The 72089-nt window shown below is 33.2% G+C and overlaps 1 protein-coding gene across 1 annotated transcript; it reads left to right on the top strand.

The window, feature by feature from the left end:
* Window positions 1-29456: 29456 nt before the first annotated feature.
* Window positions 29457-54353, top strand: Rgs21 (regulator of G protein signaling 21). Its single transcript, XM_090339759.1, has 4 exons — window positions 29457-29467; window positions 34065-34126; window positions 38449-38615; window positions 54150-54353. The coding sequence occupies exons 1-4, from the start codon at window positions 29457-29459 to the stop codon at window positions 54351-54353; spliced, it is 444 nt and encodes a 147-aa protein (XP_090195885.1).
* The last annotated feature ends 17736 nt before the right edge of the window (window positions 54354-72089 follow it).

The following is a 72089-nucleotide window of genomic DNA, read 5'->3' as shown; positions in this document are numbered from 1 at the left end:
GTTACCACACTATTATTTCTTCATAGTAAAATAGTAAATAATCTTCTAAAAATCCAGAAACTTCTAAAATACAAACTTGTAAAACAACTCTGTCTGCATTGATTTCACTAATGTGGTCAACCACTGACATCTATTGGCTGAAATGAGAAGGCAAAGTTTGATTAACATAATTCTTATTCTTTGAATTTTATGTTGATTTTAAATTTGATGTTTGTAGATTTTATGAAGTTATATAAAAATCCATTCACAGCTGAGCGTGGTAGCTCACACCTGTAATCCTAGCTACTGAGGAGGCTGAGATCTGAGAATCAAGGTTCAAAGCCAGCCTGGGCACAAAAGGACCTACGACTCTTATGTCCAGTTGACCTCTAGAAAATGGGAAGTGGGGTCTGGCTCAAGGACAAGGAAGTAGCCTTGAGTAGAAGAGCTCAGGGCCAGGGGCCAGGCTGAGTTCAAGCCCCATGACCCACAAAACAACAAAAACAACAGTAAAAATAACAAAAAACCTATTCACTTAAAATGAGATACCTTAATGAAATTAAGTGCTTAGGTGGCCTGAAAAATTTGACATCTTTCTTTTGCTACCAGTAAAATGACAAATTTAAAAGAAAACCCAGTTGTTATAAAAATTATTTTTCTGGTTTAAGGAATTGTAGTGGAATACTCTGCAGAAGGATAGTTAAGCTTAGAAAATATATAATATTCCTACCTGTTAGAAAAGAATAAACAAAAAGGCCTCGTATTTTCAGCTAAATCAGATTGCGAGCACATTCATTCCTTTGTGCACATTTGAGAACTTTTATCTTATCTATCTATCTATCTATCTATCTATTTATGATGCTATTGCTGGAACTTTAACTTGAGGCTTCATAGTCTCTTGGATTTTTCCATTCATAGTGCGCTACTATCAGATTCATGGTTTTAGTTCTAGATTTTTGCTGGTTAGTTGGACATAGATTTCAAGGACTTTTCCCTACCCTAGCCATCTTTACACTGACATTCTCAGTGCTGAAACTCTAAGTTAGCTAAAATTATGTGTATGATCAACTACCACCTTGCTTCATTCTTTTTATCACACCTTCCTTCTTTCCTTCCTTCATCTTCATTCTTGGATTTTATCAGGGACACTCCTGCCTGCTCCCCTGAACAGTTGTGTCACAGTTCAAGGCACAAATGCTTTCCCCAGGTGCCTGCTTATATCAAACCTCTGGATGTAAGGTCTTTCATTCACATGTTATTGCTATTTTGTAATATGTCTACTTGCTGAAACAATTTTAGGTTCTATGATAAAAAGTAAACAACCTATACAGAACCGATAGTATTGATGGAATTTGTGAGAATATAGAACACACACACACACACACACACACACACACACACACACACACACACAAATCTATATAATAAGCTTGACGTAAATAATGGCTGCCACATGTTATGAAAAAAGGAAACCTGCAGAAAAAGGGGGGAAAGGTAATTAGGACTAGGAACTGCTGTGTGTCAACCATGTCAAATACACGGTTCAGGTAAGATCTTACTTGACATTTATGTGAGCCAGGAGAGGCAATGAGACAAAGGAATGGCTGTGGAAGGAATATTTTAAAGTACAAACAGTAAGTGCAAATTTGGCAGGGAAGACAGGCTCTTTGGAAATGAAAAAAACAATGGGATTGAAGGATAGTGAATATGTGTTGTGTAACAGGAGTGAATATCAGAAGTTGGTTGGAGACATGTTACAGAGGCAGGTTTCAATTTAACTATGAGTGAAAGGTGATGTAAGAGTGGAAGAGGAAACAGGGGATGTGGCTTACATTTTGAAAAGAGCTGCCATTGGAAAAGACAGTGGAGATGATAGCTAAAAGGCAAGAAGGTGGGGAGAGGGGAGAAAAAAAGCAAGGAGGCAACTCAGAGGTAATTATTGTTATGCAGGGAAAGAGGGATGCATTTGAATCTTTCAAAGGGAAATAGAGATGGCCAAGAGGGTGTATTTTGAAAGTGGAATTGTCATAATTTGGTAACTGAAGAAAAGTGTGAGAGAAAATAAATAGCTTAAAGAAAAGTAGATAAACAAATTTTAAATCATTCTTTCACTGGAAGAACCAGGAAAAAAAACATTACGGTTTTTATTTGCACTTTCAAATATTCAATAGATTGGCTAACCAACATTTTTTTATTAAAGAATTTCTTAACATTGATTTTTATATCATATTTCAAATGACGTGTTTAACAAATAAGTATTCAAGAAGGGAGTCTCTATACAATCACTGGCACTTAGATTTTAGAACGTAATCAAAATTAGGCTGATGGTTTGTATGTCATACAAACATATTAATCTATGTAATAAAATATTATGTCTATAGAGTCATAAGGTTTATGTCTATGTAGTTGTGTTTATATTTCCAATGCCATGTCCATAGCATTGGTTAGGCAAATTTTGAGTCCTCGCTCTTGTACTATTTGGATCTAATAGCCACATATTAAGGATACCATGCGCCTTTTGTTAATCAACAATTTAAACTGAAGCATATTGAATTCTTTCTTTCAAAATGTTCTCTATGGTCATAGTAAGTACAAATGAAAATCTATTGTTATCCTTCCAAATATATTTAAAACATACAACAAAACAATATTCTTAGTGCTCTATACTAAGAATATTGAATTATTTCTCTTGTGCATTCAGTGAATTGGTTTTCTAAAGATTCTTCTTCAAGTTATAGGTCACTCATTATTAGATCCCTAGTCCATATAACTGTAAAATTTAAATTGAAAATACTACTAAGTAAGAATTCAAACTGGTAGTCTGATTAGTCAGAACTTTACTATCATATCCAGATTACTTTATTTTAATGGCAAAGACAGGTTCAATGACAACATAATTCATTGATATTTATAACAAAAATACTTAATACATTTCAAAAGCATCCTGTTGCTGACTTTACCTGCCACCCCAGTTTATATCACTTATGAGATATAACCATGGTATTAACAACTTCAAATAAGCCACTCTTGGTGGCAAACCCTTCTCTTTATGTGTTACACCTGTACTATCCACCTGAATTTGTGTATTACCTCTTTTCCAGGTTACTCATCTTTCTATTGTCTGCAGACCTTTTTGGAGAGATTCTGAAAAGATTTCTGTTCCTGAAAATATGAGGCTAAAGTCAACATTGATTCAAATCTTATTTTCTGCTTCAAAGTTTTTGTGGTGATGTGCTTTGAACCCATGGAATTGAGTGTTCTAGACAGGCAAGCAAAATACCCCTGAGTTATATCCTAACTTTCTCACAAGTTACACCTATTACACTTTTTCCTTTTTGATAGTACAACCTTAAATGTTCATCCCAAATTTACTCTTTGGTACTTTGACTACTATTTTTATTTAACTCTGATATGCTTATATTACTTAATTATAAAGGATTATCTTAGAAATATTAGTCTTTGAGATGATTATTTTAAAGAATCACTAAGGGAAGAGAGTTTTTCCAAAGCTGTAGTTAAGTGTCTGTGCGCGTGCGCGCGCATGTGTGTGTGTGTGTGTGTGTGTGTGTAAGGAGCTTTACAATCTTTCTGATATTTTTTCTGCTTATTTCCGACTTTCAATTTGCAATACCCAATGCTTCTCACTGGATTGTGAATGTGCCCTTTACCTCTGCCTGAAAATCTTTCAACCTTCACCATTCATTCTGAGAATCAGCAATACATTATATTTTTATAGAACCTTTCTCTCAAGGAACAGAGAGTACCTCATATATATTACCACATTCATCCTTAAAATTTCTCTCACAACACCCATATCCTGGACTAAACTATGCCTCCCCTGCAACCTTCATCCCTGTCTTTAGTTCTGCCTTCCTTGACTGCTTTCCCTATAAACTCTGTAAATCACAGTTTCACCATCCTGCATCTGTAGACTATATGCATAAGTCTATCACTCCAGTGACCTTTCTTTCTAACCCACTGCTGAGAACTGACTCACAGTACTTCAAAACCTTACCAGTCTCCATGGCAGGCCTTAGGCTGTGACGACTGAGCTACTTCTCTCTATTAATTCCCTTCTCCTTAGTGGTAGTGAAATAATCCAATTCTATCAATCCATTATTTCACTAGTATTTGTTATAAATAATATGTGTAAATCTTTTTAATTTCATTCTTCATTAATAGATATTTTTAGATTTTTTATTACTTCAATAATTGCAAAAAGGTAGTTCTATTCAACATACCAGTTTATGAGTACACTGAAAAAACTTCAGTTTTTTGTTTATATTGAATTTAGCTTTAAAAATTTTTTTCCTTAATGGTCATACTTAATATTGTTAATGTTTAGGATAGAGTAATCAATGTGGTAAATGATGAAGTTGATTACTTCATTGATCTCATTAGAAGACTAGGAGTCAATCCTACTTTCAGAATCTTAGAGATAGAAATTGTGAATTATGTCAGTGGTTAAAGAACTGATTCAGGGAAGTCCATTGAAAGAAGCTTAACTCTGAGGTGGATTGCAGGAGCCAAAGCAAATATATCACCTTATACTGTGTTTATACTTCAAGCAGTTATATATTGGATGCTTTAAAAATGTTACGTTAAGCTCAGAATTCATCAATTCTATTTTAAAAGATATGTATCTGGGACTTAATCTGTGTTTGAACTGCTTCTGAAAAATATACTCAAATATTGCTAATAAGAAAGTATTATCAGTATTTTTGTAAGAAGGTTTCTAGATTTGAAATTGTCTTTGTCAGACTTAAGGTAATTAGTTACCTTCAGTATGGATTAAATGAAATTTATCTCATTACAAAGAAATTAAGAGGGATAAACTTTTTTTAAAAAACAATGTTTCTTTCCCACATTTTTCCTTAAGCTGAGCTCTGACAGACTGATTTTCATTTGTTTTAGATTTTTTAAGCAGCACAAGCATTAGAGGTGACATCTCTTTAACAGCTTACAGCTTATGGTGTAAGTAGGATTCAAATGATGTGAGAAGCAGAGATCTCTTTCTCTGTCATCATTTCAAGTGAATTTCCTCAACAATGCTCTATTCAGAAAAAAAAGTAAAAGAAAATACTCTATCACAGTTTGATAATTTTTCTTTATGGTCCATTTGAATTGGTTAAGATGTTATTTATGATTCAAAGTTTTTTTTTGGATTAGCTAAAATTGTAAGATAATAGTGCATAGCTTTTAAGCATTTTAGCTGTCCTTCACATAAGCTTTCAGGCATTGAAATGTTATAAGACATGCACATGTAAAACAAAAGATAAATTTCCTATGCAAATATTTAGGCTGTATATAAGCTATGCAAAATAATTCCTTCAGTAGAAAAAATAATGCTTTGACTTTTTTCCCCTTCAACTTGAGCTCTGTGGTCTGCACAAGATTGCAAAATAATGATTTACATATTTTTGACTAAAAAGTACTTTACATATTATATGGTGAGCGCTTTCACAGTGTGAAGATTCCAAGACACATACAGGCACTAGAAAGAACATCAGAGAGAGGGATACAGAATCAGGGTAATGGTTAGATTTGATTCATTACAACTAGACAGTAATAGCATCAAGACCTTTTAAAGTAAAACTAAGTAAAATCTTAGTATTTTGAGTATGGAAAGTATTCAACTCTGTTCAGATATTAAACTTGACCTAAAAAACAATGTAGTTATATGAGAACAGTATATAAAAGAAATATATATGACAGGGAGCATGTTAATATAAAAACTTACTTCTTGGAAAATATCATCAAAAAGAAGCAAAGATTCTCCTAGCCAAGCTAACAAAGATCCTGTCAAGAGAGCAAGAAGAAAACTGGCATCACCTACACTGCACTGGTGTGAGTATACAAGATGTAAACTTCGTTATACAAATGAACTTTCTACAAAGATTAAAATGATGACATCTACAGATAAAAATGCCAAATGTTAGATACTATTCAGCAAACTCAGCAAGTTCAGAATCATATACACACAAAAAAAACTTTACTAGTTACTCACTTGGTAACAGTTTTACAAAAAAATATGTTGTCAGAGATAGTCAGAGAATTGACATTCTGCCAAATAGTCTATTTCAAATTTGTTAAGAGAAGAAAAGAAAAGAAAAGAAAAACGATGAGCTAAAATGCTGAGAAACTACAGAAGGGAGAAAGAAAGCCAGCCATGGGAGCTAGAACACATAGGATTTTAGCACTAAAAGAAATATAAAATACCATTATTCTTTTTATTCTATTTAAAACATTGGACTAGCATAAATTATAAAGAAACTTAATTAAGGATTCACTTAGTAGGTGCTCAAAAAACAGACCCTAAAATAGTTCATTTTATAAGTGAAGGAAAAATAAGAATGATGCTAAAGGAATAGATGACACAGTAAATATGAAATTACTCTTTATATTTCCATTTACAGATAGTTCGAATGACTGAGGCAGAACTTGAGAGAATAAGCATTATACTTTTAAAATGTATAATAAATTTAAAGTAATAGTAAAATGAATATTTTTATAGTTCATCCAATTTGATTCTTTAAATAGCTTTGCAAATTGCCCCTTCTTCATATCACCATAAATAAAATTATAACTCCTATGAAATCTTATGTTCTTTAGGAATAGTATACAAATTTTACAGTTACAATCTAGTATGGTTTTGGTAGTCAACACATGAATTCTTAAATCAAGAATAAGTGAGTTCATCTTTTTGTGCATTTTCTCATACATGTAAGAACCCAAGACAGATGTGCACATGTTAATAGATTTTATAATGCCATAAAATTTATGACAGATGATGGTGGTAGTTGTTTTGCCTTCACCCACATGTATGTCATCATCATAAATATTACAATCTTTACCACAGCGCTTCTTTTTAAAGAAATTGATCTACTGTTAGTAAACAATGATAAAAATACAGTATTATCAATAAAGGTTTGTTCATTAAGCTTATATATGTCAAATATGCCTTTGGGGATGTTAAGGAGACAGTACAATTTTCCATTTGATTTGAAAATAAATCAAGCAGCCAGAGTAGTCTCAAAGTACCACTATTAATTACTTCTGCTAATTGCCTCTGATTTGCAAAAGGACATCATGGGATCTCACCCCATCAATCCATTTTTAAATTTCCACCGCCTTGGGGGCGCACTCTGACCCTGCAAGAGCAATAAAATCTGTCAGAAATTTTATGCACGACTCAAGTCTGTACTCTAGTTCTTCAGTAAACTTGTCTCTCCCAAGAACTGTCTTCTAATAGAAACCCTGGGGATCTGGTGTGTTTGTGTTTAATAATGAGATACTCTAGGGTCAAATATAACTTACTTTCTAATTGGGCTGATATTTTTATATTTTTCATTATTATCAGTCTTCACTTCATGACATAATCACTACAAAGATCTACTGGCTGTTTTGACATATGAGTAAATAAAAATTGGCAATAATGTTTGTGGTACTCATGGCACCATCTGTAAAAGCCAGGAACAGAATGGGGACAAAGTTCAGATAACTTCAAGAAGGGCAGCAATCTTTTTGTTAATGTAAGAATTAAGCTTGATGCTATTGAGTTAGACTTGAAAATGTTTGCTCTTTGAAAGGATTAACTATTCAGTTCATATATTAAACTGCCGGGGCCTACCGGCAGCAAATTGGGGTTCCTGAAATCTGGGGCAGGGACTGGAAAAAATAGAAGAGAGACAAACACATCAGGTCCGGGAGGTCTGCAGCCCAGGCAAAAACTGCAGCACCCCGTTTATTCTCAACTCAAAGCTTATATCCCTTCTTGAGACCAGGGCACTGCCAGGTGTTACATCCAGATGGTTAATCAGGGAACTGTTGGGGGTTACATTCATATGGTAAATCTCAGATCAATTGAACAGGAGAAGGCCAAAAAACAATAAGACAATCAAGCAATTATCTGATGCAAATCAAAGTACAGTTTGATTCCACTCTTGCTCCCAACATTAAACAATGTGATATGTGAAACATATTTCTTTACATGCTGTCATAGATTATATATAAAAAAATAAGAAAATGAGTATTTCATGAGAGTTTCACATAGTCCTGGACTCAGGCTGTGCTTGAAAATTACCCAAACTAGGAAAAAAAAACCTGATAATCCAAGAAAAACACACCTATGTTAAATTTTTAATAAACAATTCCTTAAAATAAACTGTTGCTTAGTAAAATGGTGTAAATTGTGAGGAAGATCATTATTAAGAAAACTTTCACTGATAGTGAATAGTGGTTATATTTAATCACTACTTCTCTAATTTGTTTTAGCTACATCATTGGTAAGTAAATTTTTTTTACTTACAATTTTTTTTGGTCAGTAAATTTTTAGTTATGGAAGTTTACTATAGTGCAAAAATACAAAGTAAATTGTTAATGAGTCTTGGATACCTTTCTGATTAGAGCTATGTAAAGTAGAATTTGTATCCCTTTATTCCATATTATGTGACTGATTATAAGACACTTCTATCATTGACTATTCTGAAAAAGGTATATGAAATGATCTGGGTTGACATTGGATTGAAATGTCCTCTGGTTATAGCTATCTGGAATACAGTAAGAAAAAGAGAATTTCATTGAGACAAGCATCGTGCTTGTGAGAATCGGGGGTTGGTTGGGTTTCAGAAAGACTGTCAGGATTTTAGTCACTGCCAGGCCATCATAACAAGATTATTCAACTCCTCATGCTTTTTCCTCAACTACAAAGTGGTGAGATAATGCTCAACTGCCCTTTACTTTACTGTGGCTGCTCGAGGTAAAAGGATTTTGGTCCGAGGACACAAAAGGAGTGAACACAATGACAAGTATTTGAACAGTCTGATCCAAAAGAAGCACAGAAACAAAAATCAGTCATTTAGCAAAGCACAACACATATTGAACGGTATTAAGAAACAGGATGAATTATAAAACATCATGCTGTGTATTTAAATTAAAATGAGTGACTACACGAGAGCAGAAATATAAAAAGCATATGAGAAGCTACACATTGTAACTGTATGAAAACTTAACAATTAGCAAGTCATCCATAGAGCAAAAACTCAGGCAAGAAAAAGTTACAAAAACTGCATGAGAGACAATAGATTACATGAGTTCTCAATTTTTTCCTGGTTAAAAAAAATGATTCAATCCAAAGCAAGTCTACCAATAATAATAGGATAAAGCCTTTTTGGACTATGTCAATTTTAATATACTGTAGTATTAATTAGATTTTCCAGTCTCATTAACAGTTTCAGTAAGCAATGAGAAAAGAAAATAGCATGAGAAAGACTGAATAACATTGAAACAGCATAAAAGAAAATAATATAAAGAAGACTGAACAGTTACTGAAACATTTTATTTGCAACTTTGAAAATGCTATTACTAGAGGAAAAGATGCAGAAAATTTGTGAAGGGAATCAAATTCATTTGAATACAGTATTTACATGCATGTAGATATAGTGATGACCCCTCCATGAATAACTGACATAAATCAAATAAAATGGGAGAAGGATCAAAGAAAATTTAAAATTAGCTAAATTACTAAAGAGTGAAAAATTGGCTTTGCCACAAATTCATCATCCATATGTTTTTTTCAGTTGGCACAAAAACCAAAAATATACAGTATAATTATAATACTTAGGAATTTACAAAGATTTTAATCTCCATGACATTTATGAAGGCTGCAATTATTATATTTTCACAGCATAGACTGTTCAACAGATAAGATTATCATAATTCCATGTCTTTAACACAGGTAATTAAATACCTATTTTCAAATTGAATTCACATATTAATGAAGAAAATCCTGAAATTTTGAAGCCAAAGCTTAAATGTGAACAGTAAGTTTGTTAATTAAATTACATTGGTATTCATAATGAAATTACTTTTGGTTAGAGTTAGATTTCTATTCATCTCCCTTTCCCCTTTGAACACTTCTTTAGAAGATGAGAAGTCAGTTTACTTTTTTTCATATATTTTTATTGTAATTAATAGAAGGGTTACATGATATTTGCCAGAAAGATGGTGCATTAATTCCCATACATTGACACCCTTTCACATGTCTTGGTCCCCATTTCCCTCCCCCAACCCCCACCCCTCATCTTGTTTTCCCCCCTTCCCTTTCCAATTTCAAATATATATCTGATATATCAGGTAACAAAGTGAGATACTGTAACAATATGAGATAACCAAGGGATAGCAAAAGAGATGAGAGATAACATAGTACCTTAAGAAAAACAATCATTCATTATATGGCTTATGTTTCTATATCCTAGAGATCCTTTCATTTAGCATCCTACTATATGGCCATTTGTATCAAGGTTTTGCTCTATTGCAAATTTCTGCTAGGAGAGCCCAAGGTTTCTACTGATTATGACAAATGAGGGAAACCATTGAGCCTAAGTAGGTTTGAGTCTGGCTTACTTCACTTAATATGATCTTTTCTAAGTCTTTCCATTTCCTAACAAATGGGGCAATGGAGAAGACAGTATACTTTGATTTTCCAAAAGAAATGAAGCCTTTTAAGCAGTCCAACTAATAAGACCACAAGTTTAATTACTTTTTTGTTTTAATTTTCTTATTCTTGAGAATCTAAAATAATCTAATTTATAACTAGTGTTGCGACAAGCACCTAATAAAATTATAATAATTTAACGTTAGGGCTGAATTTTCATTGTAAATAGGGACAAAGTTTTATGATCAGTGATTTTCTAATTCGCAGGCATGTTAAGATGTACTAACTTTGGTTATAAAACACTAAACAAATATATGAGAAATTTATTGACTTCTCATAAGAAAAAACACATGCATATTGATTTTATTTTATGTCTTTGCAATTGATTTTATATGAATTTTTTGCCAGCCATATACTATATGAAAATTATAATAACTTAAAGACATACAGAATTGATGCACAAGTCAGAATACTTTCTAATGAATACTATAAACAGACACTTCGTTAAGTGAGAACTCTGATCTGAAGGTAATTTGCCTTGGAGATATATTTTTCAATTTCAATACTTGCAGAGCTATTCATTTCACATTATATCATAATGTGAAGAATGGTTTAAAAGCCTAAACTGTAAACATATGCTTACATTTATGCCAGCACATTTCAGCAAGTAAATAATTTACATAGTTCATTTGAGGAAGAAATTTAATTCAGACTTTTTTTTTCTTATAATGTTTTGAAACTACACAATATGTCCCCAGGAAATTAAAAATAGAAATGTTAATTCAATATCCTGTCTCACAGGAGAAACAACTGAACCTTCAGGGTTCTTTGGAGATGATTTAGCCAGGAAGTTAAATTTGACCCTGTTCAAACATGAGAATGTCTATTTAAATATTGAAGCATGACATTCAAAAATCTAAGGTTGATTATAAACTTTGTTCCAGGAAAAGAAAAAGTAGAAATATCTCTATCAGGGCAAAGCAAAATAAAATTACTCCAAAATTCAAAATATCTATTCCCATTTCCAGACCAATAAATAGGCTCTTCAAATGCCACACATTGAATGTCTTAAGAAGGAATTAGCAAATCTGTGCATCTTCTCAATAGCCCATATGGTTTAAATTTTTTTTCAATTATTCTACCACTCTAAGGTTGAATTAAAAACAAATGGATTTTTTTCTCTGTGTACATTTTTCTCAAACATAATTTCACTACTATTTATCCTTGTATATGAGTGTCTTAAACTGAGGTGCTGTTGTTTTAATTGTTTTTGTTGTTGTTTCCCAGTCTTGAGCTTAAATTCAGGGCCTGAGATCTGTCCTTAGGCTTTCCTCAAGGCTAGCACTCTGCCACTTGAACCGCAGCACCACTTATGGCTTTTTCTGTGTGTTATTGAGAAATTGAATCCAGGGTTTCATGCATATTAAGGCAAGCACTCTACCACTAGGCCATGCTCTTGACCTCTTAAATTATGTTTTTAGAAACTTAAAGTGATTTGCTTTGTGCAAAGAAGAGATATTTAAATGTACATTGGCATTCTTTTTTTTTTTTTTTTCTTTTGCTAGTCCTGGGTTTGAAGTCAGAGCCTGAGCACTGTCCTTGGACTTTCTCAAGTCTATAGCTCTACCACTTGAGCCTCAGCACTGCTTCTGGCTTTTTTCTATGTTTGTAGTACTGAGGAATTGAACCTAGGTCTTTGTGCATGCTAGGCAAGCACTCTACCAAACTCCTGGCCCCATAAATGTACACTGAATATTAACATAAAAAGAAGTAAGTTGGTAGGGAAACAGTTGGAATATGAATACCTTTGTGTTAGAGGACAGCAGTATGCCACTGTATTTTTTCTTTTCTTTCTCTTTAACCAAAATACAAAATTAATACAAAATGTAAAGAGAACATGGTTGAAGTTTCCACTGAAGCTCAATATTATTATTATTATTATTATTATTATTATTATTATTATTATTTGCCAGTCTTGGGCTTGAGCTCAGGGCCTGAGCACTGTTCTTGGACTTTCTCAAGGCTAGCACTCTACCACTTGAGCCTCAGCACCACTTCTGGCTTTTTTCTATGTATGTGGTACCGAGGAATCGAACGCTGGTATTTGTGCATGCCAGGGAAGCACTCTACCACTAGGCCAAACTCCCGGCCCTCAATATTATCTTTGTAGCTAAACAAAACTAAGACAAGTTCAGATAACGGGATGCTTTATAGTGAAGTGGTCTATTTTTTTTAAGTCACATATCTGTACACCTAAAGAGAAGATAGGCGGAAATTCCAGATATAGCAATATCTAAAAATGGCCAATTCAGAGAATGAATGGGGTTGGAAAGATCTGGGGGTGTTACAAAAGACATGATATTGATCAAGATACATCACACTCATAAAGGGACATGTAGATTTGAAACCTCTTTGCACATTTTTTAAAGTTAATTATTTTAATTAAAGGAAAAAAATAATAATGGCTGTGAAGGGGGAAGTTTGGAATAGAGAACCATTTTGCTTTACCTCTCAGAGGCAGCTACTTCTTCCTTCCTTTGCATACAGGTTGACCTTGGCCATAAAGGAAATTGTACTACTTTGCATGTCATCTGGTTAGTGACTGATACAGTCACAGATTTCCTTTTAGAAAGACTATCATGGCTGCATTATGGAGATGTGGCTTTCAGTGCCCCAAATGGATAACCTGAGCTTAACAAGGAACGGTGTAGAACTGTTAGGAAGGAGCTGCAACTCACTAGGGAAGGAAAAAGAACATGAAAGGAATATCACAAAAGTTAAGTTATTTTGAGAAAGAAGAGCAGAAAAGCATTTCTGCAATCTTTTTTCTTACATCACTGTGAAGAATAAGAAAATTCTAGCTTGTAGGTTACAGGAGGAGCTATTAGACAGAAACTAGAGCAGGAGAAATGGGACATGAACAGTTTCTGGAAATTTTGAGTACTGGTGCATGAGTAAGAGGATGAAGAGAAGGATAAGAACTGCACATGAAAACTGAATAGTTAGCAAATTTAAGGTAGAGTAGAAGTTACTCAGATAGTTACTGATCCAAAATGAGAGTAAAGATCAGAAGAGGAAAAGATCAACTTCCATGTTATGAAATTCCACAATTCACAGGTTATTTACCATTGTATTCATCAGAAAAAGTTTACAGAATTAAGATGTGGAATTTGTTGCAAAAAGAAAAAAATAGGGCCAGGAGTTTGGCATGTATGAAGACCAATGTTCGATTCCTCAGTACCACATACATTGAAAAAAGGTGGAAGTGGTGCTCTGGCTCAAGGGGTAGAGCTCTAGCCTCAAGAAAAAGTCCAAGGACAGTGCTCAAACCCTGATTTCAAGCCCAGAAATGACCAAAAAAGAAAGAAAAAAAGAAAAAAATACTTGTTGAGAAAAAATTAAACTAATTTTGCCATATGTAAATATCAGTATTATATTCTATTATTTAACAATAAGAAACACTACAATTGAAAAAGAAAATTTTATAGCTAAATAACAAGAGAAACAATGTACACATAAAGCATTTCATAGATACATGTTTATTTCTCTGTAGTTATAAGGTATAAAATAAAATTTAGGACATTTTGATTTATTGTTTCTATACTAGTGTTTTGTTTTATTTATTTATTTTATTATCAGGGTGATGTATACAGGGGTTACAGTTACCTCACTAATTATACAAGGGTTACAATTACATTAGTAAGGTAGTGACATTGCTTTTTTTTTTTTTTAACACTTTTACCCCTTCCAATATCTTTCTCCCCCTTTCCCTCGTATCACTCCATCAGAAAATTTTCTTTACTGATAGAATTTCATGAGTTTCATAATCAACCACTTTTACAGCTCCACTTGGGTTACAATGAAATTAGTAAAACGGTAGGATTATGACAAATTATGTAATATACATAAATAAGTTTCTCATTTGGAGAGTATATTACTCCAGTTTGATTATGGGTATTTATTACACTTGATTAGATCTCTGTCTGAAAGAGGTCTAATTCATAGAAAGGTAAGTCATTAGCATGTACACCTAACAGACGTTTCATTTACATTAGTTGCAAAACTGAACTGAGAGTCAGAGATATTTACTGTTCCCTCAAGAATATTGTTTAACCTCAATGTAAAATGAACATTGTTAAACTAGACATAATAAATGCATTATTCTATTGCACTTGGAAATACTGCTCATAAAAACAAAAGTACTTAAATATACACACATATATCTATATACACATATACATACTTGCATTAATAATTTCACTCAGATTATTTTAGTTCTATTTATATTTATTAAGTATTAAATATTTCAGATGTTATTATTGAAAAATATGCTATATATCTTGCCAATCTTGTATAGTTTATCTCATGTAAACAAATATCTTTGCTACAAGATCACTTAGAAACTGAATGTCAGTGTTGGGAAAGCAATATATGTAATAATAAACAGGGAAGATAAGACATTTTTGAAAAGTATGAACACTTGGTGATGACAAAAAGTGTGCATCTTAACATTTTATCTGAATTTAACATAACTCATTACTCAGAATGAAGGTGCCGTAGCCTGATTATCTCACTCTTCAAATTTTAGAAGCCTCATGATGGACTAAGTTGCAATCAAGAGGATACTACACAAAGAATGTACATATTTTCACATTGTTTTACCAAAATATTACCAATATTCTCTATGACAGGTTGCTGAAAGATTTATTGCATTATGGAGATAAAAGATTCATCTTATGATTAAAATTAATACACAAAAGCCATGAATCATACAAACATTAAAATTTACATGTGAAGAATAAGGAGTGACTATATTTATGCACAAATCAGTATAGTCTTTGTGAGTTACAGAGATTAAAGTTCTAGTCAGGAGCTGAAAATATATTGTGTATTTGATGCAATAAATCTTTATCCTAAAATATTTTAAATGGTTCCAGGATCCAGTGTCTGGTATCTGCAAATCTAGCAACTCAGGAAGCTAGGTATGAGTCCATAAGACACTTATCTCCAACTAACTACCAGAAAACTGGAAATGGAGCTGTGGCTCAAAGTCGTAGACCACTACTCATGCACATAAACCCTCAGAGACCCTGAGTTCAACCTCTGTGACTCACCTCAACCCCCCCAAACATTTTAAATAGTTGTGAAATAAATAACATTGTTATATCCGATGCTTGTAAACTTCACTGAGTAAAGTGAAGGCTAAACTAGTTTTCCCTAAGTTTTTTAAAATCATGTGTGCCAATTTAAACTCAGTAGCTTGCTAGTTCTGTAACTACATGACTAAATATTTACACCTGAGAAAGAAAACGGTATTTACTTCGAAGTTATCAGAACAAGTTTGAAATAATATAGGAGAGTTGCATTTACTGGGAAATGAAATGTGGGCAGTGTTGTATAGTGCATGTTATCTTACACACTCAAAAGGCTGATATTATCCAGAAGACCACATTTGGGAGGCAGCCAGAGTTTAAGACTGTGAGACTTCATGTCCAAAATAAAAAAGCAAATCTAGCCTGGAGGTGTGACTCAAGTAGTAGAGTGACAACTGATCAAATAGATCTAACAAAACAAAAAATACTACATATATAAATGATTTTTATGGTTCAGTCATATCACCTAATCCACATAGAAGATTGTCTTTTCTTTCATGAAAGTAAACCAAGTAAATGTCAATTAGAAATTCTATTCCATACACAAAATTAAGACGTATTCATTTTGTCTGTTTTCTCTAACAACTCTGGGTTTGAACTTAGGTATTCAGTGCTGACACCGACTATTTTTTGCTCGATACTAGCAGAATGCCACTTCAGTCACAGCTCCATTTCTGGCTTTTTGGTGATTAATTTGAGATACAAATCTCATTGACTTTTTCTGCCCAAGCTAGCTTTAAGCCACAATCTTCAGTTCTCCACATCCTGAGTAGCTAGGATACACATGAGCCAACTTCATCTAGCAATACATTGTTTTTTGACTTTAGAAAATGGCATACAATGATAATACCATCATGAAGTCAATCTTACTTTCAAATGCACAGCCTTTTTAGTAACAATATTCATCTTCAGAAATGTAAATTTTATGTAAATCACTTATATATGTAAACTTTAGATAGAAAGAATATAAAACCCTTTATCATAGTGAAAAATGTCAGTAGACCAGTGCATATATCTGCAGCGTGAAGTCATAGAACCATTGCCAAAATCGTAGCATGTGCAATGACCACCAGTGCCTGCTTTACAATACAATAGGAAATAGTGGAATCAGCTTGGTGTTCTGGTGGTATGACTGAGAGCCATTTCGTTCCAAGTAATGACAATCTTATTTCATATAAACCTTTCAATTAACATCAAGTAATAAATAAGTTGCTAAGCTTTACAAATTTGTTGGCCTCAGGAGCTGTTAAGAGCTAGCCACATACGAGTGTTACCATATTATCAAGAGCACAGGGTATAAAAGAGAAGAAAAACAGCATGTATTGGACAGTGTTAGGAAAAAGACACCAGAGGACTACAAAATTTTGGAAGGATAATAAGAACATTCATAGCAACAGGCTGATTATTCAATGAACAGAATATAGAAATACAAGAAAGCATATAAAAACAAGCAAAAACAGAGCAGGGCTGAATCAAAGAAAGTATGCAACTTTAAATATCACTTTGGGTTGTTTTTGGTTGCTCATGATGCTTGAACTGAAGGCCTGGGCACTGTCCTTATGCTCTTTAAGCCAAGGCTAGTGCTCTACCACTTTGAACCACAGCACAACTTCTGGTTTTCTGGTGACTAATTGGATATAAGTGTTTCATTGACTTTCATGACAGGGCTGGCTTTAAACCGCAATTGATCTCAGCCTTCTGAATAGCTAAGATTATAGGTATGAGCCACCAACGCCTGGTGGAGCTTAGTATTTTTAAGTTTATACGGCTTAATCACCAATGAAGTTAGCTTTACTTTAATGAGTGAAATCTAATTCATTGTTAATATAAAGTATATTTCATGAACAAAATGAATGCAACATTCTGAATTTTAAAACGACTTATGCAACAAAAGCAGTCTATTGAAATCCACATTAATTTCATTTGCAGGATATATTAACTCAGTAATCTGATTGTAAAAATTAGTTATATAAGAAGCAGAGATTAAGTTAATGTAAATGTCTGGCACTTTCCTGGATTTTAGATTATTTTTATTCCTATAATTTAACTTTTTTTTTACTAATTGCTCTATGATTTTCCGATTTTTCTTTTTGCTTTTTGTGCATTTCTAAAATAAATATATTTCCAGGTTCTAGATAAAATCTCAAGCAATCAGTCTATCATTAATGCTATCCTTTTTTTTGGGGGGGGGCATGGGTCTTGAACTCTTAGGCTCACTCTGATGCATTATTCTCAGACCTCCTCATGGGTCACCAGCACATGGTTCATGCTTATAATAAACACCTGGTAAGACATTTCTAACAAGCAGTTTGCCAATAAGAATCAAAGTATAAATTTTATGTAAAATTTAATCAAGAAAACACTTGTAAAAGCTCATATTGGTTTGACCCTATGTGCACTTAGGGAAGTCCTACTTGGTAATAATTAGAGTAAGGAACAAGAAATCTATTTAATAGTGGATTTATTAAGTTAATTATAGAATAATTTGCAGAATAATATTCACTGTTACAGAAAGATTCAAGGCTGATAATATCTCCTATTTTTATACTCAGAACAGGATTAAATCCAAATAATGTACCTTAATATAATGTTATGTAATTGAAAATTATTTCTAACAAACTTACAATTCCATGAGCATTTATTATTTTCTTAAAGAAAATAATTAGAAAATTAATTCTATTAATAATGATATATTGAAAGTTATGGGAACTAATAAACAGCAATAATAATGATTCTATTTTTAAAGCCAATTCCAGTGGTTCACATCTATATTCCCAGCTATAGGAGGTGTGAAGATTGGAAAAAAATCAATCTAAGAACAGTCTAAGCAAAAATTAGCATTTTCAGAAACTATAGTGGGCATGATGATATGCATATTTCATTATCAGTTAAATGGAAGTAGGATCACAGTTGAGTGCTATCATGAAGCAAAAGCAGGAGATTCTAATTGAAAAGAGTTATGGCTATGGTATGGTTGACATGGCACAGTACCTGCTCTAGCAAGTAATCTGCCTCAGTTCAAAGCCACATGCCAACAATAAACAAATAAATATCCAATTCTGCCAGATTAGACTGGAGATGCATAGAGAATTTACAATTTCTTATTGCATGCATAAAAGTAAATGCTAGAACCTTATCTTACTATGTAAAACTAAATTTCAAGTAGCTCTTCTGTTTTGCCTTGTGTATAAATTAACTTCATTCTGACTGTAGAATTACTGTTGGATCACTGCTCATAGTACTTCTCAAGGCCCTTTCTATGGGATCAACCAGATCTTTTTCCCAATGGAGCTACATTTCTGATTCTATAGTGGCTATTTCTGAAAAGAAACAAATGTGGACAGTTTTACAAATGTATCTTCTTGTTATTAAGAAGAGTAACAACTATATATGGACACTATAAGCTTCAAAACGTAAAAGCTATTCTGATATAAGGAATATTTGTGTCAGAAATAGCAAAGGATTAAAGAAATTTACTAAATCCTATGAAGGAGACAGATGTTTCTCAAATTAAATGTGCCATTTAATTAGTGTAGAATTGTAGCCAAATCTTTGTGTCTTTATCTTATTGCCCGAAGTATAACATTGTTGAGAAATGGAGGTCAACATAACTAAGAAAAAAATACATTAATATTGCCTCCCCCAAATCTCTACACATATATATACTATATATGTATTTACTAAATATTTATATATATATATATATCTTTTGTATATTTTGGTATTTTGAGCAGGATTAATTTTAATGGCTTATATATTTAAACAGAAGTATTATAATTTAAAGATAAATCCTGCCTTGCAGACAGATTCATTGCAAGTTGAAATCATGTTGCCACCAGGGAGCATTTTTGCTATTCAGAAAGAAAGAAAGAATATGAATTTCTATTGTATTCTGGTGAACTAATCATTTGCATCGTATAATGTTATAAGTACAATGTGTCAACCAGTATTATTTTCATGTATGGGATAAAGTATTAGAGGTTGAATGGAATTTAATCTTCATAGAATAAGAAATCTTGAAGGAGAAGTAAGACATTGGGGCATATTAAAATACACATATTTGGATGTATTCAAATGTCTCGAAAACATTAAAGATCGTTCAGAGATCAGAGCTCATTTTCAGCTCTGGAGATAAGAGACGGGACACTGCAGGATAAACACTGATAAATGGGTAGACATTAGAAATTCACACAATAAATTAATTATGGGAAATTTCCATATAAGAAATAAATGTTAAGAACTGTATAGAATTAACTATGGGAATTTTTTTCCTAAAATATAAACTGCTTTGAAGAATTTGAGTCAGTATAATAAGTTTTGGGAGATACTGCAGAAAATCATATCAGAGCATATTGAAGAGTATTCTGGAAGTCACAAAGGGTTTACAGGTGCCTGGAGTGTGGCTTAGTTGTCGAGTGCTTGCCTACCATGCATGAAGGCTTGGGTTCAATTCCTGGGTATGACATACACAGAAAAAGTATAGGAAGTACTACTGTGGCTCCAGTGGTAGAGCACTAGCCTTCAAAAAGTTCAAGGAGGATTCCCAGGCCTTGAGGCAAGCCAGAGGACTGGCCAAAAATTAGTGTGTGTGCGTGTGTGTGTGTGTGTGTGTATGTGTGTGTGTGTGTGTGTGTGTATGTGTATGTGTGTATAATATATATAATATAGATACAGAAAATTTGTTGAGTAGCAGAGAAAAACAAGGCTGTAAGACAGAAAATAATGTGATCATCTTCACATAGCTATTGATTAGCATATAAAATGATATTCCTTGAAATCAACTCTAAATAAAAGAAATTAAAGATATTTTTATTTGCTTTTACTACGTTTTTTTTTATTTCTTTCCCTTTTGCCTTATTTGATAATCTGTATTGATAGTATGATTTGATAGTATTTTTTGCATTGATATTCATTTTTTAGGAGCATAAGGGAGTGCACAAAGAAGATGGAACAAGGGTGAACAAAAATAACAGGAGGTACACTAGACAGTATGTAGAAAATTAACTGGATATCTTCTGGATGGAGAAGGGACAGAAAAACTGGGAGAGAACAATAGAAGGGAAACATGGTTTAAAAAGGATTGCACTGATTACTCATTAACTTGATTCATGTAACTGTAAATCCTTTATATATCAACACTAAAATAACAAATAAAAAAGAGAAAATAATGTGATCAAATCTACCTTCAGTCAGACTCTTGTAAGTTATGCTGAATAGATGTGAATAGAATCTAGAAAAAGCACAGCAGTTAAGAAAAAAGTATAGGGTAGGGTAATTTGGGTAGGCTTTGGTAGGCTTGTTTGACTATAGACAAATGTGAGAAACTGGAGTTTTGTATATGAGTCACTGAAAGAATAGGTATAGCAAAAAATAGGAGACACTAACTTAGAAGGGGTGGAGAATAGGAGTTTGGAGAAAAGAGGAAAATGAAAAGAAATTGGATAGGAGGAAGAAGATGAGAAGGATTGGCGAAAACAATGAAGAAAGAGGAATTGGGGAAGATAGACAAAGAAATAAGGAAGAGAAGAAAGTTGAAAAATAAAATAATTCAGTTTTATATGAGTTGGTGAATTGAGAGTTAAATAAGTCTTCAATGGCTGGACATTGGCAGGCTCATTGTGGTAACTGAGTAACTATGATACAGAAGATTGAATTGATGCTTATATAGCATCAAGTGTTAGTAGCACGTAGGGCAAATGTGATTGTATGATGGAGCCCAAGAAACACTGAGTGAGAAAAAAATTCATTCTCTGTGTATCGCTGCAAATTGGTCATAATATATTGTCTCTTTTGTTCATGGGTCCTCATGGAAAATCCTTTCTATTTAAAATAAAATTGAATACATACAATTCAAACTGATTGTTAAAGAAAAATGTAAGTTAGAAGTATAACAATGCAAGAATTCCTACTATATTCTAATATATTGAGTATTTTAAGTAATTTTTTTCAGATTTGTATTCAAGAGTCTCTATGTTTTTATTGAAAAGCAGTTGGAATATATTAGAAATATAGTTGTCTTCGTTCTCTGAAGACCACCATAAAATAATAATATTAAGGGAATAAGCATGGTATGTAGTCACAATTATGAAAGCAGCTAGAGAAGTTTCTTAATTTTTTTTTTTTTTGCCAGTCCTGGGCTTGAGCTCAGGGCCTGAGCATTGTCCTTGGACTTTCTCAAGGCTAGAGCTCTACCACTTGAGCCTCAGCACCATTTCTGGCTTTTTTTCTATGTATGTGGTACCGAGGAATTGAACCCGGGTCTTCGTGCATGCTCGGCAAGCACTCTACCACTAGGCCAAACTCCTGGCCCCAAGTTTCTTAAATTTTATAAAAGAATCTTTTTCATGGCAAAGCTCCATGGCAAAGCGCTTGCTTAGCAAATGCAATGTCCTAGATTCAATCTCTACTACCAATAAAGAAAAGACAAAAAAAAAAAAGATAATACTTTTCAGTTTTACAAAAATCATTTGATGCAAATAAATTATACAACATGATGAATGATGTGTAACTCAACCTGAGGTTTATAATTTATTGGAAGAAAGAGCAAACACAAATTAATTTTGAGAATTTTATAGTACATTTGACTGCTAGAGATTAAATACTGGAATAAAGAATTGAAAACAGAAAACATGACCAAAAGTGCATTCCCATTTATGAAGAAAATAGATATATACAGAAAAGATAAGGCCTGTGTCCAGGTTTGTAAATATAAGATTAATATCTAGGCCAATATATATATAGTTCATGAGATCCAGTTTCAAAATTGGCTGCAGTGATACTATTTGTCATCTCAGAGGCATATGAAGCACAAATAGGAGGATCTTGGTCTTGGCTATCAAGGGTTATTATCAAGAACATGTTTAAAAAATAACCGAGACACAAATATCTTTAGGACATTGCTTAAATGGTATGCTGAAAGTGTGAGGCTTTGAATTGAAACTCTAATGGATAGCCCCTTCCAATAATAATAATAATAATAATAATAATAATAATAATAATAATAATTATAACAATAATAGGAAAAACCCAAAGCCACATCGTGGCCTCCTAACATATACATTTCATTTATGTATGTTGCAAGAATTCAATCTTCTTCCGCATGTGTAAAACCAAACTGACATTCAAACAAAAGGAAGATAGAAGTGCAGTGTTAAAGTGAGAAAAAGTGACTGGTAGAACACATTAGTGCCTTAAGAAGGATACTGTTAGAATATTCTTTGGAGAAAAAATGTGAGGACTTTTCAATTATGCCTTGAAATTTTCATAAGAAAACAATCGACAAGACAATGCTAAGTCATAAAATTTTGCTGAATAAGCATGAAGCAGATATCATATCAGAATACCAAAAAGTCAGTCTGGATGATAAATACAAGATTTGTGTGTCCAGGAAATATTTCCACATTCATATGCTAGGGATTATGGACTCAAAGAGTAAAAAAAAGTAATTAATAGGTTGTGTGTGTGTGTGTGTGTGTGTGTGTGTGTGTGTGTGTGTGTATAACAGAGAGAGAGTGAGAGAGCATGAGAGAGAGAGAGTGAGAGAAAGGTTGTAAAGACAAGCATATTTGTGGTAATAATATCTACCTTTACAACTGGTATAAAATTCTCCCATGTGAATCATATTGTCTAAAACCCAATTGATTGAAAATTAATGTATGTATGACATTTCTAAATTTCCTGTAGTCACTCTATAAGTTAAACTAAGTACCTCCGACTAGAAGATTAAAAGTCTCAAGTGGTCAAGGAATAATAAATTCAAGGGGAGACTTGCTGCTCTCTGATTCCCGGCAGTGTGCTCATTGATGACTTCCTCCCATCTTTCTAATGTTGAGAAGACTGTTCCTTTAGCAATAATCTATGAATTAAGAGAAACCCATTTAGACTGTCAAAAAGTTAAATGAATATCACTTAGTATCAGGCCAGATTTTTTTTTTACTAAAACTTAAGCTGGAATGAATATTTTCCCTCTTTATTCAACAAAATGTAATTCTCCTAGCTTAAAAGTTAAGGCAATAGAAAACAAAACTATTGTTCAGATAAAATGATCCAGGTAAGAACAAAATACATGAAAATAATCTGTTTATATGTTAAGGAAAGCAACCAGCTTCCTTAGAATTCTACTTGCCCCTTTTCTCTGTCACTGGAAAGCATACAAAAAGGGAATAATTACCATTAGTTAGAGTCTAAATGAAATTTAAATATTAGAGGTAATTGATTTTTTATATAGCTCAAATAATTAGTTCTATTTGCAGTAATAAATAAAGGAAATGGAACTAATAAAATTAATAATATATACAATGTCAGATATTTTGGAAATAACTATAAACTTCACAATATATATGATAAACATGTACATAAATAAAATATATATTTAATATATATGTCTAAACAGATATAGCCATACCTATAGCTTTATCTATATATCTTTATCTAGATGTGTATGTGTATATCGATATATAGCTTAAATTTCATTTTAAGGACTAACATCCTTAATTATAAGGAATATTGGGTCACATGCTTCTTAGCACATTTTTAAAATGCTATAATTTTTAGATAATTATTAATGTGTTGAAATTCCATTACCCATTCTACTGGGTGAAAAAAAATTAACAAAGTATTTTGCAAAAGATATTTGAAGGTTTTCATGGTAAAAATCTTTCAAAATTAAGGTATTTAGCATTAATAATGTTTCCCATGACTCCTCCCTAGATTTAAGTATGGTCTATTGAATATTGATTCCTTTTTTATATACTTGATTCTGTTTTATTTTCTGTTGTAACACTCTACATAATTCAAAAACACAGGAAAAGAAGGCATCCATGAAAACAGTGTTTAAAATATTTGCAGCACAATACAGAAAAGTTCAAATCAAAACAAAAACAAAGGAAAGGGGAGGAAGGAAGAGGAAAGGAAAGGAAAATTAGCAAAAGAGAATATTTAAACATTATACTTGCTATAAATAAAAAATGATAATGTCAAAGGTGAACTATGCCAGAAATACTAATTAAATGATTACAATATTAATATATGTATGTTACAATACTCAGCAGCAGTTGAAAAAAGCTTTTAGGGACTAATTAAAATAACATATTATAAAGATTATCAGATTGCAAGTGTATCTTCCAAGATACACTTCAAAATCTAGAAAATAATCTCACTTTCTAGATTTTATGTTGTATTTCAAATTTAATTTTAATTAGGTAATGCATATAAATCCACCAAAAGTACAATTTCACTTAACTTTTAAGGCATAAAAAAACATTTTTACATCATAGGTCTTGTTAAATTTGTAAAGATTTCTCATTACTCAAGCAGATGTTTTTTTCTTGTACTATCTAAAATTGGTAGTCTGAGAAAACTCAGAACAGAAATTCAGGGCCTAATATCACCAAGTGTGACAAGAAAGTAATGTGAGTGATTTATCAGCAAGCAAATTAAGAAGGATACACACACACACACACACACAGCACACTCATAAACACAAATGACCATATCTCCACTCAGATGCTTTGCAAGATGAGACACATATCAGTGATATTGTCATTTCTCATATATTTCAAGCTTCTCCTTCAGAATTGGTCCAAGAAATAAGTATGGACAATATCAAATAGAGGCCCGTTGTTATATAAGCTGCCCTACCCCTTGAGACGCAAAGCAGATCAGTTTATTCTCTTGCTGCTGGTTTGTTGTTTTGGTGGTCAAGGACTTGCACTTGAGCCACATCTCCACTCTTTCCTTTTTCTTTTCTTTTCTTTCTTTCTTTCTTTTTTTTTTTTGAGCATAGACTGGCCCATACCATAGGCCCCCTATTTATGCTTCCTACTATAGCTGGGATGAAAAACACACATCAGCATATCCAGCCTTTTCTGTTGAGATGCTTTCTCACATACATTGGTTCCTGTGATAATTCTAAAGTTCAAGGTATAGTATTTAGTATAATCATATTCAGGTTCTTTAAAAATATAGAAAGGAAACCAAACAAGTGAATACAGCACATTGTCCAATGTATTGACTTAGTATATTCATCCTTAGTTCATCAAAATACACCTTCTCAATTTCAGTAACATAGAAGCTCAAAGCACTCAAGATTATTATGAGAAATAAAAGGTCCATAATTACTCATGCTCACTGCTCTGGTATCAAAAATATGTGCCTATTTTACTATATTTATGTTAAATATATATTTATGCTATAAATATATATTTATATTTTACTATATTTTACAAATTTAATAGGGTGACATTCCATGGATTTGTTAGATTACTCCAGGATCTACATGAGCTGTCGCAAATTTCATGGCTCAAAACAAATAGAGGAACACATTATGAGTCGAAGGGTCCTTGAGAGGAAAATCTGTCTCACATAACAAAATCAAACTATTGGCAGTGTCAATTACTGGTAAAGCTTTATCTACAAACATCCTTCTCATATCACTTAACTCGACATTCCCATTCTTACATATCTCACTACTGACTAATCTTCCTTCCACTGATTTTAAAAGATTCCAAATAATCACGCTGTATTCACAGGAAAAATCTAGGGTAACCGTTCCAAACCCTCTTTAGCATGGAAGATAGTATTTTCTGTAGATGGTAGGAAGTAGATATCTTTAAGGAGTCATTATTCAACCAACCACACTGGTAAGAGTTGTGATAACTGCATCTGTACACCATTGGACTAAAAGCTAGTGATATTTAGATGCATCATAGATGTCTGCTTGTGGAAATTGAGTATCCAGATGTATTGAATAATTTATAAGGGCTCATTTGGCCCAAGATAAAAACAATTAGCCTCTCTTGCACTTTGTATTTGCATACATTCATATAGCTTAATTCTTGTTTTGTCCTGACACAGGAAAAAAAATTGTGGAAAAATAGGAAGCATACATTCAAGTAGGTAACAGTGCTTTTTAACAAGAATAAATTGAGAAATTCTATGATTACAATTCCTCAAACTCAAAATAGAAGCTTCAATTATTGTTTGAATATAAAATAGGTTCATTCAAAGTACCTATTTTTTAAACACTTTACAAAGTTTTGCCAACAAAAATCTTCAAACTTGGGCAATTTGTTAAAATATATTGTTTCAATGAATATATTGTAGAGTCAGTACTTGATTATTATTTTTATGTAAAAGAAAAGTAAAAATGTGCTTGATGAATCAGTTTTTGCCTATCTTAAGATCATTAATTAATGGTGCTTTAATGAATGAGTTGATCTAATTTATGATATCCCTTCTTAATAATATACTGATACATCATGTCATCTCTTCTACTGTTTTTAGTCCCATTGATACAAGATTATTCATATAGTAAGCATTTCTACAGAGAAGTTAAATGGAGATGTTTACATAGTAAGTCAGGGCAAAACGATTTCTGCAGTATTCTCATTTTTTTCTCTCTTCCACACCAAAAATCATTCTTATTTAATGAAATAATCATGTTTAATTTATAATAAGGGTTTCATGAATATGTATATGTGTGCATCCATGAATAAAACAGGCTGTCAAACACATACAAATATATTACTTGCAACTATATAACTATATACATATATGTATACATCTTCATACCTATACTGATCAATTTATATACATATAATAGATACATAGAGACAGATACATAGAAAGATAGAGATACAGATATACATATATTGATAAAGGCATATACCAATATATCTAAAATAATCTTAATAGAGATATAATTTCATAGAGCTGTATCTATCTCTTTACAGATAGATAGATGTGCTTAAATATGTATATATCTATTTATATATGTATGTAAGTATATCAGAAAGGAGTTCCCCATATGTGTATATAAACATATGTACATATATATGGTCATTTAATATATACTAAGATTTTTTATGAAAGTATTTTGTTATTATGAGAGAAAACCCTGGTGGTCTGTACTGTTTCAAAACACAATCTACCACTAAAAATGACAGAAAATTTATTATTTGGATAAGATTATTAGTATATTACAAAAATATAACAAATATGCAAATAAATATTAGCATATATTTCATGTCATTTATTTTTAAAAGTAATAGTTATGTTATTTAACTACCAAACTGAACAATTTTTTTAAAATAATGCTTTCACAGTATGACTGTTCCTCAAAAGACTAAACATAGAGCTCCCCTGTGACCCACCAATTCCACTACTTGGCTTTTACCCAGTTGTCCAGAAACAAGGACATATTAAATACACTAGCACAATGATGTTCCTTGCAACACTATTTACCATAGCAAAGATATGGAACCAACCCAGATGACCCTCAGTTGATGAGTGGATCAACAAGATGTGGTATTTATGCACAATGGAATTTTACGCTGCTGTCAGAAAGAACGACATTACCCCATTGTGAGGAAATGGAAAGACTTAGAAAAATCATATTAAATGAAGTAAGCCATACCCAAAGGAACATAGGCTCAATGGTTTTGCTCATTTGTCATAATCGGTAGAAACCTTGGGCTCTCCTAGCAGAGATTTACAATAGAGAAAAACCTAGATACATAAGGACATATAAGGATGACACTAAATGAAAGGATCTCCAGGATTTAAAAAACAAAAGCCATATAATGAGTGATTTCTGTACTTAATATACTATGTTATCTCTCATCTCTTTTGCTGTCCCTTGGTTATCTCATATTGTTACAGTATTATTCCTTGTTATCTGATACGTTGTATATATGCTTATTTGATTAGTTGAAATAGGGTAGGGAAGGGAGGAAAACAAGATGAGGGGCGGGGTGGTGGAGGGAAATATGGACCAAGACATGAGAAAGGGTATCAATATTTGTGAAGAAAGCAACTTCTGTCTGGTGAATATAATGTAACCCTTCTGTTAATTACAATACAATTATATGAAAAAATAATGCAAAAAATATTTCAACCACTTAAACAATTCAGCTGTGAAATTTTTAAATAATTTTTATTGTGATTAATAGAAGGGATACATTATATTCACCAGAAAGAAGGTGCATAACCTCACAAACATTGATACCCTTTCTCATGACATAATCCCCGTTTCCCTCCCCCCGTTTATCTTGATTTCACCCCTTCCCTATCCAATTTCAAATAACCAATTAAGCACATATTAAATATATCAGATAACAAGGTGAAATATTGTAACAATATGAGATAACCAAGGGATGGCAAAAGAGATGAGAGATAACATAGTATATTAAGGACAACAGTCACTCATTATATGGCTTTTGTTTCCTTATCCTGGAGGTCCTTACAGTTAGTGTCGTACTATTTGGCCTAATGTCTCTAGATTTTGTTCTATTATAAATCTCTGCTAGGAGAGCCCAAGGTTTCTACTGATTATGACAAATGAGGGAGACTATTGGGCCTATGTTCCTTTGAGTCTGGCTTACTTCATTTAATATGATTTTTTTCTCAGTCTTTCCATTTCCTTACAATCAGCTGTGAAATTTTAAATAGGAATATTCCTCACACATTTTGAAAACCAAAGAACAAAGTAAAGAAAAATGATCTTTTAGTCAGATTGTAAACTAACAGTGAATACTAAATCTATTATCAAATATATTAAGCATTTGGAACAAAAATCATCTTATAAATAAATTCATATATACTTAAGCAATAAACTTTCAAATGAAATAGATGTCTTAAGCTGGACTCAGAGATATTCAATATTTATTCAAAAGCTTGTCTGTTGCATAGAAATTCAAATGTTTTGAGCACAGAAAGTTAACAAGAAAATGGAGAAGGCTGAAAGTAGCATAATTTAAAGAATGCCAATTTGTAAATTAGGGATAGGTACTCCATACTAATTATAATGCTCCTGCTGTCACATTACCTTCAGCTTGAAGAACAGTCAGAAAGAGAAATTCGGAATCATCTGTGACAGAGTGGAACGAAAAATGCCAGTAAAGTGAGTTGTTGTTTAAAGCTATTTTTAACTTGGAAGATACACAGATGAAATATTCAAGTCTCCTAGCTTTTTTGTTCCTTTCATTTATGATAAATACAATGATATTGTACTCCTTGATGTTTCTCCTTTCTATATTGATTTCTTCCTTTCTAAAATAAATCCATGATCTGTAGCATATTTGGTTGTCTTTGGCAGTAAAATTTCTTCAGGTTTGCCAGAATTGGAAAGATTATAAAGTGGAAAAAGACTAGTTCTGACTTTATGTGATAGTTTCCAAAATCATAAGCAGTGTTAGAGACCAATATATGATCCTGGTTAAAAGTATGCGTTGTCTTACTTAAAAACTTTCTCAAGAAGTATCAAATGCCAGATAAGGAAGCAGCTGGCACTTCCTCCGGCACTAGGATTCCTTCCTTGAATTTTCCATTCTCCAGCACACTGCTAATTAAGTGTGAACAGCTAAATTGTTGGATTCCACATTTTTTAATGCAATACAACTGGTCCTAGCTGGCACAATTAGCAGCATAACTGGTAGCTTTCATGCAGCTCCCATCTGGCCTGGCTCTTCTCCGGACATATTATATGGGGACTGCTGGCCTTGATGGCACTTGTTTAATGAGGAAAACAGACAGGAAATCAGCCAAAACCCCATGAAATACTAAGTGCTGTTTTGGCTCTAGATACACAGTGAATTTTCATGGCAAATCATACACATGGAGAAACCTATTCTAATTATTCAAAAGTATTATAGAAAATACATAAACACACACACACAAATGAGAAGACTCAGACAACGACCATATTAAAGTTTTAACAACAGTCCACATATGTAATGATAAAATGGACCCATGTTCATTGATTTAAGGAATTGCACAACTTAAATAATGAACCACTCCAATACCATTTTAAATCAGCTACTCTAATTTCCATAGCAGAATTATTTCCTGATATTTATTTTTGTTTGTTCATTATTTATCAATTTATTTATTTATTTGTATCTATTTATTTATTTTGTGCTGACATTAGGGCTTAAACTAAGGACCTTGTTGTTGTCCCTTAGCTTGTTTTGCTTAAGGCTCATGAGCCACAGCTCTATTTCAAATTATATTCCTACTTAATTGAAGATAAAAGTCTCACAGACTTTTCCTGTCCATTGTACATTGAATTGAAATGCTCAGATCTCAGCTTCCTGGAAAACTAAGGATTGCAGGAAGAGCTATTGGTGCCCGGTAATTTACTTTTTAATGAAAAATCTTGCATTTTTTTTTACAAGTAACTGACCTTTGTATTGCACATACTTTGCTTTGTATTTTACATACTTTCCATGTAATAAGCATTAAATAACCAATGCTACATGGGAACTATTATTATATAGTTAAAACATTGGCATGAGGTATGACAAAACCCTAATGCAAAAAAACCGTTTCATATATGCTCCAAAGAAAATGAACATCCATATTAGGTACTGACTTGGTCATTTTATGAAGACATATGAGTTTGAGTGAGTTTGAGTGGTATCCACATATACTTGTGTCTGAATTCCAGATCTGTCCTTTCCTATATTTCTGACCTTTGTACTCATTGGTAATATGGGAATAAATCAAACTTATTTTCAAAATTAATGAAGTGAAGAATGTGACATGGTTGGAAACATGCAATGTAAAGAGCATACACCCAGAAATGTTGTACATACTACTACTAAGATAAATTTACTCATAAATGCCAATAATTTTCACTCTTTTTTGTTGATTTACAAAAACTATTTTTAAGTGGAAATGAGAACAAACAGGATTTTTCCTAAAAATAGTTGCATGTCATTTAATATCGAAAGAGTAAATACTGCATTACCTCTAATGTAGATGCACAATAATTTAAAAGAAATCGAAATTTGAGCATTTCTAACATAGTCACACCAAATACATACCTCCAAAGAGCTATTGGGCAACATTTTCCTTTAGAGACAGGTAGAATATTTATTATCCTATTTAATATTGTCATGCCCTAGTATCTGGAATTCTACTGTTTGTAATTATGTACATGGATATCTATGAAGAACCTGTAACATTTTATAATCTGTCTGTTAGTCAAAGCATGTGTGTTCAATTTGTCTTATTTCAACATCATCTCCTAGATTTTCCTTCTTTTTTATAGTTTTTTCACAGAATTGATAGCAATAAGTGTAACTACCATTTATTTAATCATTTCATTTTTCAAAGACACTTTTGTATTTGGCTAATGTTTCATTGATTTGATAATGCTCATTGTCTTCAATTTCCCAAAATATGTCATGTGTCACACTCTTCCAGGAAGGCTTCCACATTAACTTTCCCTTTCGATATCCAGATCACCCTACCTTATGTTCTTTTAAATTCCACCAGCTAGCTATACTTCTCAACTGTATTTTAACTATAGGATAGCAGCATGTATAAAGCCATTATCCCTTTTCCATTGAATGTTTTAATATCTACCATTATAAAAAGTTTGGTCATCATTCATTGGTTATATGTTAACAGATTCAGCCAACATTTCTTGCTGCAACCAATGCAAGAAGAGAATGCTATGTACTGTTATTGGAGAATTAAACATGAATAGAGAAATAGATGTGTATCCTTCAATGCCTTTTCCTAGATTCTGTTTCCCAGAGGTTTATCCTATTCCTCATTCAATGGATGCATCCTATGTCTAGCCTTCTCTCTGTCCTGTGCATTAGCATACACACACAGGTACTAAGTTGTTTAGATTCTAATACAGTGCCAACCACTCAGTTTAAAACTGCCTACAAATATTAAGCCAGCACATTTCATGTAAACACACGATCATATTAGTTTCTACAAAATTTAACATTTAAATCACATGTAATACCCAACTTATTGTGGAACATGTGCTACAATATAAAAATTCTCTACAGTATATAATTAAATGTGGGATTTTGTTTTATCCAATATTTATGAAAGATGGAATCTTAGCAGTTTGAATATTTTTGATTGTTGTCAATTAAAATTCACCACTTCAAAGAAATTTCTTAGATAATCTTCTGTCCTTGAAATTGTCCAAGAGATAAAAATAAATAAATAAATATATCTGATAGGTAACAAAGTGGGATACTGTAACAATATTTGTATTTGTTTATTTGAAATTGGATAGGGAAGGGGGAAACAAGATGAGGAGTGGGGGTGGGAGGGAGGGAAATGGGGATCAAGACATGTGAAAGGGTATCAAAGTATGTGAATTAATGCACCTCCTATCTGGTAAATATCATGTAACCCTTCTATTAATTACAATAAAAATGTGAAAAAAAGAGAGAGAGGGGGAGACAGAGAAAAATAAAATAAAATAAATTTAAAAAAAAGTGCTAGCCCTTAAATGGAGAAAATTGAAGCATGACAATCATTCCAAATTACAATATTTAGGATTGCTATATCAAATGTTCTATAGGATTTTCTAGATATGTGAATTTTTTATTGTCAGGATACTGTATAGAGGGGTTACAGTTATATTCATCAGGTCATAGGTGCATTACTTCTCATTCATAATAATTAGTATACATCTAGGACTCTCCTAGGAAGGATTACAATAGCTCAAACCTAGGTACATAAGGTCTTATAGTATGAGACTAAATGAAAGGAACTCTACGATATGGAAACAAGAGCTTTATCTGTAATTACTGGTTTTGATATGAAACATTTTTATTTCAATCATTTCAATTAAAAGGTTAAATTTACTCATTTATTTCTGTAACTAGGTATTTGCATATCATAGCTACAACTTGGCTCTCATTTTTCTGCAAATAGAGGCTTTTTGTGGATAGAAGCTTGATTATTAAGATGTTTGTTTATTAAAGAGCAATAATGCATGATGTATTTGTATTTAAAAAATGTGTATCTTTAAGTTAATATATTATTTTGTATCACAGTTCCCAAAATATACATTCTCCAGAATTGTTACATTTATAAATTTTTGGCTGCTTTCAAAAAATATTCCTTTATCTTAAATAATTCTTTTATTTAAATAAATCATTCTAAAATGGAAAGTATTCCAGCCTAAGGAGAGATAAATTCTGACTCAAAGTAGGTAAACTCTTTGTGAAACACTGAAATCAAATGTCCACAAGAACATCAAATCTTTTATATTCAATAGTTTTTGAATTTGGGGAGTACAAAATGGGAATACATATCTTTGTTTATTGTGAAATCATAGAAAATGTTTCATTTATCATTACTGCTATCATAGGAATATGTTGGGAGTAAATCAAATTAACAAGGAACAATTATAAATTATAATTATTAGTAGTGTCACTATAGTTTCCCAGAGCCAATATATCTCTTGTGCTTTGATTACAATTTGAAAATTTGCAAATATTATTACTACTGTTGGTTAGATCAATAAATAAGTTTGTGGTACCAAAATATACATGTATTCATGTTGTTGCAGATATCCATTTTCGAAGATGATCACATAATTTCTGTTGACCTTTTACTATTTGACTAATAGCACTAGATAGTATAGTTTAATAGAGAAATATAATTCAAGTATTACTACAGGATATAAAATTAAAAGATCACAATACTATTGTCAAGGTTAGATGTTGTTTCTACAGGTCATCAACAACAGAAGCAATGACATGGTCTGAAAATATGGATACACTCTTAGCCAATCAAGGTAAGATGCAAACAAAACTACTATTGTTTTAGCATGTATTACAATTGTTAAAACTGTAAATTTTATGTTACGTGCATTGAATGTACTAAGATCAATTGGTATTCTCCTTTATTAGTTTCTCTACCAAAAATAATTAAATTTGAAAATAGACTAAGGTTTCATATCGATTTAAGTGGCAGACTACTTGCCTAACAAATTCAAGTGTATGAATTCAAGCAGAAATCTGAATCTTTTTCGATAATTCAAGTAAATACTCTAAACAGACTCATAACTTTAAAGGTCCAAAGTTTAGATTGACAATAGGTTGGACCTAATGCTTATTTGTAGATACTTCATATATTAATGCAAAAGGCATATTACAAGTATCAAGTCAGAATCTTTTCACTTCCTGATTCTCCCTGCCATTTAGCATATAAAATAACTGCTTATTGTGAAAACTGAAAACAACACGCAAATACTCAAGAACTTAAAATTTTCAAAAACTCTTGTTTTACATAAACTTTAAACTACTCACATACTTTAAGCTATGTGCCTCTCACATTATTCTTAGCTGTAATAATTATAAAAGCATTTTAACTATTTAATAACAGGTGAAGTTAAGGAAATATGTGACAATTATAAGCCTAACTCGTTCTAAATATTAATATGAAATATTATGTACTATAAAATCACAAATGTTTCTACAATTTCCATTTGTCTTAGAATGGCTTGCACCACGTCTATTTCAGACAGGAAGGAAAATGATATATAAAATTTATAAATATTTTCTAGTTTTACCTATCTATTTATTCATTTATTTTTAGGCTCCTGGCAATAAAACTCAGGTCATACATTTTTAGTGTTTTGGTCTTCCTCATAAGATCGTGTCTTAATTTTGCCTAGACTAGTTCCCACTGTGAACCTCTGAGTCTCTGGGATTACCAGCTTGTGCTACCATATTGTCAGTAAGATAAGTGAATTAATTAAAATTTCCATTTAACGTAATAAAATAGTGTGAGAAAGTGTTGAAAATGATAAAGCTGAAATAATGCTTCATTCTTTTCATTTATATATGACTTCAGATTGAATTTCCTAAAACATTAGCATAAATAAACCATGTAAATCCTGTAGTCGTACTAATAGTGTATAGGAAGGCTCATTGTGGTCAAGTTTGATAGGCAGGACTGGTTTTCTTTTAAGGATGTAATCAGTGAGACATGTTAGATGTAGTGAACATCATGGGAACATGTCTGCAGGTTGTTATGTGGCAGTTAAGGATTTCTATGAAGCTGTATCACAGAACAAAGCCCAAAGGACTATGAGATCAAGGCAAACACTTCCCTCTGCTTAAACTCTGGGATTTTCTCATAGAAAGAAGACAATGCATGGCTTTTATTACCTTACATGCCTAAAGCACTCACCCAACGTATATTTTTCACACACTGGACAGGGGCCTTCCCTTTGGTGGCTTTCACTTTCTGTTGCTGCCTATTCTGCTCATTACCCTCTGTTTCACCCAAGAAAGTAACTACTGTCAATGATTTTAACTGTATACAGTGCACTCTTCCAACATTTTTGACATCTTTTAAAAACTCAGAGCTATATGTATAGGTAGGCCCTGGTTTATGTCTATAATCACATATACTTGGAAGGATGACATCTGAAGAATTAATGTTGGAAGCCAACCTGAGCAGAAAATTCCATGAGCCTCTATATTCTAAAGAAATCATCAAATAGCCAAGCTGGGCTATTATTTAATGGTAGAGTGTCAGCCAAGTAAGAAATTTGAGCATGTGAGAGGTCCTGAGTAATAACACTGATACATGGTGTCAACATTGTGTGGTTCAGAGTAGACTTTAGTTAAAATTGGACAGAAATAGGGCATAATTAAATTTTTTTGATCTCTTCTCATTTTTTCCGGGATGTTTTCAGATACTCCGAAAAGGAACAAAGCATTGTATATCTTTATGACACACATAAAATATTATTAAACATGAATCTACAATGTTTCCTGTATTATTCCTGTTTTATCTTGGATACATAAAATGAGCTTTAATAAATTCTGTTTAGACTTCCCAAATGCATCATTGTTTGGACCACATTCAGGGAAATTTTTAATTAAGTGTTGCTAAGAGGAGTTTTATAACTAAAATCTGTGTCACAGCAAAATCCTGGATGTATTTTTAAATGCAAGAAATTGTGCAGTTAATTGAATTTATATAGCACTCTCTTATTAATGACATTTACATTCTCAAATATTTCTACTGAGAATTTTAATTGTTATCTGAAACCTTTCACAGTGACTTCTTACTACAACATTGTTTCAAATAAAGCAAAATGTTAAGTCATTATAAATCTATCATGTTTAGACACCAGGGTTCTTTTCCTTGGAAGACTTCAACTTCAATTTCCTATATAAAAACTGATTTAGGGGGCCTGGACTTTATTCTAGTGGCAGAGTGCATGTCTAGCATGCACGAAGACCCAGGTTCGATTCATTGGGACCACATACAGAGAAAAAGCTGAAAGTGGTGCTGTGGCTCAAGTAGTAGAGCTCTACTCTTAAGAAATCCCAAGGACTGTGTTCAGGCCCTGACTTCAAGTACCAGGAGTGGCAAAAAAAAAAATGATGTAGACTCCTTTCCATTGATTTTACCTTTCTTTCTGGGCAATTTCCTTTATCTTCAATATCTATAAATTTCCTTTAACCACACCATGAGATTTGAAGGATTAATTCTCTCTTCTTGAAGCCTGGAGAGCGCTGCTTTGAGTATATGCAAAGGGTCCTCCTGATAGATGGAGGAGAAACTACCAGTGTTTTGGAAGGCAAATTTCCCAAACTAGAGCAAAGATGTTTTCCTCCCCTCACACATGCATATCCTCTGTCAGGAAGAGATATTACCAAGAGCAGCGAAACTGGGAACCTGACTACAATGGCTTTGCCATATTAATGTGGCCTGGTCATCAGAGAAGATATAACATCGTCTTTCTAACTTGTTGAGAGGCATACTTAACTCTATTCATCCCTAAAATGATTGGCAAATATTACATTCTCAAGTGAGTTTATTTCAGGGTACACTTTGATGAGAGGAGCAGAGAAGTAAACAGTCAAATAACATACATGTACATATATGTACACATGTGTATGAATATCCATGTATAAACAAGCACACTTATCTGTTGTAACAAGAAATAATGGACTGTATGTATTTGGCTTCACATAAGAAAATGGAAAGGTAAAATGGATGGAAAATACAAATTACATGATCTGTTTGTGGTTAAAATTTTTTTAGCCATATACTAATTAAGAAAAAAGAAATAAGCCTTAAAGTAAGTACATCCATTGATAGTCCAAAGTTAAAAGTTACTAGAAAATTCCAGTTATGGAGCAAACATTGTGCAAAAGATACATGAAGAAAAATGGAATGGATCCATATTTTGTTAAAGAAATACTGAGGAAAGCTTCTTGCCTTACAAAATGAAATGCCTATTATCAAATAAATAAATAAAAGCATTAAAATCAACTATCTCAATTACATTCTTGGCTTAAACATTTTAATTGTCCAATATAGTCACACCACCCTGTAGATTCTGGTGTTATCTACTCTGCTTGAAGCACAAACAAGAAAACTTAATCTGTTTTTCTTTTCTTTTCTTTTCTATTCTTTTCCCATGTGGAGTTTAAACCATGATCTAGGCTCTGTCCCTAAACTCTTTTTCTCAAGGCTAACTTACTGTTAGCTCCAACAGCTCCACTTCCTGTTTTTGAATGGTTAATTGGAGATAAAAGTCTCATGGGAACATTTTTTCTTGGACTGATTTTGAACCAAGATCCTCAGGACTCAGCCTCCTAAGTAACTAGGATTATAAGTGTGAGACACCAGTGCCTAGAACAATTTAATGTTTAAACATTAAACTGTGTTCTTCAACTCAGAGAAACACAGATAGTTTTATTGTGTAATTATTATAATATTATTAAGGAGGACTAAAATTAATGCAGCAAGCTTTAAAAGCAACTTAAAGAGAATCCTACGAAGTCACCATCAATAGTTTCCAAATGTAATTTCTAAACTTTATGTAATCTGAAAGAAAATATTCAGTTTTCATTGTCGGTGGAGTTAGAAGAAATATGTCTTAACATATTTTGTGTTTATGATTATTCACCAAAAATAAGATTTTTCTAAACTTCAAAACTTTTTGCAAGCGTTATTTGAAATAGAATAATCAAATTTTACCAGTGCTATTAAAGGACTGCTCAATGTAATACCACAATGCACTCATTTTTGGTCATTTTTTTACTGCTCTGTTATTAAACAAATATTTCTAACATATATGTTTTATAGCTGGTCTAGATGCTTTTCGAACATTTCTAAAATCAGAATTTAGTGAAGAAAATGTTGAATTTTGGCTTGCCTGTGAAGACTTCAAGAAAACAGAATGTGCAGAAAAAATAGTTTCCAAAGCCAAAAGAATTTATTCTGAATTCATTGTAGCTGATGCACCAAAAGAGGTGAGTGAAATCCTTCAGGATATTGAAGACTCTCATCTCATAGCAGATCTGTTCAAAGATAGAGGAAGATAAGCTTAATCAATAAAGCTGAAGTGTAATCCTGTTTCTTTTTGACAAATGGCAGTAGATTCTAATACATGTTTAGCAGGATCTTGTTTTATAAGGAATAAGCACAGATTTTTGAAAAATCTATGATGGCAAAAATTTCTTTCTTGGAAATACTGTATACTAGTTTGTGTGTGTGTTCATCCATTTGTGTGTGTACATGTGTGTGCAGGTGCACATATGTTGTTTCTGGGACTTGAACTCAAGGTCTTTTCCACTGATTTTTTGCATTTTTGTGCAAACCTAGTACTCTACCATTTGAGAAATATTCCTACCGAACTCATAAAAATTAGGGTCTAATATTTCAAAATGAATACCACTAAATTAAATTTGACAGAAAAGTTTTTTATTTTTAATTTTTCTTTTTATTATTTTTGTTGTGGGTGGTGGTGGTTTCGGGGCTTGAACTCTGGCCTGTGTACTGTCCCTGAGCAATTCAGTTTAAGCAAATACTCTTAACAGTTAAGCCACAGTATCTCTTCTTGTTTCCTGGTGGTTAATTGTGGATAAGAGCCTCAGAGACCTTGGTGCCTGGGCTGGCTTTGAAGATGTGATCCTCAGATCTCAACCTCCTTCCAAGCTAAAATCAGGGGCACATGTGCTCAGACAGAAATCCTATTTGAAAATACTGTTGTAATCAATGCTTTTCATTTTTGTTGTTGTTAGCTTCGTTTAAATGGTAGAGTGATTGCCTAGCATGCACGAAGACCCAGATTCAATTCCTCAGTACCACATACATAGATAAAAAACAGAAATGGTGCTGAGGCTCAAGTGGTAGAGCTCTAACTTTGAGAAAGTCCAAGGACAGTAATGAGGCCCTGACCTCAAGCCCAGGACTGGCAAAAAAAAAAAAAGAAAAAAAAATGATGGAGTGAAAGGAAATATGTGGTATGGTCCTGAGTATTCTTTGTAAAAAGTAATCCATGTGGAAGAGAAAAATAACTTTCAGTGTAAATTATTCAAGGTTCCTTGATTTTCTGTAATAATTTTATAAATTTTACAAAGGGGTTCTCTCCTCTCCCATTTCTTCTTTCCCTCTCCCACATCTCTCCCATTTTCCTTCCTCACCTTCACTCCTTTCCTTTGCCCCCACCTAAACTGCTCAGTGAGGGGAATTAGACTGAACTGAGGCCCTTGTTCATGTTAGGAAAGGTATTTACTACTTAGCAGCATGAATAGCTACTTTTATTTTGTTGACTGTAAAATAAGCCTAGAGTATGATATAATTATAACATAATTTGTACTACCTAAAATAAAGATCAAGGTCCAAGGGGAAAATCTGGAAAGACTTTGGGAACATTTACTCCAAAAGTACCTTTTGTATGAGCCATCTTACTTGTATTTTATTTCATTTGTAGAACTATCATTGAACATTCCCATATTCTTATTTTAATTTTAAGTGTAAAGTATAAGCAGTTTGAGATATTTTGCCAAATATATAGGTAAGAAGTTTTAGTGTACAAGTAGCAAGCAGAGAAGTCACGTAAAACTCCTTGCAGTACACATAAACTCATACTTTCAGTCACCTTTCCTACAGAAGTGAAATATAGGTATTCTTACAGGTGACAATTACTATAATTTCTGGCCCCAAAATAATGTGTGAGGTTTATAATGTGTGGACAGTTGTGTGCTTATGGGGACAGAGGGTAAGGAAAGACGCAATTCTAAAATATGACTAGTTTGGTGGCAATAACTTATCAATAGTCCAAATTATAGATTAATGTAAATTATTGTAATAGTTATTAGTGTATTATGTCATCAACAGACAAATGAATATCTGAAGCATATCCTAGAATTCTTAGGCAGGAAAAAAATGACTTTAACTTCTGTAAACTTACTGCAGCCTTAATTTTAAAATCACTATTTAAAAATTAAAAATTCATAAAATTAAAAATGTCTATATATTTGTCAAAGTGATTAATGTGCCCTTTTCAGAGATATTTTGGGGCCAGTCTTAAGAAATTATATTTTTTTCTGGTGACACTGGTTTACAAACAATTTTTATCTCTTTATTTGCTCCCCAAACTAGTTGTAGTTATTTTACAATATCATTATAATCAAACTGTTAACTAAACATCTTTAATAGAAAATTTAGTTTTTCCAAGTATAGTGCAACTCAAAGTTATATTGGCAATAAGCACATTGGGCAAAAAAAGAGCTTGCTTATTTTTAAAACATTCTCTCCAAATTGAATATGTGAGCATAAGTGTGGCAGAAGGGATGGGACATGAAGACAGCAATAAAATAAATGAAATGAATGGTCCTAAATTTATACAGTAGTTTTGACAAGATTAGTTGATATATTTGAAATTTAAGTTAAAAATACAATGTTTTCCATTAATACAAAGGTGATTTGAGATGATTTATATAAGAAGATTTTACTTTTGTCTATCGTCAAGTTTAGTTGTCTGCCTTTTACAAAGAATCTAACTTGTAAACAATTTCTCTTGGCATAATTCTACAATTAAAAAAAATAAAAAGTCATGTTATGCAAATTACTGTTAAATCCCACTTCTTTTTTTTCTCCCTATGTCTTTTTTCCTTTATCCATAAGACAGGTAGCATACCACATTTTATTGATTATACCTAAGAAATATATAGATACACTATTGTGAATTTAGTGAATGACCCATCTATAAACTATCATTATGATAGTTGTCATATTCTGGTTCTCTAGGCAGAAAACACACAAGAAGCAAACTTACAGGTCTCTATGTGTGTTGATAATCATTTTGATCATTTTATACTGTCAACTTATGTCTGGTTCATATATTAATAAGGCATTTATTTATGGCAGAGGAGAAAACCTAATGCCTAAAGATAGCTAAACCTGGGTGTAAGTCCTGAGATCTTCCTTCTATAATCTATAGTGAACCATTTCATCTCATTATTCTCCAATCGCTTCATCTGGAAAAGCAAAATGAGATATGTTCCCAGAAGAGATAGGAAAAAAATGAAATATTGCTTAGGATTTTCATTGTGTAATAGAGATGCTAAGAAATTTCAGTCCCCTTTTTCTTTAACTACATTCCTAAATGCCATTGAAATTGAAAGACTTAAAAACAGCTGTTAGGTAAGGTCTAAGAATACTGGAAGGTAAGCAAATTCTGAAGCTGTTAATAAAAGTATAAATATCAAAACATTTAGAAAATATCCTGGGATAAAACAGACTGAGAAAAAGGAAAGATCACTGAGTAAATTTTTATCAATTCATTTATGCAAAAATTGTGCATAGAAAAATGTTGGGATCATATGTTTTGACTAAATAAGTAAAATAGTGGGGACTTAAAAGAATTATGAATTACCTCCTTTTTATTATAAGAGTAGAACACATTATTTCCATTATTTACAGGGTCTCAAACATGCTAGGCAGACTCTATAACACTGAGTTGCAGTCTTACCCCCAAAAAACTTATTTTTATTTTTGTTCTTAAAATTTCAAGAAATAATGTAATGAGTATAATTCATGTAATTAATAAAAATTTGTTGTATTACAACATAAAAAGAGTGCCTTTATTAGAGGAGAAATATGTATATGAAGTGTCACTAGGATGTACATACAATAACCTGAGAATGTTAGAGCAATCACACTGATAGAGTTTGTACTTAGTCTTCCTTCAGTTAGGACTACTTGTTACATAAATTTTCTATGTATATGGTACCAAGGAATCAAACCCAGGTCTTCATGCATGCTAGGCAAGCACTCTACTTCTAGGCCAAACTACATGCCCAGTGTAACGATCTTAAGTACACTAATTTAGGATGAGAAATGTAGCTCAATTTGGCATGCATATGTAGCATAAACAAGATCCTGTATTCAATCTCTAACATCAAATATATGTACACATTATTTACATATATGTATACACATATACATATATGATTCAATTTTATAATAATATGAATCCAGGAATATTTACTTATAATACTGTAAATGTTTACTTATAGTATATAAGGACACAACTCATAAAAAACAAATTTTATTTATAAAATATATTACAATGGATACCTATAGGACACTTTAAAATATCTTTGTCTAGCTATTACCTTTAATGCATCTGCTCTTCACTTCCTCATAAAATTAACATCCCTTAATAGTAAAAAGTTCCTTCTAAGCATAAAAATATAAAATAATCTTGTGCCACAATTTTTATACTAGGTATCTCTCAGTAAGGAAATGTAAACAAACATGAGTAGAAATTAATTCCATTCAAATGAATATTTCAGTCTGCAGTGGAAATTGTCTTAATGGGGAAAATGAGAGAGCAAAAAATGACTATGCAGAAGGATGAGTGAATATCATATCTCAAAGGATGTAATGAGTGAGTAGAGGAGATAACTATTATGAATAACATTGAATTGAATTTTCTCTAAAGGAAAATAGTTTAAATTTTGATAGAGAAAATCCTATAAACTACACACCTGTAATCATACCTAGTGTTACTCTAAGTCTTGTTTCTTAAACTTATCTCAATCCTAGGTAGCCACTCACATACACTCAGCTGTAGTAAGATATGATTTCCCCATTTGTTATTTCTCTAAGGTTTGTTAACTAATTGATAGTTTGTTATCTCTGTCTGCTGAGCATTGTGCCAGCATACCTAAAGATATAGATAATCATAGAGCCTGAATAGATAAACTAGCCAACCTGGTAGGAAGACTTTAGATTAAATAAAGTGCAGTGAGCTTTCCTTAAGTGTTGTAATAGAAAAATGCAAGATAAGACTGAGTTATGAACAGAAATGTGTTTGGAAGATTGGGACATTATACTTGTATCTGAAAAGAGGCACTTAGTAAGCATGGTGCAGAAATTTGAATATAAAAGGAAATAAGGCAAAAGGGATAGATAGAACAGAGAATGCAGAATACAGAAAAAGTCTTAATGTTGCCTAGATTAGTTCAGTAAGGAAAGAAGCTTAGTCATTTGTGGCAGAACACAACTTTGAAGGAAATGCACCAATAGATCTCAAGGATTCCTGAATTCTTCTTTATTCATCTTCAAAATTAAATAAATCCTTGTTTTAAAAGAAAGAGCATGGAGGAGAGTAAATGAAATAGTAAAAGAGAAAGCAAACAGATAAACAAATTCAAAACTATGCTAGAACTATTTCCACTAGTATTGTGTGGGTTATCTCATTTAATCTGCATGTTCATTATCTTAGGAAATATTGCAACTATCCGACGTGTTTAGATAAAAAATGAACCAAAGTTTAGAGATTAAATGATGAGACCTGCAATCATTGTATGTGATACCAAAGAATCGAACCCTGGTCTTCGTGCATGGGCAAGCACTCTACCACTAGGTCAAACTCCCAGCCCTTGTTTCTATTTTTTTTTTTTTTGCCAGTCCTGGGCTTAAGCTCAAGGCCTGAGCACTGTCATTGGATTTTTCTCAAGGTTAGCGCTCTACCACTTGAGCCTTAGCACCTCTTTCGGCTTTTTCTAAGTATGTGGTACCGAGGAATCGAACCTGGTTCTTCGTGCCTGCTAGGCAAGCACTCTACCACTAGTCCAAACTCCCGGCCCCCTTGTTTCTAATTTTTGTAACCTCTTAATAAATTCAAGTTTTATAGGTAGCATTAGGTGCAAAAAATGTCAAAAATCTTTCTTAAAATTATTTGTAGTATTTTTTTTTCAAAACACAATCCATGCACTTCAAAATAGAACCATAAAACTTCAAAGTTCTTTAAACTTCCTTGTATTCTTCTTTCACTTAACCTTCAACTACTTTGTTGGTTTTGGAGAAGTAAACCAGTCAATATGACTCCCTTTCAGCTGTTCCCAAATAGCTGTGGCTTTCAAACATCTATTCTTAGCAATCTGTATACACTGAGATTTTCTATGTGTCATCTCCTTTTTGCCATAGAGTGGGAGAGGCATCTGGTTTCTATTCAATCCCATCTTTATTTTGACTACTTGTCTAATTAACAAAGGTGCTCTTGAGTTCTATTTCTTCCCTTTCTCTTACATCCTTCCAGATGTTAGTACTACCGCCCAAATGTGTCATCTATTTTTGTCACCAAAGCCAGTGCTAACAATGGCATGCAGTTCCTTCTAGATGTGTTGCAGATTGCTAGTTTCAACTTTAATAGTCACCCTTGACAAGGCATTTCCAAATATACATTTTTCTTAATGATACAAAAAAAATGAAGTAATACAAGCCAGTTGTGGTGGCTCACATCTCTAATATTGCTACTCAGGAAGTTGAGATCTGAGGCTCATGGTCTGAATCTAGTGAACTTAGGAAAGTCATAAGACTCTTATCCTCAATTATCCACTAAAAACAGTGTAACAGGCCAGTGCAGTGGCTCACACCTATAATCCTAGTTACTCAGGGGGCTGAGATCTAAGGACTGCGGGTGGTTCAAACCAGCCTGGCACTAAAGAGTCTGTCAGACTCTTATTTCCAATTTATCGCCAGAAAACTGGAAGTGGCACTGTGTTTCAAGGGGTAGGGCAGTAGCCTTGAGCTGAAGAGCTCAGGGACATCACCTAGGCCTGGAGTACAGGTCCCAAGACTGACAAAAAAATAAAGAAATAAAGTGTCAATGGTGTTTAAATAGAATTAGATCACCAAAAACATGATTTTGGATGGCTTTCATTTGAATAATAATTTCAAGCTCAGTTATGAATAAGGCCTAAGGTGCTGCCTGCTCTATTTTCCTAAGATGTTTTACTTATGCATGCACACATCCTTTGCAGAATGATCATCTCCTGCTATACTCTACATTCTGAATGAGCAAGGCCTGATTAATTGGAATACAGGAAAACCATTGATAATATTTCCTTCAAATTATTTAGTAATATATAAAGCACAGTGTAGGGTCACAGGCAAGACAACAGATACACTTTAAAATGTATTCTTTCTGTAAAAAATGTTGAAAGTCATAAGAATTAAAATTGCTAACAGAAAAAAAAATAAACTTTGGCCTGTATAGCTTTCAGATAACCAATTCATTTGAGGATTAAATAGGCTGGTTCTTTGTTTTCTTATTTATTTATTTATTTATTTATTTATTTATTTATTCATTACTTTACACCACCATTCAGGAAGCAGACATTTCTAGGCAGTGGATCGCTGTCTGAGTCTGCTGTGTCAGGGCCTTTTCAAAACTGACAGAATTTAAAAGTTTCTAAACGGTTGTGGTGACATCTTGGCTGTCATTTTCAAAGAGGCACAATCCTGGATTGTGTTTTTCTGCTTGACAGTGTACTTGTCGACTATATTCAGAATAATTTATGAGTTTTTAAATAACAAACAAAATGATGTGTCCAAAGTCCTTGAAAGTCAATGAGAGCTATAAGAAAAAGTAATTGTTTACAACACTAATCAGACATTAATTGGCACATGTTTCAGCCCCTCCTCAAAATCTAATAGATTAAGATGCTCAGCAATATCCACAAGTCTCTGGAGCTCCCATGTAGTTCAAGGTTACTTAGCTCATGTAGTTGGAAAGTCTTCCTTTCTAATGTAACTTCCTCCTAGGGTCCTGTCTTAGTATACTAAAAGTTCAATATCATGTCTGGCTTATTACTTAAGGTAGAAATTTATCCAGGAGCATTTAGGTGAGCCAAACAAATAATCACATTGGGATGAATGTAAAATTGAAGATAGAGTGTATGTAAATATCACTAGAAGTATGAGCAGTGGTAAAGAAGAAGATAGATAAGAAGGAATACAAACTAATATTTTCAACTTATTTTCCTATTTCAATCTCAAATAAATGACAGAAAACAAAATATAAGTTACTGTATACAGCCTATTAAATGTATCACTAGAATAGACTTTGAATAGTGTATATCAACATTTATCACTGCCTATTAATCAAAATGTGGTGTGTGTGTGTGTGTGCACATGCATTTATGCATGTTTATTGAAGGCTTAAAACTAAGGTCATGCTAGGTGAGGTGGTTCACACCTGTAAAGAATGTGAGGCTCTTATCTCCAATTAATCTCCAGAAAATTAGAAATGGGCATGTGGCTCAAGGAGTAGAGTGGTAGTCTTGAGCTGAAGGGCTTTTTTTAGTGGCTAATGGGAAATAAGAATCTCATAGACTTACCTACTTATAATTCACCAATTCCTATGCTGAATAGAGACATATCTCATTTATTTTCTATGTTTACTTTCCCAGTGATCTCTATTCTTACATGTCTGAAGGATCCACTCAAACTGAACAATCGCAATGTTGAGTCTTATTTGCAATTCAAAACCTTTTCTGCGTGGTATGGTGGCTCACACCCATAATCCTAGCTACTCAGGAGGCTGAGCTCTTAGGATCAGGGTTCAAATCCAGCCTGCGCACAAAAGAACCTGAAACTCTAATCTCTAATTAAACTCTAGAAAATGGGAAGAGAGGCTTGACTCAAGGGTGGGGTGGTAGCCTTGAGCTGAAGAGCTCAGAGACAAGGCCCAGGGCAAGTTCAAGCCCTATGCTCCCTCCCCACATTTTTTTTTTTTCTGTCCAGCTATTTTCCATTTGGGGAAAGGTGATTCTAGTCTGGTGTTCTACCTTTATTGTTGGTAGTAATCTCTTCATTACTTTGTCATGTTTTAAATCAATTCCCAGCACTTTCTCCATCACATTAGTATATTGTTAATTCAGTCCTTCTTAAAGACTTTCTCTCTTACACCTGCTCATAAGTACTGTTACAAATTTTAGTCATCTTATTCTCTAAATACATTTACATGGCCATTCCTTCCCTTAATTCCCTGTAATATTAGCAATTGTCCATTCTAATAGAGTTTCCTGATTTTTCTTTCTTGCATCCACACTTGTGGCTCCATACTTGTTTTAAGGATAAGTAACATATTCCTTAACAAGAATTAAAACTATCTATAATATCCAACAGTTTATTTCACTCCCAGCTCATCTTTCTCTACTCAAATTCCACAGATAGTCATGTATTTTATCCTGCAGTTGTAAGTCACTTTATTAAAATTTAATTTTAATGTCAGGGTGATAAACAGATTGGTTATGGTTACATATGAAAGAGAGTAAGTACATTTTTTCTCAAACATTGTTACCCCATCCCATGCTTTTCTTCAACTTTCTCTCCCCACCCAACCCCCTAAGTTATAAAGTCCATTTCGAAAATACTGTCTTGTGATTATCGCTATTCATATTTGTTGGTTCATAATTTGTTCTTTGTCTCATTATTTTATTTTTCCTCTTCCTTTCCCTAATTCAAATAAATATACGTACAATACGCTGGATGCCAAAATCATATACAGTGAAAACAGGGGATAAACGATCGGTGGGGAATTGAAATAAAAAATAAACAACTTTTTCAAATACTACATTAAAAGCAACAACCAGAAAGAAAAACCTCTTGTTTCCACATCCTGGAGTTCATTTCATTTAGCATCATGTTATATGATCATATCTACATAGGTATTACGATATTATGATCCTCTGCTAGGAAAAAATCAAAGATATATACTAATTGTTACAAATGAGGGAAGCCATGGAGACTGTGCTCCTTTGGGTCTGGTTTACTTCATTTAATGTGATTTTTCCCATTTACTTACAAATGTGACATATGGACTATTCATAGTAATACTTCAAGTTCAGTTTAACTCTCATTTCCTTCTGAAAGGCTTTCTCCCTAACAGCATTTATTGACTTTTAGATTGCTTTTTCAAATTTGTCTTCTAGATAAACATCAGTTTAATCTGTATATCTTAAATTCCCATCATACTACTAAACACCTGCTCAATAAACATCCCACATAAATGAATTTAAAGAAGACTGTAAGCAGAGAATTGTTACTTTTCAGTTATATTTTGAACTATTCACTTTAAACAGGGAAAATAATATTAACAATATTATGTTTGTGTGTGATAAGCACACTATGGTCTATGAGAATTTAGCACATGGTACTAATTTTAAATAATTGCTATTATTTTAAATTTACATACATTTATTTAAATATTCTTATGATTACCTTAAATTTGAAGCCATTATTTAGAAATTAACTATTAGAGAAGGCAAATTCAGTAAAGACAAAGGAAGAATAAAGAAAAGAAAAGAAAAGAAAAGAAAATGTGGAAGATAAATTGCAGTGGTTCACACTTGCCATTCTAGCTACAAAGATGGCTGGATTTTTGAGGGTCTGGTAGATTTCGGTTCAAAGCAATCCTAAGCCAAAGTACACAGTGAAAAGTACATAGGAAAAATTGGGCAGGAAAGGAAGAAAGGGTAGAGATATGGCTCAAATTTATAACAGGCCAGTTTCAGGTGAAGAAAAGCAATGTGGAGCTGAAGGTTCAATTAATTGTACTTGCACAAAAAGAGTAGCTGTGTGAGCAATGAAAAGCTTCCCTACAATTTTTTTTCCAAGGATATGTATAAACAGAGAATAGGCAGAACATGATTGTCAGATTAAATCATCTCTCGAATTATTAAATTACCCTTGTGAAACAACTCTCATTTGGTCACCAAAATTAAATACTTAAAACACTAGAATATTTTGGGTGAAAGTCTGTGTGTGTAAGGAATCATATATCTTAGTTTAAAACTGAACTCACAAATTTCAGTATACAGATTCTTTATTTGTGATTAAGGAAAAGTATTCAATTTCAGTTAAATGATTGGGAAGGATGAAATCTATGCAGGAGAAGGAGGGATTGTAGATGGTGAAATATCATAACCCAAAGCTTCAGCTAAAAATTCACTTTAAGCATAAATGGACCAATTATATGAGTGCTGCAAAAAAAATGGACAAGTTGATTAACAAACAACATTGAAGTCTGAGAGCAAAGAATCTAAAAATGACAAGGTTAGTTGCTACAATTTCATGTCAAAAAAGCAATGGAATTTCAGCTGAATATTCATAGAACAAAATTAAAATTTTGGTGGCAATTGATACAGTAATATTGTTGAAAATGTTAAGAAGCAAAGATGCTATCACAACATCAGAGAAAGCAGGGAAGGGGTTAACTATAGATTTATTGGAAGAATAAAATTGAGAATGAAAATGATTCCTGTTAAACTGCAAGATCAAAGGCACAATACCACACGCATTCACACACACACACACACACACACACACACACGACATAAGTGATCAGAGAAAGTTAATGTTAGAGATGACTCTTCTGTTTCTAGTTTGTACAAGTTGGGGAAAAATAATGACATTTACATAGACATGTGGGTGTGATGTTTGTCAATGACATTAAGCTGAAATGCCAAGATAGATCTTCATAAAACTTCTCATTATCTCCTGGGAACAGTGCATCTGCTTATCACTTAGAGCTGATGTTGGCTGCTCCTTAGTAAGAAAAACAGGCAAATCAGAAAAATGAAAGGATCAAGTGAGAAGGGTATTTTTTCATATTCAATAATATCATTATTATGAGGTTGACATGGAATCATTCTCTTAAGATTTTAAAATGTTGAACAAACATGAAAGTATTTTTTTATTTGCTGAGTTCATGATATGTATTTGTTGGGACCTATACTAAGTATTAGTGAGAGGCATTCCAAAGAAAAATTCTCAAGGTAACAGCATCTTTTGAGAGTATCAAAGAAATTATAACCACTGGTAAATTCTATAGGTTAGATGTTATTTACATTTAGCCTTAAATTGGGAGACTTCTCAGAGATTATGATATAAAGAAGTAAGAGAGAGAGAGAGAGACAGAGACAGGACAGACAGAGACAGAGAGAGACACAGAGAGAGACAGAGACAGAGACAGAGACAGAGACAGACAAAGTCAGAGAGAGAGACAGAGAAGGAAAAAAATGTACTCAAGCGGGGAAATGCAGAGTTTGAGAGAAATTGTCCAAGTTCATTGAAATACAGGGAAGATGGAGATGAAAATAAAGGTGTAAATAACAGCCAGATTTAATAGCCATGAATAATAAAATCAGAGATTTTTGGATTTCTATATAGGAAACAGGAGTAATTGAAAATGTTTACCTCTGCTAATAATAGTGGTGATTAATAATAGTATTAGCAAAAAATAATAGCAATAGTAGTAGTAGTAGTAGTAGTAGTAGTAAAATAAGGCCTCACTGATCCTACTGTAAATATGAATCTTCGCAGATGAGAACTTAATTAGACTGAATTACTATACTTATCCTTGGGGGAGATATAAAAGAAGGCATAAAGGTAGCATAAAAGAACTAAGAATGGATTCATATGAAGACATGTATTTTTTACATTCATATCATATGATAAACCTATTTCGCATGCTACAGCAGATATTAAAAAATATTACATAGTTTTGATAATGGCTTTTATTCACAGATTCCCATTATGAAGTGGGCATTATACTAAGATAATTACATAAGTTGTCATGCTGTTGATCTACTCAGAGCCATTCCATGTCTACCTATTGGATTGTAGCAGTGAAAGGAGATCTCCCAACTGCAGTGCTGAAGACAAGACCTAGCTTTGATCTTCTTTTACTCACAGCAGAGGATTTCCTTTCTTTTACCTTATGCCTCAGCTATCTTGGCATAGGGGCTCTCTGCAACTTCACACACTGATTCTTTTGTAAATTTTAAATTGATTTCTGAATTTACATGTATTAGTAATACCAATAGTTTCATTGTGATAAACCCATACATGAGGTAAAGTATACTATTTTAAATAACTTACTTCTTCTGTTGTTTTGTAATTCCTCCCCTCATTCCTTTCTCTTTATGTAAACATCGTTTTAATGAAGTTTTCCTCTGCCTGTTTTCATCTGCCTGTATATGTAACACATATATGTATACACTGATACTCTGTCACTCATTCTCAATATACTTTATTATTTCCCCTACCACTGTCTTTGCTGACGGAATATAATTCATTTTACAATCTGTTTCCCATCATCACTACCATCATCATTTTAGATCTAGTTGAAAAAAATGAGTGAGACCATACAATAGCTGGCATTTTGATCTTGACTCATCTGGCTCAGTATGGTGATAACCAGTATCACCCATTTACCTGTGAACTATATAAATTCACTTGTCTTTATGGTTAATATTGTATTTTCCATTCATTGTCTGGGCATCTTAGTAGATTCCACAATTCAGCTACTAAGAATAGAGCTCTTTCTTGCATCAAGATTCTGCATTTGTCAGGTGATGATGTCTCACACCTGTAATCCTGTTCAAAAGGCTGAGATCTGAAGATCCAGGTTCAAATCTAGACCCATTAGGAAAGCCTGTGAAACTCTTATCTACAATTGCCCAGCACAAAGCCAGAAGTGGAGCTGTGGCTCAAGTGGTAGAGAGCTAACCTTGAGCATAAAAGCTCAGGGTTGTGTCTAAGCTGTGAGTTCAAGCTCTAGGACTGGCATGTACACACACACACACACACACACACACACACACATGATTCAGACAACATTCTGTATTTGTTAGTCTGCTGATTAGTTTTCCTAGAATACTTCATGATAGATTTCTTAATTTCCAACTTAAACTCTAAAATATAAGTTATTTCACTATTGGGTATTTCTCCCAATTATAACTGGCATATTTAAGACAATATTAATAGATATTAATAACTGAAGATGAGATAAAAATGAATAAAACATGAATCTCAGTTCTTTTAAATTCCAACTCAGGAAATATCAGTAGACTAAAGATGATGAAGCAAAAGCTCAGAAATATGAAAACATATCAGCAAAGGTTACTGAGGTCAAAATGAATGATATTTTATAATAATCTTAAAGCCTTTCCATATTCTTGCAGGGGCAAGATTTTTCTAGTTTGAGAGGCAACCTTCCAGAAGTTTGAATTCTTTATCTGGAAATAGGATGAATGATCAAATAATGAGATCAAATGAATTAAATTACAGATCTATGTGGGAAAAAATAAGTATCTGAAATCCCTAAAAAATTATCTATGCAAGAATAGAGGATTTTTGATGAATCTTTTCTTTTTCCTTTATTTCTTCCGAGAATATTTTGCCATTGCATATCTCATTCAACCAATAAAACACTTGAAGAGGTGTGCAATTAGTCCTCTCTTATACACTTAGCAAAGTGTACATCAGTCATATAGCAAGTTAGTAGCTGAAGAGAAATTTAATTGCAGTCTTGTATCTAATTTAAGTTCATTCCTTTGCAACATAAGTGATCATTTATAGCCTTATTTCACCAGACCACAAAATTCTGACATTTTTATCATTTTTCCCACTTGTCCTAAGAGAATTTTACATCCTATTCAGCAAATATGTATTGATTTCCTATTATGTAATAGGCAATCTGCTAAGTTCTGGGAAAGAGTGATAAATAAGATATAGCACCTGCCATTGTAGAGCTTCTAATTTTAAGGTTCAAATCCTTTTGCAGTTGGTGAATATTTAGAGTTTAAATTACATATCGTGAATAAGTCACGTTCTGATTGTCAGACTATTTTGGAGCAAGTATAGAATTGAGCAAGTACTTTTTAAGAGGGCATTGAAACCGGGTGCCAGTGGCTCATGCCTGTAATCTGAGCTACTCAAAAGGTAGATAACTGAGGATTGCAATTTGAAGCCAGACCAGGCAGGAAAGTTTGTGAGACTACAATAAACTATTCCAAAATCTCCAGAAAAAAAAGGCAGAATTGAAGCCATTGATCTCAGAGTAGTGCACTGGCCTTGAGAAAATGAACTCAGTGACAGTGTCCAAACTCCCCCCAATTCAAACCCCAGGATTGGCAAAACAGACAAATAAACAAGCAAAAAGGACAAAAACAACCAATGCACACACACACACACACACACACACACACACACAAACAAAAACAAAAAGAGAGCTTAGATGCAGTATATCTGTGTATTTGTTTGTTTTAGAAGAATAGTGAGTTCTCTTGTTGCCTCTTTATTATATACTGTGAGTGATATCTGTTCCTGGAAGTGTTAAGAGGACAAGGAAGGTGTAGATAGATAAAGGTGCAATTATGGATTCAGTGATCTAGATTCTGAGCTATAACTTCTGGGCAAGGAGATAAGAGTCAGTTGTTTCATCCATATTTTCATGCAAAAGCAAACAAAAAGATAATCAATGATACAAGAAGAGTAAGGTGAGCTATGGAGAAAAGGGAAATGTAGAAAGCACTAGTACATTCTTGCTTTTGTTTTGCCTATTGGCAATGCACTGCAAATATTCAGGCCAAAGACTAGAACAAGAGTAAGTGGGGGAAAAGCCATTTAGAGATACAACATATACAGTTTGTTTCTTCACATTATGTTTGAAAAAGAATCACAAATAGGGCTTTGCTTCCACGATTGTCAATGCCATTCCTCTCAAGCCAGAAAAAAATGACTAAGCCATGTGTGTGTTCTGCATTCTAAAAGTTGAATGCATGACCTTTCCGTTGCTTTGCATTAGATTAGCTCAGTGTTTGGGAAATATTCAAATAATATGTATGCCTACTCATCCAAATGAACTGTGCAGACTTTGATTAAAGAAATCTAATAACATGTAACTTTGTTTTCCACAGATTAATATTGATTTCAGTACCAGAGACCTCATCTCAAAGAATATTGCAGAACCAACTCTCAAATGTTTTGATGAGGCTCAGAAGTTAATCTATAGTCTCATGGCCAAAGATTCTTTCCCTCGATTTCTGAAGTCAGAGATTTACAAGAAACTGGTGACAAGCCAGCAGGTTGAAAGTCATAAAAAGTGGTTCCCTTTCTTGTGAAAGAGAAACTAAGCACTATACCAAGGATAAAATGCTTTAAATGCACAAACAAAATGCAAACTTTTTTTGAGGTGTGGGGCGGTTTGAGAAGCCACTTCTTATTCTAACAGAATTTTTATATATAATCAAATATAAATTTGTAAGTCACTTATTTGGAATTTATTCTTACGATTGGATATTCTTACAATTTTATAAATTCATGAATCTATATGTCTTTATTGCAGAGTGGGAACAGTTCAGAATCTACACATGATTTCAAATATTATTTGCATTATTCAAAAGCATTATTTCTGTAACAAAAGAAATTCTGAAGCAAAATACAACTTCTGTCTAGTGTATTCAACTTTTTTTCTTAAATTGTTCCTTTTTAAATAGTGCTTTTAATGTTTTGGTTGTCCAATATACTATAGCTCTAAAATTAATTAAAATGACATTTCTCAAGAGTATATGCATTTTCATGTTGCACAACAATTCCAGAAAATACAATTTTAGAATATATTACGGGATCAATTAATGACACTACATAAATTTATTGATGAAAAGGGACTTGAGGTTGGGGAGTATATATTTTCTTACATTAATAGGAATTTAAAAATGAAATCAGATGCAGAATAACAATAAACACTTAAATAATATGGTAGTAAATGATCCACAAAATAAAAGAAAATCCGACATAAAATATTCAATTGGGATTTTAAAATGTATATACTTCATTTCTTTTTTTTTTTTTTTTTTTTTTTTTGCCAGTCCTGGACTTGAGACATGAGAAAGGGTATCAGTGTTTGTGAAGTAATGCACCTTCTATCTGGTGAATATAATGTAGCCCTTCTATTAGTTACAATAAAAATATATGAAAATTAGAATGAAATAAACAAAGCTAATAAAGGAAAAAAATGTATGTACTTAGTTTCAGATTGCATTCGTACAACTAAAGTATTTTTTAATTTATATCAAGATTTTCTAATTTTGTTTTATTATGTGTTTCTCCTCGAATTAGTATACCTTTTGTTGATATGAGAAGATATATTCAACCCATTAATAGTTGCATTTTATCCCCCTTCTCACAGAATCTTTTTAGAACCATAGCTCTTTCCGTTTTGAGATTCAACTAATAAAAACTGAGGTAAAATTGCACAACATATTTTGTCTCCAAAAACTATTTATTTGATAGACAAAAATTGTTCTCCTCCTCATCATGAAAAATAAACATAATACACATGCAAATAGAAGGCCCCCTGCAGATTTGCAAATTATTCAAAGGACAGCACACTAGAACCTGGTAGTAAAGGACTCAGTATGAATTTAAAATAGCTTGCTGTTTATTGGTATTTAGTTTGGAAGCCCCAATTTTTGTCTGTATTTAAATGGAGATACTTTTATTATTATTCTAACAAATTGGCTTTTGAGAACAGGAGGAATATAGAAAGTAAAATTGCATTTTTCTTTTTTTACATAAAATAAAAGTCAAGTTACTCCCTCACATCGCACAACTGTGTTTGTCCTTCCTTACCTCACCAGCAACCTTATCCCTTTTTTTCTGAAAGTCAGTGAAGCCCCATTCCCAGCTGAGAATTTTGCTGAACTCTAAGAATTTAAATTTCTACCCCAGCATGTTACCTTTATATATTTTCATTTTTCTTTCCATGGGAAGCTTGCAAATTCTTTTGTATTATCATAGAAAATGATAGCCTACTGAGCCTTCCCTAATGATATGCAAAAAAACACAAATCTTCTGTTCACCTTGTAGAGTTATAGATGCTTTATGTTGCCTACTGCTACAGCAGCTGACCAAATATTTGGTTGAAATTTGAATGTTAAGTGGACCTCCAAAGAATCCCAACTAATTAATTTCATTAATTTTGAGTAAAATATCCGATGAAATTATGTTTGTGGTTTTCATATTCTACATGTTATATTATACCACCATGTATAATGAGTGATAGTGTGGACAAAATTTTTTAACTAAAAAGGATAAACATGCAATAAAAGAAGATGAATTTTAGTATCTTTTAATTATGCACACACAGTAATTTTGCTGCATCATTTTGTAAAAATCTTTCCATTGGCTTGAAGAACTGAAGTACATTCAAAATTAAATGAGCAATAAAATAAGAGATTTATTTCCCACAACATAGTATTTTTTAATTTCCCTATAGTTAATATATTAATAATATTAATGTTATATTTCCTAAAATAATTTTAACTCATCTGAAAATTAATTATAGTATAAGAAATTTATGAATATAACCAACAAATTCTGTATATTTATATATTACATGTTAATTTATCAATAATGTTTTTTAATTTATACAAATATAATTTGGAATACTTACTAGGAAAATCTATTTCAGCCTCACACCCTAATTAAGAGACTTTTTTTAGTACTAATTTTACAACTCCAGGAAGTTTTGGGAATTACAAATGTGACTCAATCTCAAACTGTTTCTTTTCTCATCTGTATATATTTAAGAACTCTATGTGTAGAATTCATTCTGCTCATGTGCATGGCTATAGTGACTCTACAATGTTTCTAGTTTTGTACGGTGTTGGATATTTGTATACCTATTTTATTCTTGATTAAAGTGTGTGTTGATCTAATAAAAAGCAGACAAAATTTTAAAAAGTTTTCTGTTTCCTATCTAATATTCTTTTTAATGAAGTTTACTTCCATCTGAATCTTTTAAACTAAGATAGTGTTCAAGGCAACAATTTTGAAAAAATAGTCTAGGTTTCATTCTTAGAATTTCAAGGTCATCTCACATTCATTTTTCTGGTCATGATAGTTTGAATTTCTCTTCAACTTGTCTCTCTATATAAAAGATTTTTTGCTGCTATGAGTACTCATATAGACAATGAGCTAAAGGGAGTGATCAAATTCAATGTTTACTAGAAAAATAAACCTATTCATACTATTTTTTAAAAAGCAAGGAAAGGGAATAGAAGGGAAGGGAATAGAAAGGAAGGGAAAGAAAGGGAAGGGAAAGGAAGAGAAGGGAAAGAAAAGGATGAAAGAAAATCTCTTTGCAAACAAAGCCCAGACAGTTCAATACTTCAATAACATGGATTACTCAGGCAAGCATTCTGTTACCAGCCTTCACCACACAATCTTGAGAAGTTTGACCACAATTTTCCTTGTTTTGGCCTGATTTATTTCCAAAGTCCTATCATGTATTACATAGTGATATCAATTAACCTAAAGTGAAAAACAGGCTATGAAGAAAAGGTGGGATGTTGCCACAGCAGTAATCAGTTGGTAAAGAAATGATTTCACAAACCATAGTGTCCCTCTCTGCTTTCCAGAATTTTTTGTTTTTTTGTGGGTCATGGAGCTTGAACTAAGCACGTGGGTTGTCGTTGTTCCTGAGCTCTGCAGCTAAAGGCTACTGCCCTATCCATGAGCCAAGCCTCACTTCCCATTTTCTAGGGGTTAATTGGAAGTAAGAGTCTCAGGTTGTTTTTTGCCTGCGGTTGGCTTTGAACCTAGATCCTCAGATCTCAGTCTCCTGAATAGCTAGGATTACAGGCTTATTTTCTAGGTTTTTTTTATCACTGCAAGTTAATGAAGAACCTTCAGATGTAAATATGTGATAGATATTTACTGAATGCCATTTCTGAAAAAAAATGCTTTGTTGAATGCTATTAATAGACTATATATAATTAATTGCAATGAAAATGAAGACATAATTGTGTTTCTACTTATAAGATAATGTAGGGAACAAAAACATTTTAAAAAGATGTCATTGTGTTGGGTCTGGAAGTTTGGCCTAGTGGTAGAGTGCTTGCCTAGCATGCACGAAGACCCGGGTTCCATTCCTTGGCACTACATACACAGTAAAAAAAAAAAGCCCGAAGTGGTGCTGAGGCTCAAGTGGTAGAGCTCTAGCCTTGAGAAAGTCCAAGGACAGTGCTCAGGCCCTGAGCTCCAGCCCAGGACCGGCAAAAAAAAAAAAAAAGATGTAATTGTGTTTCTTTTTAAAGTTTTGTTATGTATTTATAACATATATGCAATAGATATATCTGTTTTAATTTTGTATAGTTTTAATTTTATAGAGTAACATGTTTTATTAATACACACATATCATATATATAGCAGCTTTTTTATCATATTCTGCTTCCCATTAACCTTAATTATTCTGCTCCCATTGGGCCTCTGCACCTTCTCATATTATTCCTCTTCTACATTCATGTAAAGCTTGCATTTAAGAACATAGATCATATTTTCTTTCATTAAAATACACAAGTAATTATAAATCAACTGTACTTGCCCATACTTGAAATCCCAGAACAGAAGCTAGACAGGAAGACCTTGATCTTGACACTAATCTGGAAGATACAATAATATCTTGTTTCAAAAATTATATGAAGAAGCCAGACCCCAAGAAATGTAGGCTCCATGGTTTCACTCATTTGTAATCATTAGTATATGCCTAGGAGAATCCTAGCAGAGGATAAAGTTCAATAGCTATGTACAGAGGTCAGATAAAATGATGGTGCTTGAAACAAATTCCAAGAAGTGGAAACAGGAGGGTTTTCTTTTTTAATGTATTGTGTGAAGTTATTTCTTCTTTCATTTGTTTTCCCCCTTTTCTTTATTCTCTGTTGTCACTGTTTCTGATTTGGGTACATGTATTTCAAAAATATGTTTATATGGTTTAAGAAAGGGAAGGGGATTGATCAAATGGTGAGACAAAAGAAAGTCTGAACCAATGCTTCAGTGATAACTCAGAAGACAATATACTGGAGTGGGGGTGGAGGTGTAGGAGAAAACAAGGGAGACGGAAAAACTCTTCTAGGAAAAATGTATTCATTAAAAAATTCAGTTTAAAAAAACAATAAAAAGAAAACATGAATCTTGAAAAAAAAAAAAAAAAGAGGGAATACTCTTGCCAGGAGTTTGGCCTAGTGATAGAGTGCTTGCCTAGCATGCACGAAGACTGGGATTTGATTCCTTGGTACCACTTACATGGAAAAAAATTGAAAGCTCATGTGGTAGAGTTCTATCCTTGAGAAAACCTAAAGACACTGCTCAGGCAAGGCCCAGGACTAGAAAAAAAAAAAAAAAAGAGGGCGGGGGAGGAAATAGTCAATAAAAACTTTTAAATAGGCTATTGTGCAATTCTTAAATATGTATGTGTTATCTACATGAAAATCATCTAAGCACATTTTATCGAAACAAAAATTATCTGCTTAAATTTATACTTTCTTCTCCTAATCAACTCTCTGACTTTCTGATTCTCTTACAGAGAAAGTTTCTTTCTGTCTTTCTCTCCCTTTTTTCCTTCCTTCCTTCTTTCCTTCCTTCCTTCCTTCCTTCCTTCCTTCCTTCCTTCCTTCCTTCCTTCCTTCCTCCCTTTACAGTTGGGGAATCTAAGCTTGGGCCTTCCTGGATTGGTATTCCACCACTCAAGTCACCATTCCTGCTTAGTTTTTTTTTTTTTTTTTTTTTTTTTTTATGAAAGTATGTTCAAAGAAATATCCCTCTGGAAGATGGAATTTTCTGAACTTTTGTTCTAAAAACTGGTTACAAATCATGATACTCCAGATTTCATTTTCCTGAAGAGCTAGGATAATAAGTATGGTCTAGAAGCACATCACTAAATTTACTTTTAAGGGCATAAATAAGAATTGCCAATGTGTTTCAATCTTCATGCAAATAGTGTTGGATCTTTGTTGAAATACTTATCTTTCTTTTGTGTAATTAAGAATTGTGTAAAATATGAAACACTAATTTTGTAAATGAGGATGGCTTCAAGGTAAAATATAACAAACCACTGTCTCTACAAAATTTAGCAATAAAGCTGTGTGCCACCTGTATTCAGAGCATTGAAAAGATTGTGATTTTTGAGGTCAGATGAGACAAAGCGGTTCACCAGGTTCCTACTTAACCCACAGTTGAATGCAGTGATTGGGATTTCACTTCTAATTGAAAGATGAGATTTGGATGATTATAGTGCAGGGCAATTACCAGCAGAAAACCATGAAAGATCCTACCTCCACAATGCAATGCTGTATGTGGAAGCATGAGTCTATGATTACCTCAACTCAGGGAGCCTTTGTCTAAGAGAGCAGAAGGTGAGAGGTGAGGAGGAAGTGACTACATTCTAAAAGAACCAACAAAATGAATAGTTGTGGATATATGGACCAACAATACAGCCCAGTCTAACAAGCAGTCTCCAAGTCCAGACCCTGGTACTGCCAATAAAAAAGACTAATAAGAGTAAAACAATTAAATATTTCAGAATTCAATTATATTGAATATTCATCTGATCATTTCTTATAGATGTGATTTATACTTTTATTATAATGAGAATGTGAACATCCCATGTAGCTTCCTGTGATCTGAGGATCATGGTTCAAAGTTAGCTCAGGAAGAGTCCATGAGATCCTTATCTCAGATTAACCAATAGAAAATCCTCAGTGGCATTGTGGTTCACACCTTGAGCTGAAGAACTCAGAGTCGTGCCTAGGTCCAGAGTTCAAGCCCCACTACTGAAAAAATAAATAAATAAAACTCACTTAAATAATTGTAACTCTTTGCAACTCACTTGAATCAATCAAAAAACAAATTTTAAAATTCTGTTTTTACCCCATAATTATGAATTTGAAACTATGAGGGTTTTTTTTTCTGATAAAATGGAAAAGAGAGAAAATGCCTATATTTGGGTAAGAAAAATCTGTTCTTAAAGTAAATTATTCAAAAGAATATTTCATTTCTAGCCATGCGTGGTGGCTCATGCTTGTAATCCTAGCTAGTCAGGAGGCTGAGATCTGAGGATCAAGGTTCAAAGCCTGACCCCATGTTACAAAGCTGAGACTCTTATCTCCAATTAATCAGTACAAAACTGGAAGTGTGGCTGTGGCTCAAGGGTAGGGAGGTAGCCTTGCGCTGAAGAGCTCAGGGACAGTGCCCAGGCCAGACTTCAAGCCTCATGACCCCCCCAAAAAGAATAGTTCATTTCTGAATGTCAATCTTTAACGAGACCCTGACATAATTGGAAAAAAATCAAGAACACATTAAAGGAAATTTACATTATTGATTTAATGAGTGATCAGTTAAAATTTTATTGAACATGTAAAAGTTCAACAGTTCTACAAAAGCCTTGAAAGTTTGGCTTTCTGATAGAGGAAATCTAAAAAATACACAAACTGTAATATTAAAAAGTTAATTATTGTACTCTTATTGTGTTAAAGCCATTTTCCAATCTGTAGCTTTTATATTAAATGAAAGTAAACAGTGGAAAGTAAATAACGTCACTATGGGAAATTTTAAATAAATTTAGAACACTGCTGAGAACTCTAAGACCATATAAATATACATAGATAGGAGTTGATATTCCTTGACTTAATGAACTCTATTTCTCTTTATTTCTGTTCTTTGAATGTGCATGGACACACATACATTGTATTCAAAAATATACTGAGTTTAGATTATCTATTTTCAGAAGAATTTAATGTATTTTCTTGTTCTTTGTACACAATATCTTTGCAAATATTTCAGTCAGCAGTTTTTTTTTTTCCCCCTATATTATCACTGGAAGTTTACAAACAGAGCCTGATCTTGCAAAGAGGTTAATGTTGAATACAGTGTAAAAAGTTGGAAAATTAGAATGAATACTTTATTTTTAAAAGTAAAAGTAAACATAGAAGGTAAACAAACATGAGCAGAGAATGGGAAACAATCGAGAGGAAATGAGAAATCAAGATTCATAAATATACAATGCAGAAGAAGACAAGAAGGAATGGAGATCCTGAAGTGTAAGTTCCCATAGCTGTGCAATCTGAATTCGTCATCAATGATAAAGAACTAATATAAACATTACTAAGAAGCTGGACACCAGTGGTTCATGGCTGTAGTTACTCAGAAGGTGGAGAGTTGAAGATCACAGTTTGAAGTCAGCCCAGATGGGAAATTCTGTAAGACTCATGTCCCACTAGCATTGAAAAAGCCAGAAATGGAGCTCTGGTTCAAGTATCAGAGCAAAAAGCTCATGAATACAATCAGGCATTGAGCTCCAGCCCAAAAACTCACAATAGTAAAAGAAAAAAAGAAAGAGCAAATTAAAGAAATAAATCTACAATATACAAATAAAAAACTAAACTGAAGCCTTTCTCTCAACAATATAATTAACGGTGATTGTTACAAGTTTGTAAGTTTGCATTAAGATATCGTAACTTTACATGAGAATGTTATTATGACTCATTACAATTATGAAGTAATTTAAAATGCTGAATATTGTAAAAATTACTATGCTGAATTAATTTTATTGTTTTATTGCATTTAACTTCTGAAATAAGAGGATATTTGCAGGCCCAAGAGTTTGGCCTAGTGATAGAGTGCTTGCCTAGCATGTTCGATTCCTTGGTCACCACATATGTAGAAAAAATAAAAGCTAGAAATGATGTTGCTCTAGCCTTGAGAAAGAGCAAAGACAGTGCTTAGGCCAAGAGGTCATGCCCCAGGATGGGGAAAAAAAGAAAAAAGGTATTTACATCTTTATGAAAATGCTGAATAAAAATTATTACATTGGTGTTATGAAATGATATTTGAGTTATTTAACACTGTTGTTAAAATTAGACTTAGAAATGATCTAATGTAAGAACCTCAAAAGTAGAAATGTAAAACATGTGTTCCATAACTTTAAAAATAATAGTAATAAAATATATATACTTTTATATATGTATGTATGTGTGTATGTATGTATTTGATACTGGTGCTTGGCTCTATCTTAGCACTTGTGTGTTATGTCTTATATTTTTTTTTTTTGCTCAAAGCTAATTCTCAGTAATACTTGAGCTGAAGCTTTATTTCCAGCTTTTTTATCTTTACAGAGGACAAGTATCATGAAATTTCCTGTGAGGGCTGGCACTGAGCCATGACCTTTAGCATCTAGGACTGTATCTATGAATCACGGGGCCCAGAACATTATCTGATTCTTAATACATAGGCATATGTTAATTGAGAAAAGCCCGCATTTTTATTAAGCATGAGTATATCAGACGCACATCTTTTGAAAAAGCACTGTTTCTCAGAGATATGAAATAATATATTTAAAAAGAAGAAAAAGGAAAACCCAAGGGTATGAAAAGAGTAATTTTAAAGAAAAAATAACAAAAAATTTAAAAACCATAATAAAAAATAATCTGAAATGTATCTGGGCAAGGAGCATATGTGTGTCTATATATATGTAATATATATGCATATATACATGTACATATATATGTATATATATGTGTGTGTGTGTGTGTGTGTGTGTGTGTGTGTGTTTGCAGGTCCTACTCTTGATTTAAGGATTGAGTGTTCTTGCTAAACCTTTTTTTCTCTAAACTATTATTATCCCAGTTGAACCACAGTTCCATTTCTGAGTTCTTGGTACTTAATTGGACACATGAGTATCATAGACTTTCCTACCCAGGTTGGTTTTGAACAAGGATCCACAGATCTCAACCTCCTAGGTAGATAGGATTTTAAGTGGGCTCGATTGAAGCCCAGTTAATCTGAAAAATTTTAATCACAAAAGTAAAAATGAGGAAGTGGTGCTGTGGCTCCAGGATTAGGTGGTAGCCTTGAGCTGAAGAATTTAGGGATAGCTCCCAGCCCAAGAGTTCAAGTCCCACGACCAAAAAAAAAAAAAAAGCAAAATGACTTTTCTCAAATTCAAAATGTTAAGCTTAAGGAAATCCTAACTTTTGCTTGGAATGTAGTTTAGTGGTATAGATCCCTGGATTCAATTACTCAGTACCACATAAACAGAAAAAAGTAGAAGTGGTGCTGTGGCTCAAGTGGTAGTGTGCTAGCCTTGAGAAAACAAATTCATGGACAGAACCTAGGCCCTGAATTCCAGCCCTAGGACTAGCCTAAAAATAAGTAAATTAGAAAAAAAGAAAATCATAACTTTTTGAAAAAGATGCAATGCATTCTCTGTGAAAAACTCAAAAGCTACTTAATCAAAATGTAACAAGTTTGTTGTCAGGGTGAACATGTGCACATATTGTATCACAAAGAAACACTTTTCTTAATAATATTCTAACATTACAACTATGTAGTGCTAAGCAGAGGCTTGTAACAAGTGTGCAAAAGTATTCATCAATAAATTCTATATCCCAGTGTTGAAAATAATATCTTTGAGATACTGTGAAAGATGTCAGATAGTACAGTATTTTTTTAATGAGAACAATTTAATCTACTATAATCTGGGAGATAATAGAAGACTCAAGGGATCTGCTACAAAAGTTCTGGTCACAAATAGCAGTAATGGCATGATACTATTTAGTAATGTGGTAACAGTAGTCAGAGCATTAGCAGTTATGAGTCCCAAATTCCTCAGGTCCCAGGCAGAGAATGACATGTTATCTACATGCCCAGGGATTTCTGTTTCAAAACCAAAAGGCTGAGGTTCGGGAAACTGATTCATTCATAATGGACACTAAAGATGTCTGCTCTTTGTTCTGGAGAAAAAAGAAAGAACTCTGTTACAGATCATATACTAGACAAATTTCTTTGGCCACAAGATGTCAGTACCTCTGCTTGCAAGATGCACTCAAATGTGAGAGTCCCTAGGAGAATTATCTCCTGACACTCTTATTTTAAGGAATGTAAGAAAAATATAGTGATAAATTGTCCTTTGGAATGTGAACTTGAATTTGCTGGAAGTCTTTTCCTGAGAAGACAGCAAGGAATAGATAACCAAGAGCTGGATTGTTCCCGTTGGAAGCTCTTCAATAGGATGCATACAGATGGATAAGAAAAAGGCCCTCGCAAATGTTTTCTAAATAGGGTAACACTTTGGATTAAACAAATTGCATTTAAAACATGTCACAGTGAAATGACTTCAACAGAAAACTCACTCTCAGTTGTCCTCTTACTACAAGGCATCACGGTACATGCTAAGTCTATCACATATAATTGTACTTCTGTCACAACACTTGTGGTAGCTTCATTTTGTTTTGCAATTCTGTAGGTCGACAAGGATGAAAACCAATTTCATTAATTAAATTGTTGCATATCTGAGATCCTTGAGTATATGACATCAAAGCAATCTTTCCTCTTTCTATTTTAAATCAGCTTGTATGTATTGTCAAGTTCTGGGATTATACTATCTTTGAAAATAAACATACTTCCATCTTACAGTAACAAAGAACAGGTCTACATCAATCTATCAATACATAACTACTACATATAATTTATATACATATAAATATTAAATAACAATTTTTTCATATATGTTTATTGTAATTAATAGAAGGGTTACATTACATTCACCAGATAGAAGGTGTACTACTTCACATACATTGATACCTTTCCATGTCTTGGTTCCCATTTCCCTCCCCACCCCCACCCCTCATCTTGTTTTCCTCCTTTCCCTAATCGACTTCAAATAACCAAATATGCATATATACAATATATCAGATAACCAAGTGAAATACTGTAACAATATGAGATAATCAAGGGACAGCAAAAGAGATGTGAGATAACATAGTACATTAAGGACAACAATCACTCATTATATGGCTTTTGTTTCTAGATTGTGGAGGTCCTTTCATTTAGTGTCATACAATATAGCCTTATGTATCTAGGTTTTGTTCTACATTTTGATGATTTTTTCATATATTTTTATTGTAATTAATAGAAGGGTTACATGATATTTGCCAGATAGATGGTGCATTAATTCCCATACATTGATACTCTTTCACATGTCTTGGTCCCCATTTCCCTCCCCCCCACCCCCTCCCCTCATCTTGTTTTCCCCCCGTTCCCTATCCAATTTCAAATAACCAAATACAAATATATCCGATATATCAGGTAACAAAGTGAGATACTGTAACAATATGAGATAACCAAGGAACAGCAAAAGAGATGAGAAATAACATAGTAGCTTAAGAACAACAATCATTCATTATATGGCTTATGTTTCTATATCCTAGTGATCCTTTCATTTAGCGTCCTACTATATGGCCTTTTGTATCAAGGTTTTGCTCTATTGCAAATCTCTGCTAGGAGAGCCCAAGGTTTCTACTGATTATGACAAATGAGGGAAACCATTGAGCCTAGGTTCGTTTGAGTCTGGATTACTTCACTTAATATGATCTTTTCTAAGTCTTTCCATTTCCTAACAAATGGGGCAATGTCATTCTTTCTGACAGCAGCATAGAATTCCATTGTGTACAAATACCACATCTTGTTGATCCACTCATCAACTGAGGGACAACTAGGTTGGTTCCATATCTTTGCTATGGTAAATAGTGCTGCAATGAACATTGTTGTGCTGGTGGATTTAGTATGTCCTTGTTTCTGGATGATTGGGTAAATGCCAAATAGTGGAATTGCTGGGTCATAGGGGAGCTCTATGTTTAGTCTTTTGAGGATTTTTTTTTTAATGCATTAAGAAGTCACGGAAGGGTTGGACTCGGAGGTCTGAGGATCTCAGTTCAAAGTCAGCTCAGGCACTGAAGTACTAGAGACTCTTATCTCTAATTAACCTCTAGAAAATCGGAAGTGGTGTTGTGGCTCAATGGTAGGACAGTAGCTTTGAGCTGAAGAGCTTAAGGACCATGCCTAGGCTGGCTCAGCCGAGTTCCAGCCCACAATCGTGGGTGGGGGCTAGGATAGGAGATAAAAAGAAAGTCTAGAAGTGTTAGCTTATTGTTATTTTGCTCTATTTTCAATTTAGTTCTGTCTATTCTAAGCCTAACAAAAATATCTCCACTAGAATGATTTAAGTAAGTAGTTAAATTTTTATGTGAATAAATATTTAGAGATGGACACCAGGATTCATAGAATAAATTTCACATTATATTTCCTTTTGCTTATTATTTTGATGTTTGCTTCCTTAAATATTTACTCTACCATTTGAATAGTATTCAGTGATCCAAGTTTATAAGGTAATGAAAAGTAACATAAGCCTATGTATATACTCATTCCATCTATCTATGATCTATGTATCCATGCATCCCTCCATGCTTTCATTCATTTATTAACCTATCCATTCATTGCTTCATTCTTCATCCAATTTGTTCCATCCATTCATTCATCTAGCCACTATCATTTCATCTCTCTGCCCATCAACGAACCAACCTTCATCCATTCTTTTGTCTATCCTCCTGTCTATCCCCCATCTTTTTATCCATAATTCCATCCGTTCATCCATCTGTATGTTCTTGAATATATCCTTCACCTATCAATCTGTTGGTGTCCCTCTTGGATGACCATGTGGTGGGTAAGATGGCCACGGAGCCCACGAGTAATAAACAGACTACGGACACCAGGACTCTCGGTGCAGGTCTAACTTGATTCCACAAAACGGTGCTCGCTAAACATAGATCAAGTGGTTGCAGTCTCGTCATCAAATAGGGAGGACCGTCAGCCAATGATGTCCTGAGATACGCCCCACTTGCTCCAGGTGGGTGGGGCCAGGCGCCCTCTGGCTTCTGACTGCTTGCAGTCACATACACACACTGAGTGTGTATGTGATTAAGGGCAGATAGCAAGCAGGTTACTCCCACACCAATCGACTTATTCATCTCCATTTTCCCATCCATCTCTCTATCACTAGTATAGACATCAAAGAGTGCAGACATCTATGTGAGGCTTTAAACTAATCATTATTCTAGTGAATAACTTCTAGATTACTTTAATTGTGTACACGTGCATGCTCATGCAATCAAGCACAGTTCTGGGGCTTGAATTCAGGGGCTGAGCTACAGGTCCACTTTAGACTTTTTCTTTGCTTTCCTTGAGTATTTTTCAATAGATACTGTATTAAATGTTCAGTGAAGTTGTACATTTTGTTTCTTCCCTAAGGCCACCGACCACTTCTGGGATTTTGGTGGTTAATTGGTAATAAGAATCTCATAGACTTTCTTCCAGGGGATTGCTTCAAACAATAATCCTCACACCTCAACCTCTTGAGTCCCTAAGTGACAGGTATGAGCCACTGGCACCCAGCTACTTCAAAGTTTTGATTGGTAGTAAAGTAAGAAGTGATGGGGTTTTTTCAACTTATTAAATAATATTACTAGCCCCAGTCATATTTTTTGTTGGTCATGGGGCTTGAATATTGGGCATGGGCAGTGTCCTTGAGCTCTTCAGCTCAAGGCTAGAACTCTACCACTGGAGCCACAATAATATTATATAGAAAAAGTTACCAACGATAATTAATGTGGGTGGCATATATCTATAATCCCAGCAATCAGAAGGTTGAGGTAAATAGAATTAAATTTTCAGGCCATACTGAACTACAGAATGAGACTCCCTCTCTCAAATAAATTGATATGAAATACGTAGTATATGTAAATAAACTATATGAATATATTTCATAATTCTTTATATACACACATAATGCAATATTTAATGACACTTGAGAGGTGTGTGTGTGTGTGTGTGTGTGTGTGTGTGTGTATGAGTCTGTTTGTGTGTGTGTTGTGGAAAGGAACTCAAAGTAAACTTGAAAAAAATTAGGTTCATTCTGTATAGAGAATCTAAGCCTTAAATAAAATTATGTTCAAGTGAATGCTGTAGATATTATCTTTTCTGGGTTAGAATTCACCAATGTCCTTTCTAATACAGATGACTGAAAGTAGTGACTAATATTGTCCTCAGAAGTTTTTCTGTTATTCTCTCTAAGTAAGTCATAATAAGTCAAGATCTGGGGGTCCACACAAAGCTTCTACTTTTATCTTTGCTTTCTTTTTCTGCAGCTGTACCAGCAGCTAAAGAATTCATATTCACCCAACCCCAAATGCTTATTGAGTACTTCTGGGAAACATAAAATGAGCTAGTTTCTAAGGAATACAAAAATGAATAGTGTGGATAGGATACCTGCTTCTTTGTAAAATACAGGTTAACAATAGAGGCAAATCATTTTTTTTCTGTCTAAAAACTCAAGAAATACTTGCTTTTGAAAGAAATAGACAGAATTCAAGGAAGGATATGTCAATTTTCTACACAGCATTAGAGAGTTGTCCTTAAGCTAGGTTAAGAAGGAGGCTATTGAAGGAGGTTAATCACTACAGTAAAGAATCAAAATTGTCTCTGAGATCAATAAATGCCTGTAGTATTGAAGGGCCTCATGAATGAATGAAACTTCTGATTCCTGATATTTATTAAAATGTTTGTATATAATTTATAAACATAAAATTTTCACTGAGGTGTTATATTATTTTAACTTCCTTGGGACCTACAAGGAATGAAATCATTTATAAACAGACATTTTCACAGAGCAACAAAATAGGACTTCATACAATGCATACATGGATTAAACAATTTTGTGGCTGGGGGGAGGAAAATGGGGAAAAAAACATGAGAAGGGGTATCAATGTGTGACAAGTAATGCACCTACTTCCAGACAAATGTAATTGTAACTCCTCCATACGTTATACCAAAATTAAAAAAAAATTATAATGTCTAATCCACAAACAGAAAACACAACTCATAATTTGGAAAGTCTTTTGCTTTCCCTAAGCTGCATATAAGTTGATTTCAATCCCTAAAAGTGGTTTTCCCTTAATGAAAACAGGGTAAAATAGCATTTCTTCTTCTGTCTACTGAGAGACATACTCAGTATCTGCCAAAGATCCATGATGACTAAAGGCTTGCTCTGCAGAGTGGGGTATAGGAAGATGGTGGGATTTTGGAGAGATGGAGCACACTGGGAAAGCCTTAAACAATCAGGCATATAGCTCTGAGTGAGGTTGTGTGACATCCTTATTCTGCCAAATCTTCCTTTCTTTAAAATTACTTTTCTTCAGGTATCTTATTATCATAATGGAAAAGTATCCCACTCTGTCTCATTACATATACTATTGATTTTTTAAAGTAGTTCAACATTTGACAGAAGTTTTATAAATAACTGCTTAAAATATTCCAATTGGCCTCTCCTTTACCCATTTGCTTGTTCTGATATCATAACAGAATGAGTTGGCAAGATGACTAACCAAAACGTTTCTTCGGGAATAACATCATATATCTCCACAGCTAGTCTGCAGGTGAGATTCCCAGTCGGAATAGAATAAGCAAATACTTTCATCATCATAGAGTGAGGACCTCCTACTTGACTATCCTGCATCAAAATTCACATGATTAGGGGAAAAGAGAGTTATTTCTAAAATTTCATCTTGTTAGACAGTGAGTAAGTGTATTCTGAAACAAAATCAACTACTTGCTGCTAATTAGGTGTCTCTACAATGTCCCAAAGAAGACCAGCTAGCCAATTAAGCTTAATTGCTGAGCACCAGGGCCTTGGGGTCTGATCCCCACAGAAAGCTCAGCAGGAGCTGCAGGAACTTCTTTGCCCAGAGCAGGGTTTTAACCCCAAGCTTCTCACAGTCATTTCAATGACAGTTTATCCTAATAGATTGGCGCCCACAGAGGACACATTTGGCCTTGACAATCATGCTATATTATTTGTGATTGATGCCAAATAAAATTCTTTTCCTAAATATCAATGCATTTTCTAGATTTTATGATGTATTTAAGTTTGTGATCATCAAAACAAGTACACAGGAAAGTATTACTGTTAAAATTATGAAGTATTCTAAAATATACAATGAGATAAAAGCAAAACTAGCTAGCTCTATAGTTTATTTTTTTGCTTAAAAATTACACCTTGCAAATTCTTTATCTTTTAAAATTTTTATGGTTAAAATTACTTCATGTCTTAGGGTGGGAGTTTGGGCTAGTTGTAGAGTGCTTGCCTAGCATACACAAAGACCCAGATTTGATTCCCCGGTACCTCAGACATAGAAAAAACCTGGAAGTGGTGCTGTGACTCAAGTGGTAGAGCACTAGCCTTGAGGAAAGCCCAAGGACAGTGTTCAGTCCCTGACTGAGTTCAAGCCCCAAGACTAAAAAGAATTACTTCATGTCTCTAACTTAGACAATGTTCTGTATTTTTTCAATTAGAGTAATCTCAAATGGTAAATATATTTTATAGCTCCAGCTTTGCATACTTATGACTTTCTGTCATTGTATTCTTTCCCTATTTTTTTTATGTTGGTAACTAAGATGTTCCAGGATATATTCTCCAACACTGACAGGAAGAAAATTGCAAGTCTGTGACTGAGTCCCTCTTTTCTGATTTATTTTTTATAAATAAATGAGGTGCTATACCTTCTAGTTACCATGACAGCTTTCTGCAATAGCTGAAGAGACATATTCTATTTTGACCTTACTGTCCTAAAGATATTTGACTCTTTGCCTATAAAATAAATAAGAGAATGAATGTATACTCAAAACCTCTGCAAATGTATCTGCATCCAGGTTTAGGTTTGGATGTGAATAATTTCTATACTGCATTCATTATTTGTGGAAATAAGCAAATAAAACTAACATGAAATGATTGAATTAGTTTAAGACTATTCTTTCCTTGTTTGTTTTTTTTTTCTTGAGGGAAGGGCGGTTCTCAGGTTTGAATTCAGGGGCTGGACACTGATCTTGAGCTTTTGTGATCAAAAATACTGTTGTACCACTCTAGCCACAACTCTACTGCTTTGTTTTGGGTTTTTAATTGATGATAAATTTGTGGTAAATGTGTCACAGATTTTCCTGCCCAGGCTGATTTTGAATTACTATCCTCCAATCTCAGGTCTTTTCTTCTTTTCACTGGGTACTTTTGATTTCTTGAATTTGCACTATTATTCTTTATTATTAGAACACTAATGATAAGCAGGTAATTTGTTAACATGCATTTAAATAATTATTATCTTCTGTAAAATATATATTATCTGGATTCATTTTGAGGT

Source organism: Megascapheus bottae, chromosome 10, assembly GCF_031878675.1.
Source record: "Megascapheus bottae isolate mThoBot1 chromosome 10, mThoBot2.hap1, whole genome shotgun sequence".
Taxonomy (NCBI): domain Eukaryota; kingdom Metazoa; phylum Chordata; class Mammalia; order Rodentia; family Geomyidae; genus Megascapheus; species Megascapheus bottae.
This window is presented reverse-complemented; position numbering and strand designations above follow the sequence as displayed.

Excerpts from the sequence above, each read along its gene's own strand:
- Rgs21 (XM_090339759.1), top strand. Across the intron at positions 34,127-38,448 it reads TACACTCTTAGCCAATCAAG|CTGGTCTAGATGCTTTTCGA; the intron begins GTAAGATGCAAA and ends TATGTTTTATAG. Across the intron at positions 38,616-54,149 it reads TAGCTGATGCACCAAAAGAG|ATTAATATTGATTTCAGTAC; the intron begins GTGAGTGAAATC and ends TGTTTTCCACAG.